The sequence below is a fragment of the Apium graveolens genome, chromosome 5, assembly GCF_009905375.1.
Source record: "Apium graveolens cultivar Ventura chromosome 5, ASM990537v1, whole genome shotgun sequence".
NCBI classification, from domain to species: Eukaryota; Viridiplantae; Streptophyta; class Magnoliopsida; order Apiales; family Apiaceae; genus Apium; species Apium graveolens.
In genome coordinates, this window is record NC_133651.1 from 272,067,634 (window position 1) to 272,139,722 (window position 72,089).

Sequence of the window (72,089 nt, forward strand, 5' to 3'; positions counted from 1 at the left end):
GTTGATCTTGCTTTAAGTTCTCAAACTTCCTTTTCCTACCTTCATTCTCTCTTTTTGACGCTTTTCGCTCCCCTTCTACTATCATTGCCTTCTGCACCAAGGCGGCATAGTTTATGATCTCCAACAGTGCCACTTGACTCCGTATCAATGGCCTAAGTCCCTGTTGAAACATTTTGGCCTTCTTCGCCTCCGTATTCGCATACTCAGGTACAAACCTAGATAACTCCGAAAATTTTACTTCATATTCTGCCACTGACATATCCTCTTGTCTAAGATCCAAAAACTTCATCTCTAACTGGTCTTGCATATAACTTGGCAAGTACTTCTCCAGAAACATTTCGGTGAACTTTTCCCATAACAAATCTTTTCCTTCAAGCAAAGCCTTTGAAGATTCCCACCAGAAACTTGTCTCGTCTTTAAGGTAATAACTCGTGTACTGTGCTTTCTTTTCAACCTTAACTTCTGCTAATTCAAAAACTTTCTCCATTTATCTTAACCATGACTGAACCTTTATCGGGTCGGGCAAACCTAAGAACTCTTGGAGATGTACAGACTGAAAGTGTTTGAAGTTTCTAACTTTAGGGGCTACGGGTTATTGCAAAAGCTGAGCAAGTCGGTTTATCATAGAAGTATCTTGGTTTAGTTCTTGGTCTTGGGTTTGAGTTTCTTCTTCTTGGAGATTTAGTGAGTTGGCCATTTATTACAAACCTGATTGAGCAATTATTTATCAATACAATAGCATGGCATTGATATATAACAATAACATTTTTACTATGAAATAACTTTAATGGGTTTTAAGCTTTACCCAATTTTGCACATGCAATCCTATTACTATATAATTGCTCTTATCAGTTGTGTATTTTCACATGGTACAGGGTATGGTTTGCTAAACACTGTTACACAGAAACATGGTGTGCAAAACAGTTTATAAAGATTTCCAGGGTACCAAATGTAAGACAAACATAAAAGGTTATGTATGGATTGAACATTGTATAAATAGAGAAGTTTTAAGGACAATAGGTTCTAAAATAAGGTACAATGAACTGGAAAATATCCCCCGATCTACACCTAACTTTTAACAACTGCTACGGAACCAAAGTCTGAAATACAATATATCATAATAAATGAAAAAGAGATCCCGACATCTGACCAAGTATCCCAAGCCTACTAGCGCTGAAAAGTAATAACAGCTGTGGGCTCCACCAGATGTCCTGCCTGACCAACACTATCTAACTGTCCAGAATCTCTCTCAATACAACCAATATCCAGCGAATGATCTTATGCAGCCTCCGGGCCTCAGCATCAGCATCACTAGTGGACGGTCCCTTCTCTAATCTCATCTGGACAACCTGCTCCACCATCTGAATCCTAGCTCTCCACTCATTTTCCATAACTGAAGTCCTCTCCCTAGACTCTCGAGCTAGCCTATCCACCAAAGCTCCCAACTCAGGAATGCGGGAGTAAATAAAGTCTCGATCCTGGGCTAACTTACCACCAACACTAACAGGCACAATCTTAGGCATCTCAGACTCTGGCTTAGGGGCTGGGGTCTCTGACTCTGGCCTCAAGGGTGATATCTGCATAGGAATCTCACTACTCTTAGATGGATCGTCCTCCAGATCTGAACTAACATACACAGGCTCCTCTGAAGAGGGTGGAATAGAGTCCACTAGGGTGCCGGTCAAACTAATCTCTTAATCAGAATCACTTCCACTACTGGGGTCCTGAGAGAAAACACAAAATATCAACCAAGAAACATCGTTAGGGTTAAATAAGACTTCCAACTGACTCACACCCTAACTCTAGTTTCCACTTTAAATAGTCTAACTCAAATTTATATGAGTCGAACACTCTCGCGATATAGATAAATATATACCCAAAATACCCTTTTATCCTAACTTATCTCAGGGACTAGATCCTGTAGCTCTGATACCAACTTGTGACGCCCTCAATCTCGGGGTTAGGAATGAGGACCCACACACCATTAAACTAATAATAAATAAGCATAAACCCCGATTAACTATTAACATGATCTAAACAGGATTAAATTTGAGATACGAATACAACTACCAACCATATAATATATTTTACAACCCAAAATAATATTTGATTTACATAATCGATTCTGACTTGGAACCGACAGATAACCCATTGTATCTTTACGACCTTCCAACTATAGCACTTTCTCACACAACCTGTACTACCTACTCTGGCATCTGGAAGCCTACGACAGGCTAGGGGCCACCAGGTACCCTCTTACGAGCAGTGCGCCTAAGTCTGGCCATCTTCTTGCTTACCTTCCATGGTTAGAACAAAGAAAAAATATATGGGCACAAAAAGCTCAGCAAGTAACTATATGACAGTTTTATGATGCAACAATGTCAAATAACCAAAACTGCTTTTAAGGCATTCTACTTTAATTCTCTAGGTGACAGATATCTATTTATGGCTACGAAAAGAGGTTATGAGGAAAGATTTGGGCTTTCATGAATCAAGGCTCAAGATAGGGCCAAAGCCGACATTCATCATAAATTAATAGTAGGATCTCAATGTATCTTTCAAGTGGAAAGCAAGAATATATTCAACTTTGGGAATCAATTATATGATTGATAACAATATCAGAGATAAGAATCAGGGTTCTCAAAGCTATACAATAACATAATCAACTCATCTCAATTCATTTTAAATCATTTCATTTTCAAGGAAGCAATTGCTAAGGAAATTTATTTCGATTTCTCTTTATAAAGTGATTGGGAACCCTTGATTGTACTACTTTAACTTTCATTAATAATAATACGGGTGATCATCCCATACTGACCTCCATCTGGTTGTTAAGGTACCTATGGCATAATTTTAGCCTTAAATTTGGACCCCGCTAGTCTCTTATATGACTGGACTAGTCCCACTAGTCTCTTACGTCAAAATCCAATCCATCAGGAATTCATTTGGAAAACCTTATGTTGGAAAAGAAAGATTTGACTAAGTTCATTTTATCATTACCAAGAATATGAAATCATTCGGACTCTTTCAAGTTGAAAATGATTCTTAAGTTCAATTTAAGAATTCAAAGATAATAAATGGATCAAAGATAATCAAAGATCAATTCTAAAGATCTTGATCAAATGATAAACAAGGTATACAAGTTAGGGAATCAAAACAGTTTCAAGGATCAATACAGGTTAAGGTAAACAAAGAAATGAAGGATTTGGGTTAATCGAAACATTATGCAAGGGAGTTCATAAAGGTTCTTATAGGGTTTACAAGAATTCAGGGTATCAACAGGTGACCAGGATAAGAATAAAAAGGTTATTATAAAGGTTTGAACAATAATCATATCAAGTTGTTACAAGAACAATATCAGGGTGTTTCAAGAGATCAATAAAAGGTGTGGTACAAAATCAATATCAGGGTTCAAGAATCAATAACATGTAATCAAAAGTGTATATAAAGATCATTACTCTATCATGGCATCAACAATATCCTCTCTATACACAATTTATACAAGTAGGCAGAGTTACTTGCCTGAATTTGCTTTCCTGCTTTACGGGGTTTGAACTACTGCCACCTAGAACACCTTTCACTTTTCTAGCCTGAATTCCTTCACGCTCTGAATCTACAATCTGAAAATCAAAACCCTAATTAGATTCCCACTCGACGTTCCCGGAACGTTTGACAATTAACCTAATGCGTTTTAACACTTAACTTTAAACGTACGAGTATAATTACAAGTATACTCATATAACAAATAAACAACATATTTCACTTAAAACCCAATCCTATAGTCGTAACAACTAACTATATATTCTCAGAATTGAAATGACTCAATCCTTCTTTATAATTCACATAATTCGAACCAAAACCAAACAAATAACCCAAATAATTCTTAGTAACCTTACATGCATTCACTTATCTTTACACTAGAATAAAATCAACCAATTATCTTAAATCAATTATTTTGAAATCCATGAACCATTCAACCTTTTTCCAACAAAACTCAAGCAAAGAATCAAATATTAATATGCAAGTACAAGAATCATTTATAAACTTTAGTTCAAGCCAAAACTCATTCCTTTAAACCATTTTCAAAGAAAACTGAAGTAAAATTAAATCCTCAAACCAAAACCTTTGTAAAATTAAATCAAAATCAAAACCCTTTTTAGATAGTAAAAATTCGAAGTAAAACCATTTAATCATGACAAAAGATTCTTTAATTACTTAAACCTCAATTACCCTAAGCAACAACAACTCCTCCCCTTTTTAATTACAAAAATTAGAACCCAATATTAATACAAAACCAACCAAATCACTTGCAACCATTTTAATGCTACCATTCATACTATCACAGATAAATATCATTTCTGCCGTACAATTTTTAAGAAAAATCTGAATTATCAAGTGTTCAAAACAAAATGAAACTTAGAACATTAACATGCAATGGCTTTTAGTGACATGCATATAGATTTCTATGACTTTTATCCCATTTTATTCAACTAAACACAAAATCACCTACTAATAATCCTTATATCCAATATTCTAAGAATAAAACTTTATTTACCATCAAAACTCAAGAAATTATCAAATATCAAAAATGTAATTTGTATCTTAACAAGATTATACTATAGTACATGGAAAATCATATTTGTACAACCCACCAGCACTCATTTGATCACGGCCGGTGGTGGTCAAATTCAAGAGTGCCCATAAACAGGTCTCCTCTTTGAGTTTTGGATCATAGAATCACATAATCTCATGTTTAGACTCCTTTACGATCATATACCAAGAAATTGCACTTTCTTGAATACAAACAAAGAGATGAAGCTATGAAAATTTGCTTAAAAACTTACATGAAAAGTGTGTATGAGTAGAAGGTTTAAAATGATGATTGTTAATGGTAAAATCTTTGAATTTGAACTAGGTTTTGATGTTGCATGTAAGATAGAGAAATAGAGAGAATGAGAGAGAGAGAGAGAGAGAGAGAGAGAGAGAGAGAGAGAGAGAGAGAGTTCAGGAGTGAGGGAGGAAAAGAGAGAAGAGAAAAGTTTTAGAAGAAGGGAAGAAAAAGATAAGGGAGGTAGGTTTATATAATGGTTTGGCAGGGGTAGTATGGTAATTGCACCATATTTTGATTTTTAATTTCTCTTTTATTTTTATTCTCAACCCAAAAATGAATTTGAATATTATATATCTCTCTCATAATAGATGAAAATAGAAGGAATATCAATTTTAAAATATAGATTTCGAAATTAGCTTTCCAACCATATTTTTAAAAAATAATTTTTGAGCGTACGATTTATTTAATACGGATTTTACAAGATTGCGCTCAAAATAGAATTATAACTCGATAAAATCATTTTAAAATACACCGATCACCAAATAATTTCATTTATTATTTTTAAAAAGTCTCGAGGACTATTTTAAAGATAACAAAACAAATTTCACGCCTTAACCATACTCGGATAATTTTATAAAAATATTTAAATGTTCGAGAAACCTTATTTTAAATCAAACAAATCCTTTAAAATCATTTATAAAAATAACCAAAGCACATAATCAAGCACATTCCCAAGCAATAGCATGTATTCACATATCACTACTTGTATCGTAACACTTTCAATCATAAGAATTACCCTTTTTAATTAATATTCACTTTTCGCGTAACGGATCGCGTCATGTCTGACGGACCGATGCTGAGTGTTTTCAACAACACTTCTCAATCATTCCCTTTATACCAGCTAACACATCAAACTGGAATATAATATTCATTTAAACATTTCCACTTCACATAATAACACATATTTCACATAATCTCACTTTATTCACATAATTTAGAATTACAACACAAAGGTATTCTTTATTTACTTAATCACGTCATGAATTTCCCAGTCGCTACAATCTACCCCGCTTAAAAGGATTCTGTCCCCAGAATCTATTCTAAACAAATAGATGGGGATACTTCTCTTGAACTCTAATACCCATGTTGACTCTTCTACTTTAGGATTTCTCCACAACACTCTAACTAGAGGTACCACTTTATTTCTAAGCGCTTTTTCTTTATGATCCAAGATTCGCACTGGTTGTTCCACAAAAGACAGATCTTGCTAAATTTCCACTGGTTCCAATTCGATCACATGGCTTGTATCAGCATTATATTTATTTAAAAGAGAAACGTGAAACACGTTATGAAGATGTTGTATCTGCGGAGGTAACGCTAGCTCATATGCCACTTTTCCAACTTGTCTTTGCACTTCGAATGTTCCAATATACCTTAGACTCATCTTTCCTTTCTTCCCGAATCTGGATAACCCTTTTGAGAGAGATATTTTAACAATACTTTGACTCTGGGCTCGAACTACATATCTTTCGATCTTGATCCGCATATTTCTTTTGTCGATCTTGAGCTGCAATCAACCTTTTACGAATCACTTCCACTTTCTCTTTCGTTTGTTGAACTACCTCTCGGCCAATTAGTTTGTTCTCACCAACCTCGTCCCAATATGTACAGGATTTGCATTTTCTTCCTTACAACACTTCATAAGGCGGCATGCCAATACTAGCGTGATAAATGTTGTTGTAGGAAAACTCAATCAATGGCAAATAATCGTCTCAATTTCCTTTGAAATCTAATACAAAGGTTCACAACATATCCTCGATCGTTTGAATTGTCCTTTCTCTTTGTCCGTCAGTCTAAGGATGATATGCCGTGCTCATTTTCAATTTAGTCCCCAAATAATCATGAAATTATCGCCAAAATCTAGAGTTAAATCTCGGATTTCTATCGGACATGATAGACACTGGAACTTCGTGACGTATCACGATCTCATCCAAATACAATTTGATCAATTTGTCCAATGAAAATCTTTCGTTAATAGGCAAGAAATGAGCTAAATTCGTCAACCAATCAATTATGACCCAAATCGCATCATGATTAGACTTGGTCTTTGGAAATCCCACTACGAAATCCATCACAATATGCTCCAATTTCCATTCAGGTATATCCAGTGGTTGAGCAATCCACTCGGTCGTTGATGTTTCTCTTTTACTCTTTCGCACGTATAACATTTACTTATCCATTCCGCGATTTCCTTTTCATATTTGGCCACCAATAGTTCTCTTTTAAGTCCTTGTACATCTTTGTACTTCCAGGGTGAATTGAGAATCTAGAGTTATGCGCTTCGTGCAAAATCTCATGCTTTAGCTCCACAATGTTAGGTATCCAAATGCATGAGTTAACGCGATATATTTCTCTTTCATCCTTTTGAGCTTTAACTTCCTCTCCTGTCAACTTATCTTTTTCGTGGTTCATTACTTGTTCTTGACAATATTGAATCTTTTCCAAGATTTCTGGTTGAAATGATATAGCATAAATGGCTCCTTTTGCTAACTCTGGAGTCTTCACTTCTATTTCCAACTTCTCAAAATCCTTGATCAATTCCTCTGATGAAGTTAACATATTTAATCTTTCTTTGCAGCTTAAAGAATCTGCTACCACATTTGCTTTTTCGGGATGATAACTTATCATATAGTCATAATCTTTGATCAATTTTAACCACCTTCTTTGCCTCATATTCAACTCCTTTTGTGTTAAAATATACTTTAAACTCTTATGATCCATATAGATCTCTCACTTGTCTCCATATAAGTAATGCCTCCAAATTTTAAGAGCTAACACAATCGCTGCTAATTCTAAATCATGCGTGTGATACTTCTGTTCATGTGGCTTTAGTTTCCTTGACGCATATGCTATTACTTTCTCGTGTTGCATTAACACACATTCTAACCCTTTATACGAAGCATCGCTAAAGATCGCAAACTCTCCTTTTTCATCTGGTAACACTAACACTGGGGCGGTTACCAATCTCTTCTTCAACTCTTGAAAACTTTCTTCGCATTTATCTGTTCACACCAACTTTTCGTTATTCCTTGTCAACTTTAGTCAATGGAATAACAATCTTGGAGAAATCTTGCACAAATCTTTTATAGTATCCCTCTAATCCCAGAAATTCTGACCTACGTAGGAGTCTTGGGCCTTTCCAATTCATCACAGCTTCTATCTTGGCTGGGTCCACTTTAATACCTTCACTATTAACTATATGAACCGGAAACTGAACTTCTTTCAACCAGAACTCGCACTTTGAAAACTTGGCATATAACTCCTCTTTTCTCAAAATTTCTAAAGAAATCCTCAAATGTTCCATATGGTCTTCCTCCGTCTTAGAGTATATCAAAATATCGTCGATAAATACTATAATGAACTTATCCAAATACTGCTTGAACACTCTATTCATAAAATCCATAAATACAGCTGGCGCGTTCGTCAAACCAAACGCCATTACAAAAAATCATAGTGCTCATATCTCGTTCGAAACACCGTCTTGGGTATATCTTCTACTTTAATCTTTAACTGATAATACCTAGATCTTAAATCAATCTTGGAAAAGTAAGTAGCTCCTTTTAACTGATCAAAGAAGTCATCAATTTATGGTAGAGGGTACTTATTCTTGATTGTCAACTTATTCAATTCGCGATAATCAATGCACAACCTCATACTTCCGTCTTTCTTTTTCACAAATAACATTGGTGCACCCAATGGGGATACACTTGGGTGTATTACTCCTTTATCCAATAATTCTTGCAATTGCATTCCTAATTTCTTCATTTCAACTAGCGCCATTCGATAAGGTGTTTTCGATACGGGTTCCGTTCCAGGAGCCAAGTCAATCGTGAACTCGATCTCTAGATCTGGAGGTAGTCCAGGTAATTCATCTGGAAACACATCGGGAAAATCTCTTACTATTGGAATATCCTCAATCCTTACGGATTCTTCCTCTATATCTTTGACATGAGCCAAATAAGCTTCGCATCCTTGACTAGCAATCTCCTTGTCTAAATAGCCGTCAGAAATTTCCTTACTTGTCTTTTTCCCTTGAATAACACTTCAACACTATCCTTGGTCTTTAACTTCACATTCTTACTTTTACACTCTATTTGCACCTCGTGGTTTGACAACCAATCCATTCCTAATATAACGTCAAACTCTCCTAACTTAAAAGGAATTAAGTCAGCGGAAAAGTGCCGACCTTCTATAACCACATCACAATTGGGACAAATCCTACTAGCAGTAACTCTCTCTTGATTTGCTACTTCTATAATCAAATTGGGTTCAAGAGGGTACGCATCACATTTTTGTCTATCAAGAATACTTTCTGCAATTAATGATCTAGTTGTTGTAGAATCCATTAACAATTTTAATTTTACTAAGTATATAACGAGCGTACCTGCCACTACATCCTCATCTTGCACAGCATCTTTCATTGTCATGTTGAAGGTTCTAGCTCTGGGCTGAGCTGTTGGTGCTGGGAGAAGTGGTGGTCTCGCAATCCTAAGAACATTTTCCTTCTGAACAGGCTCCTTACAACTTTTAGCCATATGGGCCACCTTTCCACACTTAAAACAAGTTAATTCTGGCTTACTCGCTCCACTTGGGCGCTCTGATGAATAATGCTCCACTTGCTCCACTTGCCTCGTCTTAAAGGTAATAACTTGTATACTGTGCTTTCTTTTCAACCTTAACTTCTGCTAATTCAAACGCTTTCTCCATTTCTCTTAACCACGACTGAGCCTTTATCGGGTCGGGCAAACCTAATAACTCTGGGGGAGGTACAAACTGAAAATGTTTGAAGTTTCCAAATTTAACGGCTACGGGTTATTGCAAAAGCTGAGCAAGTTGGTTTATCATAGAAGTATCTTGGTTTAGTTCTTGGTCTGGGGTTTGAGTTTCTTCTTCTTGGAGATTTGGTGAGTTGGCCATTTCTTACAAACTTGATTGAGCAATTATTTAGCAATACGATAGCATGGCATTGATGTATAACAATAACATTGTTACTACAAAATAACTTTAACGGGTTTTAAGCTTTACCCAATTTTGCACATGCAATCCTATTATTATATAATTTCTCTTATCAGTTGTGTGTTTTTACAAGGTACAGGGTACGGTTTTTTAAACACGGTTATATAGAAACATGGTGTGCCAAATAGTTTATTAAAATTTCCAGGGTACCAAATGTAAAATAAACATAAAAGGTTATGTATGGACTGAGCAGTGCATAAATAGAGAAGTTTTAAGTACAGAAGGTTCTGGAATAAGGTACAATAACATAACAGGGTAAACAGAGGAAAAAGTGGACAATATCCCCTATCAACCCCTAACTTCTAACAACTTCTACGACACTAAGGTCTAAAATACAATTCATCATAACAAATGAAAAAGGGATCCCGACATCTGACCAAGTATCCCAAGCCTACTGGCGCTGGAAAGTAACAACAACTATGGGCTCCACCAGATGTCCCGCATGACCAACACTATCTAACTATCTAGAATCTCCCTCAACATAACAAACATCCATCGAATGGTCTTATGCAGCCTCCGGGCCTCAGCATCAACATCACTAGTGGACGGTCCCTCGTCCAATCTCCTCCGGGAAACCTGCTCCACCATCTGAATCCTAGCTCTCCACTCATTCACCATAACTGAAGTCCTCTGCCTAGACTCTCGAGCTAGCCTATCCACCAAAGTTCTCAACTCAGGAATGTGGGAGTAAACAAAGTCTCGATCCTGGGCTAACTTGCCACCAACACTAACATGTACAATCTTAGGCATCTCAGACTCTGGCTCAGGTGCTAGGGTCTCCGACTCTGGCCTCAAGGGTGATATCTGCATAGGAATCTCACTACTCTCAGATGGATCCTCCTCCGGATCTGAACTAACATACACAGGCTCCTCTGAAGAGGGTGGAATAGAGTCCACTGTGATGCCTGTCAAACTAATCTCTAAATCAGAATCACTACCACTACTGCGGTCTTGAGAGAAAACACAAAACAACAACCAAGAAACAACGTTAAGGTTACATAAGACTTCCAACTGATTCACACCCTAACTCGAGTTGCCACTTTAACCTATTTACTTTTCTTAGACTATACCTAATAGTCTAACTCAACTCTATATGAGTCGAACACTCTCGCGATATATATATACCCAAAATACCCTTTTATCCTAACTAGTCTCTGTTGAGTGGCATTTATGACACTTTATAACGCTCCATTAAGCTTTGAATTAGTGTATTTGTACTCAAGTTGTTGGTGTTTTAATGTGTTTTCTATTGTTTTTGCATTTCAGGCATTAATCCAGAATTTATGTGAATTAGCATTGATTTTATGCTAATATGGTGTTAGGATGGTGTCCAAGGAATAAAGCTCATGAAGACCAACTCATTACAGCAAGAAAAGAAGAAAAATAGAATTTTCTCCAAAAGGCCAGCGCGCCCGCGCTGTTATAGCGCGCGCCTGCGCCCAAAGTACAGAGACACAGTGTGCCGTGCTAATTAAGTGTGCGGCCGTGCCGCGTCAGGATTTTAGAATCCTGATTATTATGGGCTTTTGATTGAAGGACTTCTACTATGCATGAGTTGCTATATATATATTGATAAAGGACATTTTTTATAAGGAGACATACCAAAGCACAAGGAGAAGGCGTAAGAAGACCGTTTTAGCACAATTCAATGAAGGCGAAGAAGATCTAGTTTATACTTGTGATTCTTTGTTCTAAGTCGTAACTTTGGATGCTAGTTTTCTTATTCGTGAACCTCTACTTTTGTTTCATACTTTGTTCATTATTTATTCAGTATAAAGACAACGTTTATTATACCATGCTTTCATCGGAACCCACGTTGATGATGAGTCCGGTTATGGGCTAATCGTTATCGTGGGATTCTAGAAAATTTATTTATGGATTTCTTTAGTTAATTGTTTCGATGCCATTGTGTGTGGTGATTGTATGATAACCTAGTATTGGTTGTGCTTATTTGTCTTATGAGCGTCGCGAACTTATAAGATAGTGTGTTAATTCTTAATAAAGCGACATTGAATTTAAAAATTTAGAATTTGCCATGCTAGCATAGGTTCTTGTGTTATTATTATGCATGATTCGTAGGTAATTTTAACCATCTTACTTGCCTTATATAATCACGATAGATAACTTGTGCATTAAGCCGTTATGTTGTCAAATTCTATAGACATATAGGGTCTCAATATAATTGGTGTCTATTTAGCTTCTATCTCTTTTGAGGATGTCTGGTTGTATGTTATTCGTGCAACAAAAGTTGGCGTTTAGCAGTTTCGTGTTGTCTGATTAGTGTCATCACCATTACATGCTAAGGTTAAGAACAATAAGGCTATTGAATGAAGTATATAATGAAGTTAGAATCCCATATTTGTGTCATATATTATTTAACTCTCTTTAATCTCTTAGTTAATATTCCCTAGTATAATTCTCAATAGTTAATCGTCGTATAATCAAAACCCAAATTATTATTCATTATAGCATTTAATAATAGCCATATCATTGTTGCATAAGTGCATAAATCACAAAATTAATCTAAATCAGTCCCTGTGGGAACGAACTTGAAATAATTCTATATTAATTGCGATCGCGTACACTTGCTTGAATTATTAGCGCTTGTTTAGCGACTAACAAGTTTTTGGCGCCGCTGCCGGGGACTCGGTGTTAACTTTTTGTTTATGTGTTTGTCATCAGTGAGGGTTAAAGTACATTGACTCGAACATTGTTACTTACCTACTCTTTTCCTTGTCGTATTTCAGGTACTCTAGCGAGCGTGTATGCATACGCGTTTGCGGGCTCGTAAGAGAACTTCGGATCAAGCCGAGGAGGAAGCTGTAGTGATTGGAAGGGAAGTTTTTGAGGACGAATAGAAAGTAGAATAAGAAGAGAAAGTCGAGGAACCAACTTTAGTAGTGATGGGAGATCAAGCAGAAATTCCTATGGCTCTGATGGACTATTCTCAGCCTAAGATCAATGATATTCAGTCAAGCATCATCAGACCAGCCATCTCGGCTAACACTTTTGAGATCAAGCCGAGCATGATTTAGATGATACAGAACTCAGTTCAGTTTGTGGGTTCTCCTATAGAAGACCCCAACATGCACATCAGGGATTTCATCGAGATCTGCGACACTTTCAAGTTCAGTGGGGTGACTGAAGATGCTATCAAGCTGCGACTCTTCCCATTTTTTCTGAGGGATAAGGAAAAGTGTTGGTTACATTCTCTACCACCAGGGTCTATCACCAAATGGGAGGATCTTGCTCAAAAGTTTCTCACTAAATTCTTTCCTATGGCAAAGACTTCCGTAATCAGGAATGCTTTTACTCATTTTGCACAGCAAATTGGAGAAACTCTGTGTGAGGCTTGGGATCGATACAAGGCGATGCTAAGGAAGTGCCCACACCATGGAATGCCTGATTGGATGATCATAAACTGTTTCTACAATGGTTTAGGCATACAATCTAGACCTATGCTCAATGCAGCGTTTGGTGGAGCCTTATGGGCCAAAAGCTATAATGAAGCTTATGAGTTGATTGAGCTCATGGCAGCTAATGAATACCAGAATCCTACGCAAAGAATTTTGCAAGGCAAGGTCGCAAGAATTCTGAAAGTGGATACAACCACTGCTATAGCTGCTCAACTTCAAGCTTTGACGATGAAAGTGGACTCTTTGGCTAATTATAGAGTTAATCAAATCACTAGTGTTTGTGAGCTTTGTGCGGGGGCACATAAAACTGAGCAGTGTGCTACTTCTAGCGAATCAGCTCAATTTGTGAGCAACTTTCAGAGATCACAACAACAAGCTCCAACCACTTATCATCCCAATAACCGCAATCATCCTAACTTCAGCTGGAGCAACAATCAGAATACGGTGCAACAATCTTATCATCCATATACAGCAAATCAGTATAACCTTCTTGGTTTTCAATAACCACAATATGCCCCTATAAAACAACTTCAACTTCAGTAGTTGCCACAAGCTAATGAAAAATCTGAATTGGAGGAGTTGAGGCTCATGTGCAAGAGCCAAGCTGTTTCTATCAAGACCTTGGAGAGTCAGATTGGGCAAATTGATAATGCATTACTGAATCGTCAACCTGGCACGCTTCTGAGCGATACTGAAGTGTCAGGAAAGAAGGAAGCTAAGGAGCATGTTAAAGCAATTACACTAAGGTCTGGTAAGGTTGCAAATCCTGAAAAAGCTAAGACCTCAGGATCTGAAGTTGAGGCTAAAGAAGAAGAAGTGCAGAAGGAAGCAGGAGTGGAACCAAGGAAGACTACTGTTGAGCACACTCCTCCTGAGGGTAATACACGGGAGAAACAGATCTATCCTCCACCTCCTTTTCCTATGAGGCTACAGAAGAAAAAGCTGGATAAGCAGTTTGAGAAGTTTATGGAGGTGTTCAAGAAACTTCACATCAATATACCTTTTACTGAAGCCCTTGAACAAATTCCTAGTTACGCGAAGTTCATGAAAGGTATTCTCTCTAGGAAAGTGAAGCTTGATGACTTGGAGACCGTTGCTCTCACGGAGAAATGAAGTGCGGTGCTACAACAGAAATTACCTCCGAAGCTTAAAGATCCTGGAAGCTTCACTATTCCTTGCACAATTAGAAAGGTGTCTTTTGACAAGTGTTTATGTGACTTGGGAGCTAGCATCAATCTGATGCCCTTGTCAATCTTCAAGAAGTTGGACTTGCCTGATCCAAAGCCTACTTATATGACTTTGCAGTTGGCCGACCGTTCTATTACATATCCGTGAGGTATTGTAGAGGATGTCTTGGTCAAAGTGGATAAACTCATCTTCACTGCTGATTTTGTAATTCTTGATTTCGAGGAGGATAAGAAGATTCCCATAAACTTGGGAAGACCTTTCTTGGCTACTGACCGAACCTTGATAGATGTGCAGAAAGGTGAGCTCACCATGCGAGTGATGGATCCGGATGTAACTTTTAATGTGTTCAATGCCATTAAATTCCCTACGGAAAATGAGGAGTGTTTTAAGGTGGAGGTGGTCGATTCTGTGGTCAATTCTAAACTCGATCGATTGCTAAGGTCCGATGCCTTGAAAAAAGCCTTGTTAGGGAATTCCGATAGTGAAGATGATGAAGGTGAAGAGCACTTGAAATACTTCAATGCTTCTCCCTGGAAGCGAAAGATGGATATGCCTTTTGAATCTCTTGAATTGGAGGAGCTGAACAAAGCTCCTAAGCGCCTCAAACCAACTATTGAGGAAGCTCATACTCTTGAGCTTAAGCCTTTACCTGAACATTTGAGGTATGTGTTTTTAGGAGATGCGTCTACTTTTCCTGTTATTATTATATATCACCTTTCAGGTAGTGACGAGGTGAAGCTTTTGAGAATTCTTAGAGAATTCAAATCGGCAATTGGTTGGACTATAGCAGATATTAAGGGAATCAACTGGAGGAAGGTAGCAAGCCTACTGTTGAGCAACAGAGAAGGCTAAATCCGATCATGAAAGAGGTTGTGAAGAAGGAAATCCTCAAGTGTCTAGATGCAGGGATCATCTGCCCCATTTCTGACAGTTCATGGGTGAGTCTAGTTCAGTGCGTACCAAGGAAAGGAGGTATCACAGTCGTTGCTAGTGAGAAGAATGAGCTCATTCCTACTCGAACAGTCACGGGGTGAAGAGTTTGTATGGATTATAGGAAGCTGAACAAGGCTACAAGGAAAGATCACTTCCCTCTTCCTTTCATTGATCAGATGCTTGATAGATTGGCTGGCATTATTACTATTGTCTTATGGATGGCTATTCGGGATATAATCAGATTTGTATCGGTCTAGAAGATCAAGAGAAGACTATGTTCATGTGTCCTTTTGGTACTTTTGCATTCCGGAGAGTTTCTTTTGGACTATGTGGAGCGCCAACCACTTTTTAGAGATGCATGATGGCTATCTTCTCTGATATGATTGATAATAATGTAGAAGAGTTCATGGACGATTTCTCGGTCTTTGGAACTTCTTATGATGAATGCTTGCACAATCTTAAGTTAGTGCTGAAAAGGTGCGTTGAGACCAATTTGGTTCTCAGTCGGGAGAAATGTCATTTTATGGTGCGCCAAGGCATAATTCTTGGTCACAAGGTTTCTAGTAAGGGTCTGAAGGTGGACAAAGCCAAGGTAGGTGTTATTAAAAATCTTCCTCCACCAATTTATGTTAAGGGGATTCGTAGTTTTCTTGGCCATGCGGGTTTCTATAGACATTTCATCAAGAACTTCTCTAAGATTTCGAAGTCGTTGTGCAATTTGCTAGAGAAAGATGTTCATTTCAAGTTTGATGACGAGTGCCTCGCTATTTTTGAGACACTAAGAAGAGTTTGATTACGGCACCTGTCATAACTGCACCTGATTGGTCTGAACCATTTGAAATGATGTGCAATGCAAGTGACTATGCAGTTGGAGCAGTTCTTTGGCAAAGAAGGAACAACATATTTCATGTAGTCTACTATGCTAGTAAGACTCTGAATGGTGCTCAACTGAACTACACCACTACTGAGAAAGAACTTTTGGCTATTGTCTATGGTTTTGAGAAATTTCGATCTTATCTACTTGGGACGAAGGTGACAATTTTCAATGATCACACTGCCATTCGATATCTCGACTCGAAGAAGGACTCGAAGCCTAGATTGATTTGATGGGTTATTTTACTTCAAGAGTTTGAATTAGAGATCAAGGACAGAATAGGGACTGAAAATCAAGTCGCTGATCATCTCTCGCGTTTAGAGGATCCCATTGCTACTTCATAAGATAAGTCATTGATTAACGAGTCTTTTCCCGATGAGCAGTTGTTTGGAGTGCAAGAGGAAGAACCGTGGTTTACGGACATTGTGAACTACCTTGTGAGTAATATCATGCCTCCCGATTTGTCGTACGCTCAAAGGAAGAAGTTTCTGCATGAAGTGAAGTGGTATATGTGGGATGAGCCGTTTCTTTTTTGACAAGGAGCTGACCAAATCATCAGGAGATGTATTCCATACAGTGAAACAGGGGGGATCTTGCGAGATTGCCACTCAACGGCTTATGGAGGACACTATGGTGGAGAAAAGACAGCAGCTCGTATTCTTCAAGCAGGTTTCTTTTGGCCAACTTTTTTTAAAGATGTTCATCAATTCATTTTGAAATGTGATTGATGTCAATGTGTGGGTAATATGTTCAAGAGGGATGAGATGCCTCTTAATGTGCTTCTTGAGGTTGAAGTCTTCGATGTTTGGGGAATTGACTCCATAGGGCCATTTGTCTCATCTTGTAACAATCAGTATATCTTGTTGGTAGTTGATTATGTGTCAAAATGGGTTAAAGTTAAGGCGTTACCAAGAACGATGCGAAGGTAGTGCTTAATTTTCTTCACAAGCAGATATTCACAAGATTTGGAACTCTAAGAGTCATAATCAGTGATGAGGGGTCGCATTTTTGTAATCGTAAGTTCACTGCTATGATGCAAAGATATAATGTGAATCATCGCATTGCTACGGCTTATCATCCTTAGACAAATGGTCAAGCTGAGGTATCTAACTGAGAGATCAAGCGTATTTTACAGAAAGTTGTGTGTCCATCGAGAAAGGATTGGTCTTTGAAGCTTCACGAAGCTGTTTGGGCGTATAGAACAACATACAAGACTCCATTGGGAATGTTGCCGTTTCAATTGGTTTATGGTAAGGGATGTAATTTGCCGGTAGAGCTAGAGCATAAAGCGTATTGAGCTTTGAAGAAGTTGAATCTGGACTTGGATGCATCTGGAAAGAAGAGGATGCTTCAATTGAATGAACTCCACGAGTTTCGACTTCAAGCATATGAAAATAACAAAATATATAAGGAGAAAGTCAAGAGGTGGCACGATAGGGGTCTAGTGCTCAAATCATTTTTGCCGGGGCAACAAGTTCTTTTGTTCAACTCTCGTCTCCGTCTTTTTCCTGAAAAGTTGAAGTCAAGGTCGTCAGGGCCGTTTGTTGTCAAAACTGTGTTTCCACATGGAGCGGTGGAGATTTTTGAGGATGACCCGGGCCAAGCAATCAAGCACTACACCAAATATGACCTATGACAACCCCCTCCAAGAAATTGTTACCCCAATATATTACCTTAGCTATTCTACTTATGACCTAGGGTTTCTCATAAGCTTTAATTAGATTTCGATTACTACAATATAATCCCCTAAACTTCAAGAATTTCTTATTTTTTTCTTGGACTTGTGTCTTGGTTGGTCTAATCTCTCTTATTTTAGGTGTTCTTCAGATTAGGGCTTGTATTTCATGGTTTGTTTAAGGTGCTTTCGATTTGCGGGCTTTGTTGTTATGTGTATGTTCTTCATAATGAGGTGATGTTTTCGAATTTGGTATTTTTAAATTTTGTTCCGTTTGGTCTTATTGAATTTAAAAAATATATATCTTGTGACCTGTTGTAATTTATTATTGCAAGAAAAAGGATCCAGAGCATTCTGCTGCAGATTGTTTGGTTATGGTCTGTTTGTTTTGAAGGAAGGGGTATTTCTAGTTTCGGTGTCGAGGGAGGTGTGTATGTGGTGAGCTCCAGGGGGTAGGAGGTGTGTATGTGGTGCTGTGTTTTTTGTTTTGGGTTTATCGAGTTGGTGATCAGTCGAAGGGTAGTAGTTGTGTGTGGTCGAAGGAGAGGGGGAGTAGCATTTGGAGTTTATTATATACACTGCTCTATTTTTTCATGTCATTGTGAGATGTATTACTTCAAATTTGTAGCTTAGAGAGTAACAGGGGACAAAATATCTGGACTGGCCAAGTTTTTCCTTGGTATTGGAGTTCCTGGAAATGCCAAAGACTTGTATTATCAAATTGATGGACTGGATTGCTTAGAGAGTAACATGCAAGTGATTAACTATTTAATTTAATTGTCCTGTTGGCGTAGTTCACTAGAATCAATAATGTTATCAAGTCATGAACTACATTTTGCGTTGCATACTTGCACTATCATTTTCTTTCTGCCTAGTGGGAGTGCTATATTAAGTATAGTATTGTTAATACTTAGTAGTGAAACTTTTCAAAGATTAGTGTTTAATTTTCTTTTGTTCTGTCTGTTGACCTTCATTTCTTACATCGGAAAAATGCTTCTTGTCACTATTTTGCTTGTACTTGTGATTTGTCAACATATTATGGATAAACATTCTACCACAATTTTGTTAAACTCTTTCTTGATTTGTAGGGTTCTGATCCCTCTCGTCCAATCAATTCAGTTGACGGTAATTTCATGTACAAGGAATGACAAGCTTAAGGTTTGTCTCTTAATTACATAAAATAATTTAATATTGGGACATTTGTTCAACACTTTATATAAATTTGTCTTCTTGACTTTTTTACTAGTATTACTTTGTATATATAATATTAATAACATCTTGTAATCTCATGCAATCTATGGGGATTATGATTGTTAATTGTACAGTAATGCTATATCTCTATATATGTTGCTAGAATAATCATGTGAACTTTTGGTGAGGATATTTATAAGATTTGCAAGTGTATACAGCAGAGGTAATGTTAGGGGTGATCATATAATAGCATAATTTATATTATGATGCTATTTTTTTAAATGTTTATTTGCTTTACAACGAGTATCCTGTTAATTCTTTTATTTACTTGTAGTTGGTCTAATTTGTTACATTATGCTCTTTGATGGCCTATTAATTTTTTAAGTTTATTGGGTTACTTTTATGCACATGGTAATAAAACACAAATTTAGAATTCCATTTATATGTTTCATGTTGGTTCTGCTTGTGATATTAAATCATGGCATCTTATCAGGTGAGGGTGACTATAGTGCTGGGATCTGCTGCACCACCTCTATCAGTAATACTCATGCAAGTGTTTAGTTCTAGTTCAAAGGATGCATCCATCATTGACTAGGTCTACCTCTCAAATTTATCTATATCTTGTTTTTTGCTTTTTTTGTGGTTATGCAGGAAAAAGCCAAATCATGTTGGTAAAAATCTTACTATTGACTACCATTTGATATGCTCTTATGCAGGAACTCACTTTCGACTCTGAAAATGGTATCCATATCTTAGAAGGTTTTCCAGAAAGTGTTGATGTTGGAAAGTACGCCTTTGTTTTCAAATTAAGGCGGCTATTTCATTACTTTTGCATTCTGTAGCTCTTATTTTGGTTTACATATATATAGATGACATGTTTTCTTGATTTCTCTAGGTTGTGCTTCATGATGCTAAACTTAAGAAAATCTATGCTACTGGAGGTCGGGCAAAAGTACCAATATTTGTGATAGGGGTTATGCAAGTTGACAATGCAAAATTTACAGTGTTTGACAGCGACCTTGGAAGTGTGGAAACCCAAAAAATGTATGTATTTTACTTACTTAAGTCAAGGCATATTATCACTGACTTGTTGTTTGATGAACAGGTTGATTGAATTAAAGAGTGCTCTTATTTTTAACACGAAGATATATATCTCTGGTAGATATGAATTTCAACTAACAGTGGGAGATGTTGTCATGGTAAACTGGCTGTCTATTCTATTACTTCCTGCTTTTTTTAGTAGTTTACTCACTATCTAGTGTTGTTTCATCATTCAGGAGAACTCTTTTATGCAAGCCCTTGGCCATGTAGAACTTGATTTGCCAGAACCACCTGAGAAGGCAACCCGCCCTCCTCCACAATCCGTGGATCCGTATCTCAAATATGGGCCCAATTCTTTATTATTGAGTTACATTTATTTTTATAATTATTATTAAGCTATGTTTTCTTATACAAATATTAAAAATTCACTAAAAATAATTTACTTGCCTTTAAACTTGAGCATGACAAATCTACTAGTGAATTGATCTCTTAAAACTAAAATAATTATACACTAGTTATTATTCGTGCTCACTTGAAATGTAAGCTTCATTGATTTATATTCTTTCCATGTCAGTTTATCATCCAAGTTCTCCCTTTTGCTCAATAATGCATCATGTTCATCCTGTACATTTTTTAATAAAATATCTCAATGTGTTTCTTGTGATGATGTTAATTTACATAGGTAATCTTCTTTTGACAAATTATTATTACTTACTATTAATTCTTTCAGGATATGTGGATGTTCTGTTAGAGTTTTGATCGCGTAAGTTATAGCCAGGGAGGTTGTTTCAAAGCTAGCAAACAGGAGCACAAACATCAAATCCAAAGCAATTGCTCCATCAGTCTTACTTCAGGTATTACTGATCGTAAGGGCTTACTTGGTATTTAAAGGAATCACCGTGTAAAAGTTGCACTATTTCACTCTTCATTATAAAGACTTGCAGAAGCCAACCTGGATATAAGAATTGACATCCAGGACTTGTCCGTGATTGCTTCAAGTGACAATGATGATGGTACTAATAGCTGAAGGGTTTTTAGCACATAAATGCAACGAAAACGTAAATTTAAATCTTAAAAAAAATGAAACCCTCTGCAAGATCCATGCGAAAAATAATATTTAATTCGGAGTTCAGTCTGTTTACCTTAAGAAGCTTTACGTTAATGGAAAGATGGAGGTCTTTAATAGCGATCCAAGAACGATGAACGGAAATCCCTAGCAGCTGCTCCTCAAGTGTGAAGCACTCCACCGGTATCCACCAAGAGTACAATGTGATGGAGGAGGAAGAGGTTGAGAGAATTAGTTGCCTCCCTCTTGTTTTACTTTAGAATTAGGGTTAATTATTTGGGTTTTGGCAAATAGGGTTTATGATAGTATATTTATAGGCAAAATAAAATTTTCAGCTGAAATTTTTCCATAAATATTATTATTAACCCTTTAATTGATTATTCTTATTAACCAATTAACTAATAATTAAAACACCTTTTAATAATTAATACCTTTTCTAAACACTTTAGAAAAATAATTCTCTCACTTGATTTAATTTCCAAAATTCAATTCTTAATTAATAATATTAAGAATTAATTAAATCTCATTTAATCAATTATTAAATCTGCTAATGAATTATTTATTTCACAAATAAATAATTACCAGCCATTATTAATTAATTCCTCCACCATTAAATCATTCTCTTTTATGGTGTGACCATGTAGGTTCAATATTAAGCCGGTAGTAGAAATAAATAATAATAAAACTATTTTATCATTATTTATATAAATTCTCTAATTCATTAAATATGATTAATTAATAAATTAATCATATTTATTCTACATCGTGAGGGATACTTCTCAGCATATCGCGACTATCCGGATAATACGAATTCACTGCTTAGAATACCAAGAACCTATTCAGTGAGTAGTTACCGTACAATCAATTCCTTCTACCCTGCAATGTCACGATTAAATACAAGGCATGGAACTTGTGTCAAGCCTATATTATTTAATCATTTGCTTTCTCATTCACTATGCTTACTTCTATTTAATATAAATTATAAACTCCTTTCTAATTTCATTAACTCTGGCCAGAGATACCTGAACTAGCATAAGTGGATCAACATTGAACATTCTCTTCCTTCACTGGAAGGGGTAGATCCTTTATTGATCATACACTATCTTCGTGTACAAATTCCTATACCCAGTAGAGACCTTATAATTGTCCCTGGAGACTAAGAACTAAACCAAAGCATAGTTCAGTGCACACAAGATGACTATGATGACCTCAAGTCTAAGGATACTTGTACAACTATCACTATGTGAACAACTGCTGACAGTGAGTGAACTCCATCAGTTGTTCAGCTGTGTGAGTCATGTTCAGTGAACTTATTCTATAATAAGCACCTACATACTAGCTATAGTGTCACCACACAAATGTCTATGAGAACAGACATCCTTCATAATGAAGCAAGCATAGTATGTACCGATCTTTGCGGATTACTAATTACCAGTTAGTAATTCTACGACCAGGAAATATTTAAGTTTAGAGTTATTATCTTTTAGGTCTCATTATTATGATCTCATCACAATCCATAAAAAGCTTTACTCTAAACTATGGTATATCTTATTTAAACATTTAAATAGATAGAGCCCGTAATAATAACAAAACAAGTCTTTTATTAATATCAATGAAATCAAACAGGTTACATAAAAGTTATTCCTAAATCCTCATACATGATTGGACTTAGGACATATCTCTTTCAATCTCCCACTTGTACTAAAGCCAATCACTCTGGTATCTAATACCCATCTTGTCTTTATGACGATTAAAGTGACTCTGAGAAAGTGGCTTTGTGAGTGGGTCTGCTACGTTGTTATGTGTGCCAACTCTCTCGACGTTGACATCTCCTCTATTTTCAACTCAGATTCACCACCAAAAATAAGAAAAATGTCCTGAGTCCTTCGCAAGTACTTAAGGATGTTTTTCACTGCTTTCCAGTGGTCTTTACCTGGATTGGATTGATATCTGCTCGTCACACTAACTGAATAAGCAACATCAGGCCTTGTACACAACATCGCGTACACGATAGATCCTATTGCTGAAGCATAAGGAATCTTACTCATACGCTCTCTTTCTTCAGGTGTCTTAGGAGATATTTTTTCGGAAAGGGACACTCCATGGCTCATCGGTATGAGACCTCTTTTGGAGTTTTCCATGCTAAACCTTTTAAGCACTTTCTGGATATATGTACCCTGGGTAAGACCTATCATTCTTCTAGATCTATCTCTATAGATCTTTATACCGAGAATGTAGGATGCTTCTCCCAAGTCCTTCATGGTGAAATTCTTTGATAGCCATACTTTGACTGATTATAGCATCGGTATATCATTTCCTATAAGAAGTATGTCATCCACATACAATACAAGAAATGTTACTGCGCTCCCACTAACCTTCTTGTAGACACATGTTTCATCTATGTTTTTGATAAAACCAAACTCTTTGATTGTCTCATCAAAACGGATGTTCCATCTACGAGAAGCTTGCCTTAAACCATATATGGTTCGCAGCAGCTTACACACTAGGTATTTATTTCCCTTGGAAAGAAAACCCTTTGGCTGTGTCATATACACTTCCTCCTTAAGTTCCCCATTGAGGAAGTCCGTTTTCACGTCCATTTTCCAGATCTCATAGTCGTAGTAAGCAGCAATCGCAAGCAAATTCCGAATTAATTTTAACAGGGCTACAGGCAAAAAAGTTTCATCAAAGTCAATCCCTTGCCTTTGTTTGAATCCTTTTGGCACGAGCCTGGCCTTATAGGTCTCCACCTGGCCATCTGCTCCAATCTTTCTTTTGTATACCCACTTGCACCCAATAGGCTTAACACCTTCAGGCACCTCAACCAGAGTCCATACTTGGTTGGTATACATAGATTCCATTTCGGATTTCATGGCACTATGCCATTTCTCTGAGTCAACACTACTCATAGCCTCATTATAGGTCACAGGGTCGTCATCATCAATGATTGACAACTCATTGTCATTCTTAATGACAAGGCCATAATACCTCTCAGGTTGGCGAGACACTCTCCCTGTCCTACTAATGGGCTGTTCCACAGAAGGTTGTTCAGTCTGAACAGGTGTTTCCACTTGATCCGTAGTAGTTTGTGCTTCTTGAACTTTATCAAGTTCAATTTTGCTCCCACTATTTCCTTCAAGGATAAACTGCTTTTCCAAGAAGGTAGCATGTCTGGAGACAAATACCTGATGATCAGTGTAAAAGTAATACCCCAAAGTCTCTTTAGGATATCCCACAAAATTACATTTTACGGATCAAGATTCCAGCTTATCTGGGTCAACTTTCTTGACATAAGTTGGACATCCCCAAATCTTAACGTGTTTAAGACTCGGTTTCCTTTCTTTTCATATCTCATATGGTGTTTGAGGAACATATTTGGAAGGTACCTTATTTAGTAAATATGCTGAGGTTTCCAATGCATAACCCCATAGGAATACTGGAAGATTCGCATAGCTCATCATGGACCGAACCATGTCTAACAAAGTTCGATTTCTCCTTTCAGATACCCCATTTAACTGTGGAGTATATGGAGGAGTCCACTGGGAGACTATACCATTTATTTGAGATAATCTAGAAACTCTCCATTCAAGTATTCACCACCTCGATCTGATCGAAGAGTTATAATACTGTATTTGGTTTGTTTCTCCACTTCATGTTTATATTCTTTGAACTTTTCAAAGGCTTCAGACTTGTGTTTCATCAAATACACATATCCGAATCTAGATCTATCATCTATAAAAGTAATGAAGTACGAAAATCCACCCATGGCTTGCGTAGACATTGGTCCACATACATCTGTGTGTACCAATCCTAGAAAATCTGCAGCCCTCTCTCCATGTCCAATAAATGGAGATTTGGTCATTTTACCCAATAGACAAGACTCGCATATGGGATATGATTCAAAATCAAAGGGGTCAAGTAACCCTTCCTTATGCAATGTCCGCAATCTATTTTCACTAATATGACCTAGCCTACAGTGCCATAAATAGGTCAGATTTTCATCATCTCGTTTTCTTTTATTAGTTTATTCAATCTGAAGTAAATCATGCTCTACGTCACATACATACAGACCATTATTTAAAATGCCACGTCCAAAAAGAACATTATCTCTAAGGATAGAACATTCATTATTCTTAATAATAAATGAAAAACCATCCACATCCAACATAAGAATAGAAACAATATTCCTCACAATAGAGGGAACGTAATAACAATTATTCAAAATAATAGTCTTTCCCGTAAGCATATGTAAACTAAATGATCCTACAGATATGGCCGCAACCCTTGCTCCATTGCCCATACATAGAATCACCTCATCTTTTTCAAGAGTCCTACTTCCCTTAGTCCTTGCAACGAATTACAAATATGAGAACCACAGGCGGTATCTAATACCCAAGTAGAAATTTGACCTAGTGACATTAACTTCGATCATGAATATACCTGAATCAGAAGCGGTAGTCTCACTACCCTTCTTCTTCTTCAATTCTACAAGGTAAACCTTGTAGTTCCTCTTCCAGTGCCCCACCTTGTTACAGTGAAAGCAAACAGCTTTGCTCTTGGGGTCTTCAGCTTTTGGTGGAACCGGATTTTTCTCACCTACTTTCTTCTTCTTGGAAGGGTTCTTCTTCCTTTTCTTAGGATTGGAACCTTCACCAATTAGAAGAACATAACTCTTCTTAGGGGGGAAATTCGATTCCGCAGTCTTCAACATGTTGTGGAGTTTAGGCAGGCTGACATCCAGCTTATTCATGTGAAAGTTCACAACAAACTGCGAGAACGAACTCAGAAGTGATTGCAAGACCAAGTCTTGGCTCAGCTCCCCATTTATGGAAAAACCAAGTTGTCCAAGACGTTCAATCAAATTGATCATCTTAAGTACATGGTCATTCACAGATGATCTCTCAGACATCCTACAACCGAACAGTTCCTTCGATATCTCATATCGAGCTGTCCTCCCTGCCACATCATACAACTCTTGTAGATGCATAAGGATAGTGTGAGCATCCATATGCTCATGTTGCTTCTGTAGCTCAATGTTCATGAAAGCTAGCATGATGCATTGAGCAACATTTGCATCATCTATCCACTTACGATACACAACATGTTCATCATTATGTGCATTGCTAGCAGGTTTAGTAGGCTTAGTTGAGTCAAGCACATATTCCAGCTTCTCAACCCTGAGAACAATTCTCAAGTTTCGAAGCCAGTGAGCAAAATTAGGACCAGTCAACTTGTGAGCATCTAGTATACTCCGGAGTGATATTGCAGAAGATATAACGAATATAGTAAATCTGTAAATGATGAACACATAACAACAGTTAGCAAATATTCAATTTCATTTCAAGACACTATATGAATCAGGTCTTTATTCATAAGTGGCTCCCACTAGTTTATCTAATTTATACAACCCCTAAGTGAATATTAAGCATTCATAATGCTAGTGGGAATAGGGATCCTACATTCCATCACACAACCTCGTCTGTAGCACGAAACGTCACGTGATGTTCAATAGGCAGACAATTCTTGTCAATTACATATCATGTTATTCCCTAATAAAACTTTAGCCTCTTGAATAATTGAGTCACGGCTGTAGCATGACAAACTCAATATTCTAAGTCAAGTCTAACCCAACATTTCGTACAATTGAATCAGTCTCCAACGACCCACGGCTGTAGCACGTAACGACCTTTAGATTCTAATTCAATGTACACATCTCTATGTAATAGACAAGTATATCTTATTTCGAAATCAAAGCCCTCGGCTGTAGCACGAAACGACAATGATTTAAAAATAAGAACCACTTTCTACCATGTTGGAAGGCTATGACCGACACAAGCCCGTTGTGTCATTGGCCAATTACTACTTGATATTATTTAATTTTAGAGGGATTATATTATGTTACAATCATAATCATATTATAAAGAGATTCTTCCTTTTAAATTAAATATTTTAAATCAAAAATCGATAATCAGATGATTCCCATATCGGGGGGAACATTGTCAAGAGGCGTCACTTTATACCCCTTTCTTACAGATAGAAATCTGCTTTTGACAGAATCATCCTTTCTCTTAATATTGAAATTTCATATTTAATTACGTGTTTCATAAACACAAGAATCTCATGATTGTATTCATAATATTTTTGTTAAGGCAAGAAACGATTCCTATTCTAGATTTTCTAGAGAACACCTTATATTGATTTAAGTTCACCTAAATCTATCATCGCATGGTAAACATATGCATATATCTCATATATAAAATTAAATAAATAAGTAAATGTAAAGTGCAATAAAGTAAATGTGTTTGGTTATGGCCCCATCCTATGTGATCTTTATCAAGCTCATGATAAAGATCAAGGTCAATCTAATATGGTGATGGAAATAAATACTTATTATATAAGTCTTCTTCTTTGTTTAGACTTCTTGTATGCCGCGTCTTCTTCTTTGTATCACCTCCATTGGATAGCCTTCTTGAGTCTTCAATTACATTACATAGATTGAAAGTAAAACTAATCTAATGAACTTACAAGAATACCTCGAGTTACATTCGAGATTTATGATTACAAAGATTGACGACATGCAAGTCGTATTTAAAACCAAACCAAAACCATTACACTAAGGTCGAAAGGCAATAACCATCCACCATGCTCATACAACACATAAAAGCATGTTAAAACACATAATCTGATCTTAACATATCATATTATCCATGATCTGATCATAAAAAGAAAATATGACAAAAATCAGAAAAATCAGAAAAATCAGAAAAATCAGAATCAAATCAGAAAAATAAGAATCACTGTTTACGGGCAGTAAACGACGTCAAACGCCTTACAGATGAGTCGTTAATAGCTTTAGCTATCAGTTTTGTTCAGAAGGTCGTTTACCTATGGAATAGGGTATTCGTTTGCGTAAATCAGACACCAGACCCAGATTTCAGCAAATCTGCAGCAGCCAATTCAGAATCCGTATCTAATATGATTCTCATAATTAGAACAAACATAAATCATGTATATATCAGTATATATACAGATTACATAATCATCTTATGATTATACAACTCACATGAATATCATATATTCAAAACCATACATATATAAGCATATTATATCAACATTAAATCATGGCGAATCACGTACATGCTCATATATCGAAAACAGTTAAACAGATAAACGAATTAAAAACTTTTCGCAAGTAGCTTTGATGCCATTGAAGGGTTTTAGCACATAAACGCAACGAAAACATAAATTTAAATCTTAAAAAAAAATGAAACACTCCGCAGGATCCATGCAAAAAATAATATTTAATTCGTAGTTCAGTGTGTTTACCTTAAGAAGTTTTACGTTAATGGAAAGATGGAGGTCTTTAATAGCGATCCAAGAACGATGAACGGAAATCCCTAGCAGCTGCTCCTCAAGTGTGAAGCACTCCACCGGTATCCACCAAGAGTACAATGTGATGGAGGAGGAAGAGGTTGAGAGAATTAGTTGTCTCCCTCTTGTTCTACTTTAGAATTAGGGTTAATTATTTGGGTTTTGGCAAATAGGGTTTATGATAGTATATTTATAGGCAAAATTTTCAGCTGAAAATTTTCCATAAAATATTATTATTATTAACCCTTTAATTGATTATTCTTATTAACCAATTAACTAATAATTAAAACACCTTTTAATCATTAATCCCTTTTCTAAACACTTTAGAAAAATAATTCTCTCACTTGATTTAATTTCCAAAATTAAATTCTTAATTAATAATATTAAGAATTAATTAAATCTCATTTAATCAATTATTAAATCTGCTAATTAATTATTTATTTCATAAATAAATAATTACCAGCCATTATTAATTAATTCCTCCACCATTAAATCATTCTCTTTTATGGTGTGACCCTGTAGGTTCAATATTAAGCCAGTAGTAGAAATAAATAATAATAAAACTATTTTATCATTATTTATATAAATTCTCTAATTCATTAAATATGATTAATTAATAAATTAATCATATTTATTCTACATCGTGAGGGATACTTCTCAGCATATCGCGACTATCCGGATAATACGAATTCACTGCTTAGAATACCAAGAACCTATTCAGTGAGTAGTTACCGTACAATCAATTCCTTCTACCCTGCAATGTCACGATTAAATACAAGGCATGGAACTTGTGTCAAGCCTATCTTATTTAATCATTTGCTTTCCCATTCACTATGCTTAGTTCTATTTAATGATAAATTAGAAACTCCTTTCTAATTTCATTCCCTCTGGCCAGAGATTCCTGAACTAGCATAAGTGGATCAGCATTGAACATTCTCTTCCTTCACTGGAAGGGGTAGATCCTTTATTGATCATACACTATCTTCGTGTACAAATTCCTATACCCAGTAGAGCCCTTATAATTGTCCCTGGAGACTGAGAACTAAACCAATGCATAGTTCAGTGTACACAAGATGACTATGATAACTCAAATCTAAGGATACTTGTAAAACTATCACTATGTGAACAACTGCTGACACATGAGTGAACTCCATCAGTTGTTCAGCTGTGTGAGTCATGTTCAGTGAACTTATTCTATAATAAGCACCTACATACTAGCTATAGTGTCACCACACAAATGTCTATGAGAACCGTCATCCTTCATAATGAATGGTTGGATGTTTTGGGAGGATGTTTTTTAGATGTTTGATGTTTTGGATGTTTTATTGAATTTGGGGTTGCTTAAATACCAATAGCACATTTTCAATTTCTTATTCGTCAAAGTGTTACACTAGCTTCATAAACTGTTACCGTAGACAATGTAAAATGTTTCTGCAGCTTGCTTACAAATGTTACATTAGCTACTAAAAGTGTTACCATAAGTTCTTAATATACACCATAAAAGTGGGACCCACATGCCACGTCACTACATGCCATGTCATCAATGTGGGCCCCACACTTCCACGTCAGCATTTCACGTCATTTTGAAAATTTTGTGTCTCTCTAATGTAACATACGTTTTACGTTACATTTGGACTGTTTTTTGTTACCTTAGGGGCCTAGGGTAACAGAAAAGGTCATGTTACACTATGCGACGTTTATGTTAGATTAAGTACCCTAAGCTATCACTGAAAAAACTAACTTAAATTTTATGTTACCTTAGGCTATTTTTGGCCTTTGGTAACGTTAAAAGGGCCCTGTTGTAACCTTTTTTTTGTTTACAACAGGTTGTTTTTGGTGTAGTGAAGGTAAATGGTCAGAGGTTGAAGCATTACTATGGTGACACGGCAAACCGTGAGGTGGTTAATGCCGTTTTATTGTCTGTTTGATCTCACAATTCTACGTCAAGCTAACAACGTAAAGCAAGCGCTTCTTGGGAGGCAACCCAAGTTTGTTGTACAATAGTAGATAGTGGAAGAAGAAAGAAAGGAGAAAAACACAAAAAATAAAAAAAAATTCGGGGCCAAGTACAGAAGCACAGCGCGCCCGCGCTGAGGAAGCGGGGCGGCCGCGCCAATTTTCCAGAGATAGAGTGCGGCCGCGCTGTCTAGCAGGGCGGCCGCGCTGGAAAGACAAAAGCACGGTGCGCCCGCGCTGAGGTAGCGCATGGCAGTGCTGCGCCCTGAGTCCGAATTTTTTTTAATGCTGGGAATAAAGAGGAAATCACGGACCTCTTTTAAAAATCAATTTCTACCCGAATTTTACTCTTCCACATCCCAAATTTCCCTCTCAAAATCAAACCCATTATTCCCACTATTCCCATAATCAATTCCTACTTATATTCCATATCTAATTCTCTTCTCACCTCCTATATATACATACACTTATACACAAACTTCTCCACCACTTCTCAAATCACAAACACAATTCTTTCTCAAACACTTATCTTTCATTCTCTCTTATTCAATCCCAATGGCACCCAAGAGATAAAGAACTCAAGTCAGTAGTAGCACCACTGATTCTTCGAGTGCAGGTGGTGTGAGGCCGAGGTTTTTAACTCCCGAGGTTGAAGCGGAGTATACGAGGCTTCTCTAGAAGCCTATAGCAAAGGAGCGAGGTTTTCTGTCATCGGGGAAGGATGGTAAGTTGTTGGAGATGATCTTGGAGATGGGTTGGGTTGCTTTTTGCGAGGTACCCGCTGTTGTGCCCATGAATGTTATTCGAGAGTTTTATGTTAATACTAAGGCGGAGAAGAATGGTTTTACTATGGTTAGGGGGATGATGGTGGAGTACAGTACGGATGCGATAAGAAGGGTGGTTGATTAGCCCGCGAGGAGGCCCGGTCAGGACACCTGGAATGATAAGACTCCGGAGGACTTTGATTTAGATTTTATTGTTTCTACTTTGTGTGTACTTGAGACTCACTGGAAGTTCAAGAGGGGCACGAATGACTATTCCACGTTCCCTGCTTCGAGCATGAACAGGTTTGCTCGTGCATGGAATGCGTTTATTTGTGCTAACATCATGCCATCTTCTCATGTGCATGATGTGACTGTGGAGCGTGCACGGCTATTGTGGGGGATTCTTCAAGGTGATTATGTGGACATTGGGATGGTGATTTACCAGAAAATTTTGAGAGTTTTACGAGGGAGTATTACGGGTCCTATACACTACGCGTCCATTGTGACAAAGCTGTGTGGCAGTTGGTGTTCATTGGCCAACATACTAGCAGCTCCAGATTCCGAGTGCTCCGATTGACAGCACCACTTTGGCGATGATACAAGAGTGGGATGGAGGCAAGCCTGATTTGAAGGGACTTGGTTATTCTTTTGACCATATGCCTGGTGGGAGGCCAGCTGCCCCAGTCGAGCAGAGCCACATGGAGGTCTCAGTTGGGTGAGGAGGCTGGTCCATCGCAGCAGGAGTAGGAGGAAGCAGGAGCTGATGTTGGAGTTGGTATGAGCATGATGCAGTATTGGCGTCTAGTGAGCAGGATGGATGTGATGCATGACATCCATAGTCGGTTTGCACGAGATCTCACCCAAGCACTAGGGACTACTTTCAGAGCTACAGGTGGACATCCAGTGGCTAGTATTTGGTGAGGACTCCGTGTATCCACTGTCAGACACGCCTGACACTCCACCTGTTGGGGGTGAGGATCCTGATTTCGAGTAGGTATGCCTGATTCCTTACTATTACCTTCACTGAGGACATTGAAAACTTTAAGTTTAGGGGGTAGTAGTTGAAGGAATATGTTTTGTGTGAGTCACATATAGTTTGCATATTCATGATAGTTTAGTGCATATAGTTACATGTTTTTCCATATATTTTTTTTGTAGTTTTTATGATAGTTTGTTAATATAGTCATGTATTTGCATAATAACATGATCCCATAGATGACTTGTCCGATTGACTTGTTATATTGATGCTAGTGTAGTGATATCGTGTTTAGTGATGTTAAATAGTATAGAATTGATTTGCATGCTAGAGACACTTGTATTTCACTATGTCTTATGTTGGATTTTTAACGCAGCGGGGGTATGGAAAAACACTTTTACACATACAAAATCCAAATAAAATCATATAAATCGTGATTAAAAATTCGAGGGATCGAATCTAACCTTTAAAAATAATTCGGAGACAACGATCAGAGATCCTTAGCAGTTGCTCCTCAAGTGTGAAGCACTCCACCGGTATCCACCAAGAAAATGACTTTTAGGAGGAGGAGGAGGTAAAGAGAATTTGGTTTTCTGAAACTTTTGGGTTTCTGGGGTTAAAATAAAATAGGGTCTATAATAGTGTATTTATAAGCAAAATTTTCAGCTGAAATTTTCCCATAAATATTATTATTATTATCCCATTTATTATTCTCATTAATAATTAAAACACCTTTTAATTATTAATCCTTTTTATAAACACTTTAGAAATAATTCTCTCTCTTGATTTAATTTCCAAAAATTAAATCCTTAATTAATAATATTAAGAACTTTTCTTAATTAATTTATAATCAATTAAATCTCATTTAATCAATTATTAAATTTGCCAATTAATTATTTATTTCATAAATAAATAATTATCAGCCATTATTAATTAATTCCTCCACCATTAAATCATTCTCTTTTTATGGTGTGACCCTGTAGGTTCAATATTAAGCCGGTAGTAGAAATAAATAATAATAAAACTATTTTATCATTATTTATATAAATTCTCTAATTTATTAAATATGATTAATTAATTAATCACATTTATTCTACATCGTGAGGGATGTTTCTCAACATATCGCGACTATCCGGAAAATATAAATTCACTGCTTAGAATACCAAAAACCTGTCAGTGAATAGTTACCGTACAATAAACTCCTTCTACCCAACAATGTCCCGATTAAATACAAGGCATGGATCTCGTGTCAAGCCTATCTAATTTAATCACTTGCTTACCATTTATTATGCGTAGTTCTATGCAAATCAGAAACTCCTTTCTATCTGGGCAGAGATTCCTGAACTAGCATAAGTGGATCAGCCTTGAACATTCACTTCCTTCACTGGAAGGGGTAGATCCTTTATTGATCATACACTATCTTCGTGTACAAATTCCTATACCCAGTAGAGCCCTAATAATTATCCCTGGAGACTAAGAACTAAACCAAAGCATAGTTCAGTGTACACAAGATGACTATGATGACCTCAAGTCTAAGGATACTTGTACAACTATCACTATGTGAACAACTGCTGACACGTGAGTGAACTCCATCAGTTGTTCAGCTGGGCGAGTCATGTTCAGTGAACTTATTCTATAATAAGCACCTACATACTAGCTATAGTGTCACCACACAAATGTCTATGAGAACAGACATCCATCATAATGAAGCAAGCATAGTATGTACCGATCTTTGCGGATTATTAATTACCAGTTAGTAATCCTCTGACCAGGAACTATTTATGTTTAGAGTTATCATCTTTTTAGGTCTCACTATTATGATCTCATCATAATCCATAAAAAGCTTTACTCTAAACTATGGTATATCTTATTTAAACACTTAAAAAGATAGAGCCCGTAATAAAAACAAAACAAGTCTTTTATTAATATCAATGAAATCAAAACAGATTACATAAAGAGTTATTCCTAAATCCTAATACCTGATTGGACTTAGGACATATTCCTTTCAATCTCCCACTTGTACTAAAGCCAATCACTCTGGTATCTAATACCCATCTCATCTTTATGGCGATCAAAGTGACTTTCAAAAAGTAGCTTTGTGAGTGGGTCTGCTATGTTGTTATGTGTGTCAACTCTATTTCAATACAATACAAGAAATGTTACCGCGCTCCCACTAACCCTTTTGTAGACGCATGGTTCATCTACATTGTTGATAAAATCAAACTCTTTGATTGTCTCATCAAAACGAATGTTCCATCTACGAGAAGCTTGCTTTAAACCACATATGGTTCACAGCAGCTTACACACTAGGTTTTCATTTCACTTGGAAAGAAAACCATCTGGCTATTTTCCAGATCTCATAGTCATAGTAAGCAGCAATCGCAAGCAAAATCCGAACTGATTATAACAGGGTGACAGGTAAAAGGTTTCATCAAAGTCAATCCATTGCCTTTGTTTGAATTCTTTTGCCACAAGCCTGGCCTTATAGGTCTCCACCTGGCCATCTGCTATAATCTATCTTTTGTATACCGTATACATAGATTCCATTCTGGATTTCATGGCACTATGCCATTTCTCTGAGTCAACACTACTCATAGCCTCATTATAGGTCACAGGGTCGTCATCATCAAATGATTGACAACTCATTATCATTCTCAATGACAAGGCCATATTACCTCTCAGGTTGGCGAGACACTCTCCCTGACCTAGGAATGGGCTGTTCCACAAAAGGTTGTTCAGTCAGAACAGGTGTTTCCACTCGATCTGTAGTAGTTTGTGCTTCTTGAACTTCATCAAGTTCAACATTGCTCCCACTGTTTCCTTCAAGGATAAACTCCTTTTCCAAGAAGGTAGCATGTCTGGAGACAAACACCCGATGATCGTTGCAAAAGTAATACCCTAAAGTCTCTTTAGGATATCCCACAAAACTACATTTTCCGGATCGATATTCAAGCTTATCTGGGTCAACTTACTTGACATAAGCTGGACATCCCCAAATCTTAACGTGTTTAAGACTCGGTTTCCTTTCTTTCCATATCTCATACGAAGTTTGAGGAACGGATTTTGGAAAGCACCTTATTCAGTTAATATGCTGAAGTTTCCAATGCATAACCCCATAGGAATACTGAAAGATTTGCATAGCTCATCATGGACCGAACTATGTCTAACAAAGTTCGATTTCTCCTTTCAGATACCAATCTGGAGGAGTCCACTGGGAGACTATACCATTTACTTTGAGATAATCTAGAAACACTCCATTAAAGTATTCACCACCTCGATCTAATCGAAGAATTATAATACTATGTTTGGTTTGTTTCTCCACTTCATACTTATACTCTTTGAACTTTTCAAAGGCTTCAGACTTGTGTTTCATCAAACACATATCCGAATCTAGATCTATCATCTATGAAAGTAATGAAGTATGAAAATCCACCTATGGCTTGCTTAGACATTGGTGCACATACATCTGTGTGTACCATTCCTAGCAAATTTGCAGCACTCTCTCCATGTCTACTAAATGGAGACTGCAATGCCACTATAAAGTGAGATTTTCATCATCCCTTTTCTTTTACTAGTTTATTCAATCTGAAATAAATTATGTCACATACATACAGACCATTATTTAAAGCACCACGTCCATAAAGAATATTATCTCTAAGAATAGAACATTCATTATTCTCAATACTAAATGAAAATCCATCCAAGTCTAATATGGGAATAATATTCCTCACAATCGAGGGAACAAAATAACAATTATTTCAAACAATAGTCTTGCCCGTAGGCCTATGTAAATGAAATGATTCTACATCTTCAGCAGCAACTCTTGCTCCATTTCTATCAGTAGAATCACCTCCTCTTCCTCAAGAGTCCTACTTCTCCTTGGTCCCTGCAACAATTGCAGATTTGAGAACCACAGGCGGTATCTAATACCCAAGTAGAAATTTGATTTAATGACATGTTCACTTCTATCATGAACATACCTGAATCAGAAGCGGTAGTCTCACTACCCTTCTTCTTCTTCAATTATGCAAGGTAAACCTTGCAGTTCCTCTTCCAGTGCCCCACCTTGTTACAGTGAAAGCAAACAACTTTGCTCTTGGGGTCTTCAGCTTTTGGTGGAACCGGCATTTTCTCACCTACTTTCTTCTTCTTGGAAGGGTTCCTCTTCCTTTTCTTAGGATTGGAACCTTCACCAATTAGAAGAACAGAACTCTTCTTAGGGGAAAAATTCGATTCCGCAGTCTTCAATATGTTGTGGAGTTCAGGCAGGCTGACATCCAACTTATTCATGTGAAAGTTCACAACAAACTGCGAGAACGAACTCGGAAGCGATTGCAAGACTAAGTCTTGGCTCAGCTCCCCATCCATGGCAAAACCAAGTCGTCGAAGACGTTCAATCAAATTGATCATCTTAAGTACATGGTCATTCACAGATGATCCCTCAGACATCCTACACCCGAACAGCTCCTTCGATATCTCATATCGAGCTGTCCTCCCTGCCACATCATACAACTCTTGTAGATGCATGAGGATAGTGTGAGCATCCATATGCTCATGTTGCTTCTGTAGCTCAATGTTCATGGAAGCTAGCATGATGCATTGAGCAACATTTGCATCATCTATCCACTTACGATACACAACATGTTCATCATTATGTGCATCACTAGCAGGTTCAGTAGGCTTAGGTGAGTCAATCACGTATTCCAGCTTCTCAATCCTGAGAACAATTCTCAAGTTTCGAAGACAGTCAGCATAATTAGGACCAGTCAATTTGTGAGCATCTAGTATGCTCCTGAGTGATAGTGCAGAAGACATAACGTACAAAGTTAATCTGTAAATGATAAACACATAACAACACTTAGCAAATATTCGATTTCATTTCAAAACACTATATGAATCGGGTCTTTATTCATAAGTGGCTCCCACTAGTTTTCCTAATTTATTCAACCCCCTACATGAAAAATTAAGCATTCATAATGCTAGTGGGAATAGGGATCCTACATTCCATTACACAACCCCGGCTGTGGCACGAAATGCCATGTAATGTTCAATAGGCAGACAACTCTTGTCAATTACATTTAATGTTATTCCCTAATCAAACTTTAGCCTCTTGAATAATTGAGTCACGGCTGTGGCATGACAAACTCAATATTCTAAGTCAAGTCTAACCCAACATTCCGTACAATTGAATCAGTCCCCAAAGGCCCACGGCTGTGGCACGTAACGACCTTTAGATTCTTATTCAATGTACACATCTCTATGTAATAGACAAGTATTTCTTATTTCGAAATCAAAGCCCTCGGCTGTGGCACGAAATGACAATGATTCAAAAACAAGAACTACTTTCTACCATGTTGGAAGGCTATGACCGACACAAGCCCGTTGTATCATTGGCCAATTACTACTTGATATTATTTAATTTTAGAGGGATTATATTACGTTACAATCATAATCATATTATAAAGAGATTTTTCCTTTTAAATTAAATATTTCAAATCAATAATCAATAATCAGATGATTCCCAGATCGGGTGGAGCATTGTCAAGAGGCGTCACTTAATAACCCTTTCTTACAGATAGAAATCTGTTGTTGACAGAATCATCCTTTCTCTCATATCGAAAATTCATATTCAATTACGTGTTTCATAAACACAAGAATCTCATGATTGTATTCATAATATTGTTCTTAAGGTTATGAAACAATTTCACTATACTAGGTTGTCTAACAAACGCCTTATGTTCATTTAAGTTCACCTAAATCTATCATCGCATGATAAAATAAGCATATATCACATATATCAACATAAATAAACATCAAGGTAGGCATGTTATATCATCTAGTACATTAGTCTAAGCATTATACATCTCTATGTATCACATGAAGCATTTAAAAGCAATTTAAACAGTTAAAAACAACTTAAAAACACTTCTGTTAGCTATAAACAGTTCGAAACAATTTCATAAAATATCATATAATATACCATTAGAAGCGTCTCGAAAGGACGAATCCAACGGCACCAAAATCGCCCATTTCTGAGCTGGCACGCGCCCACACGCGCCTAAACAAACTTTCCCACGCGCGGCCAAGCGCACACGCGCCTGACAGCGCGTGTCTGACTTTCCACCACGCGCACCCACGCGCTCACGCGTTCCACGCGCCCGAACCCTGATGCTGACGTCACCAGCGCGTGTCTTCCACGCGTCGCGCGTGGCACGCCAGCGCGTAAGCCCCACGCGCGCGTGGTCAACGCGCGGTCCTTCCCTTTACAGCGATTCGCCGCCGCCTTCTCTCTCCCTCGGTTTGCGTGCGGCCTGACCTTCTTTACACTGTCTTTTTCTCCCGTGCAGCAGACAGCAGTCCCAACATAGCAGAATAACAGATGCAATATATATATATATATATATATATATATACTTACAATTTATATATATATATGATTATTTAATTACGAATTTAATTGCAAGAACTTCAAAAATTCATAATAAAAAATCTATACATCCTAAAATTATGAAAAAAATACCTAGACGATCTACAACACTTGTAGAACCCAGATCAACATTCAAAATTATTCTGAGAAACGATTTCTCATCAGACAAAATTAATCCATGATATAACTTGTAAAAATCATAATTAATTCATACAAGCACATAAAATTCTGAAATTTTTACCACAGATCTATATGCATACAACCTATGCTCTGATACCATTGTTGGATTTTTCAGGCAGCAGGGGCATGGCAAAACACTTTTACACATACAAAATCCAAATAAAAGCATATAAATCGTGAATAAAAATTCGAGGGATCGAATATAACCTTTAAAAACAATTCGGAGACAACGATCAGAGATCCTTAGCAGTTGTTCCTCAAGTGTGAAGCACTCCACCGGTATCCACCAAGAAAACGACTTTTAGGAGGAGGAGGAGGTGGAGAGAATTTGGTTTTCTGAAACTTTTGGGTTTCTGGGGTTAAAATAAAATAGGGTCTATAATAGTGTATTTATAGGCAAAATTTTCAGCTGAAATTTTTCCATAAATATTATTATTATTATCCCATTTATTATTCTCATTAATAATTAAAACACTTTTTAATTATTAATCCTTTTTCTAAACACTTTAGAAATAATTCTCTCTCTTGATTTAATTTCCAAAAATTAAATCCTTAATTAATAATATTAAGAACTTTTCTTAATTAATTTATAATCAATTAAATCTCATTTAATCAATTATTAAATTTGCCAATTAATTATTTATTTCATAAATAAATAATTATCAGCCATTATTAATTAATTCCTCCACCATTAAATCATTCTCTTTTTATGGTGTGACCCTATAGGTTCAATATTAAGCCGGTAGTAGAAATAAATAATAATAAAACTATTTTATCATTATTTATATAAATTCTCTAATTTATTAAATATGATTAATTAATTAATCACATTTATTCTACATCGTGAGGGATGCTTCTCAACATATCGCGACTATCCGGATAATATGAATTCACTGCTCAGAATACCAAGAACCTGTCAGTGAATAGTTACCTTACAATAAACTCCTTCTACCCAACAATGTCCCGATTAAATACATGGCATGGATCTCGTGTCAAGCCTATCTAATTTAATCACTTGCTTACCATTTATTATGCGTAGTTCTATGCAAATCAGAAACTCATTTCTAATTTCATTCACTCTGGCCAGAGATTCCTGAACTAGCATAAGTGGATCAGCCTTGAACATTCACTTCCTTCACTGGAAGGGGTAGATCCTTTATTGATCATACACTATCTTCGTGTACAAATTCCAATACCCAGTAGAGCCCTAATAATTGTCCCTGTAGACTAAGAACTAAACCAAAGTATAGTTCAGTGTACACAAGATGACTATGATGACCTCAAGTCTAAGGATACTTGTACAACTATCACTATGTGAACAACTGCTGACACGCGAGTGAACTCCATCAGTTGTTCAGCTGGGCGAGTCATGTTCAGTGAACTTATTCTATAATAAGCACCTACATACTAGCTATAGTGTCACCACACAAATGTCTATGAGAACAGACATCCTTCATAATGAAGCAAGCATAGTATGTACCGATCTTTGCGGATTGTTAATTACCAGTTAGTAATCCTCTGACCAGGAACTATTTAAGTTTAGAGTTATCATCTTTTTAGGTCTCACTATTATGATCTCATCATAATCCATAAAAAGCTTTACTATAAACTATGGTATATCTTATTTAAACACTTAAATAGATAGAGCCCATAATAAAAACAAAACAAGTCTTTTATTAATATCAATGAAATCAAAACAGATTACATAAAGAGTTATTCCTAAATCCTAATACCTGATTGGACTTAGGATATATTCCTTTCATCTTATTGGTTGCTTGAGTGCTAGATCATGACCATGGTTTGTTTATTTGTCGAAGTTTAATTGCTTGTTTATATTTAGAATTTAGGATATTCTCTTAATGATAAAATAGGATGTATATTTAAAAATTGGAGAAAATTGGATTTCATTGCTAGTTGTTATGGCTAGGTGTCAAATGGCTAGTAGCCGGCTCATATTTATATGAGTAGTCTAGGGTTGAACGAGATGGAGCGAAACACACTCGTTCAGAACTTTGTGAAAAAAGAAGAAAAAAAAAGAAAAAAAAAGGAAAGAGAAAAGAAAAAGAGAAAAATAAGTGTTATGCATAATTGATCACGAGTGGGCTCTTTAGTACTCGAGTTATTAAGTACTTAGGGGACTTTTTGCCTAGTGACCTAAGGATTTTATAGTTTTGGATCCACTAACCTAACGCTCGCTACATGGGTACTATTGTATAAGTCTTTTATGGACCTCACATATTGCACGGTCAAATAAGCGTACTTGTGTTGTTTTTTTGTGAATAAAAACATGAATTCATATAAAACTCCAATATAAGAATTGAAGTGTTATAAGTTATTTTGTGTCTAGCTTTTATTTTATTTATAAACTTGTGATTGGTTTGTGAGTAGTGAGTCCTGATTATTGATCTAGTTGCGATAGTATGTTTGTAAGCATTTGCACACCTCGTGAATAACTGCATTTTTTGAGATGTTGCTTGTTGTTTGGTTTAGTTATTCTATGGGGATCGTCGCATTCATTTAGTTGCATTCGTGCATTTTTTTTTCTTGTTCTTTGAGTCTGTTTATGCTTGAGGAAAAGCATCGATTCAAGTTTGGGGGTATGTCGAGTGACATTTATGACACTTTATAACACTCCATTAAGCTTTAAATTGGTGTATTTGTACTCAAGTTGTTGGTGTTTTAATGTGTTTTCTAGTGTTTTTGCATTTCAGGCATTAATTCGGAATTTAGGTGAAATAGCATTGATTTTATGCTAATATGGTGTTAGGATGATGTCCAAGGAATAAAGCTCATGAAGACCAACTCATTGCAGCAAGAAAAGAAGAGAATAGTAATTGTCTCCAGAAGGTCGACGCGCCCGCACTATCATAGCGCGCGCCTGCACCCAAAGTACAGAGACACAGCGCGCCCGTGCTAATCAAGCGCGCGGCCGTGCAGGGTCGGGATTTTAGAATCCTGATTCTTACGGGTTTTTGATTGGAGGACTTCTACTATGCATGGGCTGCTATATATATATAAATAAAGGTCATTTTTCCTAAGGAGACATACCAGAGCACAAGGAGAAGGCGTAAGAAGACTGTTTTAGCACAATTCAATGAAGGCGAAGAAGATCTAGTTTATACTTGTGATTCTTTGTTCTAAGTTGTAACTTTGGATGCTAGTTTTCTTATTAGTAGACCTATACTCTTGTTTCGTACTTTGTTTATCATTTATTCAGTATAAAGACTACTTTTATTATACCATCCTTTCATCGAAACCCACATTGATGATGAGTCCGGTTATGGGCTAATCGTTATCATGGGGTTCTAGCAGATTTATTTATGGATTTCTTTAGTTAATTTTTTCGATGCCTTAGTGTGTGGTGATTGTATGATAATCTAGTATTGGTTGTGCTTATTCATCTTATGAGCGTCGCGAACTTAAAAGATAGCGTGTTAATTCTTAATGAAGCGAAAGTGAATTTAAGGATTTAGAACTTGCCATGCTAGCATAGGTTCATGTGTTATTGTTATACATGATTCGTAGGTAATTTTAACCATCTTACTTTCGCTATGTAATCACGATAGACATACAGGGTCTCAATATAATTGGTATCTATTAAGCTTCATAACTTTTGTGGATGTCTGGTAGTATGTTATTTGTGCAATGAAAGTTGGAGTTTAGCAGTTTCGTGTTGTCTGATTAGTGTCATCACAATTACATGCTAAGGTTAAGAACAATAAGGCTATTGAATGAAGTATTTAATGAAGTTAGAATCCCATGTTTGTGTCATATATTATTTAACTCTCTCTAATCTCTTAGTTAATGTTCTTTAGTATAATTCTCAATATTTAATCGTAGTATAATCAAAGCCCAAATTAATATTCGTCTTAGCATTGAATAATAGCCATATCATTCTTGTATAAGTGCATAAATCATAAAGTTAATCTAAATCAGTCCCTATGGGAACGAACTAGAAATAATTCTATATTACTTACGATCGTGTATACTTGCATGAATTATTAGTACGTGTTTAGCGACTAACAGTCTCAGGGACTAGATCATGTAGCTCTGATACCAACTTGTGGCGCCCTCAATCTCGGGGTTAGGAAATGAGGACCCACACACCGTTAAACTAATAATAAATAAGCATAAACCCCGAATACTATTAACATGATCTAAACATGATTAAGTTTGAGACAAGATTACAACTACCAACCATATAATATATTTTAAAACCCAAAATAATATTTAATTTTCACAATCGATTCCGACTTGGAACCGACAGATAACCCATTGTATCTTTACACCCTTCCAAGTATAGCGCTTGCTCACACAACCTTTACTACCTGCTCTGGCATCTGGAAGCCTACGACACGGTGGGGGCCACCAGGTACGCTCTTACGAGCAATGCACCTAAGTCTGGCAATCTTTTCGCTTAACTGCCATGGTTAGAACAAAGCAAAAATATATGAGCACAAAAAGCTCAGCAAGTAACTATATGACAGTTCTATGATGCAACAATATCAAATAACCAAAACTGCTTTTAAGGCATTCCACTTTAATTCTCTACGTGGCAGATTTCTATTTATGGCTACGAAAAGGGTTTATAAGGAAAGATTTGGGCTTTTAGGAATCAAGGCTCAAGATAGGGCGAAAGCCGGCATTCATCACAAATCAATAGTAGGATCTCAATGAATCTTTCAAATGGAAAGAAAGAATTTATTCAACTCTGGGAATCAATTATATGATTGATAACAATATCCGAGATAAGAATCAGGGTTATCAAAGTTATATAATAACACAATCAACTCATCTCAATTCATTTTAAATCATTTCATTTTCAAGGAAGCAATTGCTAAGAAAATGTATTTCGATTTCTCTTTATAAAGTGATAGGGAACCCTTGATTGGACTACTTTAACTTTCATAAATAATAATATGGGTGATCAGCCCGTACCCACCTCCATCTGGTCGTTAAGATACCTATGATATAATTTCAGCCTTAAATTTGGACTAGCCCTGCTAGTCTCTTATATGACTGGACTAGTCCCACTAGTCTCTTACGTCTCAATCCAATCCATCAGGAGTTCATTTGGAAAACCTTGTGTTGGAAAAGAAAGGTTTGACTAAATTCATTTTATTATTACCAAGAATATGAAATCATTCAGACTCTTTCAAGACAAAAATCATTCTTAAGTTCAATTCAAGAATTCAAAGATAATAAACGGATCAAAGGTAATCAAAGATCAATTCTAAATATCTTGATCAAATGATAAACAAGGTATACAAGTTAGGAAATCAAAACAGTTTCAAGGATCAATACAGTTTAAGGTAAACAAAGAAATGAAGGATTTGAGTTAATCAAAACAATACGCAAGGGAGTTCATAAAGGTTCTTATAGGGTTTACGAGAATTTAGGGTATTAACATGTGAACAGGATAAGAATAAAAAGGTTACTATAAAGGTTTGAACAATAATCATATCAAGTCGTTACAAGAACAATATCAGGGTGTTTCAAGGGATCAATAACAGGTGTGGTACAAAATCAATATCAGGTTTCAAGAATCAATAACATGTAATCACAAGTGTTTATAAAGATCATTACTCTATCATGGAATCAACAATGTCCTCTTTATACACAATTTATGCAAGTAGGTAGAGTTACTTGCCTGAATTCGCTTTCCTGCTTTACGGGGTTTGAACTACCTACTACCACCTAGAACACCTTTCCCTTTTCTAGCCTGAATGCCTTCACGCTCTGAATCTACAATCCGAAAATCAAAACCCTAATTAGATTCCCACTCGACGTTCGGGGAATGTTTAACAATTAACCCAATGCGTTCTAATGCTTAACTTTAAACTTACGAGTATAATTACAAGTATACTCATATAACACATAAACAACATATTTCACTTAAAACCCAATACTATAGTCGTAACAACTAACTATATAATCTCAGAATCGAAATGACTCAATCCTTCTTTTTAATTCACACAATTTGAACCAAAACCAAACAAATAACCCAAATAATTCTTAGTAACCTTACATGTATTCACTTATCTTAACACTAGAATAAAATCAACCAATTATCTTAAATCAATCCTTTTGAAATCCATGAACCATTCGGCTTTTTTCCATCAAAACTCAAGCAAAGAATCAAATATTAACATGCAAGTACAAGAATCATTTATAAACTATAGTTCAAGCCAAAACTCATTCCTTTAAACCATTTTCAAAGAAAACTGAAGCAAAATTAAATCCTCAAACCAAAATCCTTTGTAAACTTAAATCAAAATCAAAACCCCTTTTTAGATAGTAAAAATTTGAACTAAAACCATTTAATCAAGACGAAAGATTCTTTAATTAATTAAACCTCAATTACCCTAAGCAACAACTACACCTCCCCTTTTTAATTACAAAAATTCGAACCCAATCATCAATACAAAACCAACCAAATCACTTGCAACCATTTTAATGCTACCATTCATACTATCATACATCAAAATCATTTCTCCCACACAATTTTTAAGAAAAATCCGAACCTATCAAGTGTTCAAAACCAAATGAGACTTAGAAAATTAACCTTCAATGACTTTTGATGACATGCATATAGATTTATATGACATGGATCCCATTTCATTTAACTAAACACAAAATCACCTACTAATAATCCTTATATCCAATCTTCTAAGCATAAAACTTTATCTACCATCAAAACTCAACAAATTATCAAATATTAAACATGCAATTTGTATCTTAACAAGATTATACATAGCACTTGGAAAATCACATTTCTATAACCCACCGGCTCTCATTTGATCACGGTCGGTTGTGGTCGACCTCAAGAGTGCGCATACACAGGTCTTCTCTTTGAGTTTTGGACCTTAGAATCACACATTCTCATTTTTTTTAGACTCCCTTATGATCATATACCAAGAAATTGTACTTTCTTGAATATAACCAAAGAGATGAAGCTATAAAAATTTTTCTTAAAAACTTACATGCAAAGTGTATATGAGTAGAAGGTTGAAAATGATGATTGTTAATGGTAAATTTTTTTTAATTTGAGCTAGGTTTTGATGTTGCATGTAAGAGAGAGAAAGAGAGAGAATGAGAGAACCGAGAGAGAGAGAGAGAGAGAGAGAGAGAGTTCGGGAGTGAGGGAGGAAAAGTGAGAAGAGAAAAGTGGGAGAAGAAGGGAAGAACAAGAGAAGGGAAGGAGGTTTATATAATGGTTTGGCAGGGGTAGTATGGTAATTGCAACATATTTTGATTTTTCATTTTTCTTTTCTTTTTTATTCTCAACCAAAAAACGAATTTGAATATTATATAGCTCTCTCAGAAAAGATGAAAATGGAAGTAATATCAATTTTAAAATATAGAGTTCGAAATTAGCTTTCCAACCATATTTTTAGAATAAATTTTGAGCGTACGGTTTATTTAATACGGATTTTATAAGATTGCGCTCAAAATAGAATTATACCTCGATAAAATCATTTTAAAATACACCGATCACCAAATAATTTCATCTATCATTTTTAGAAAGTCTCTAGGACCTTTATAAAAATATTTAAAGGTCTGATAAACTTAATTTTAAATCAAACAAATCCCTTAAAATCATTTAAAAAATAACCAAAGCACATTCTCAAGCAATAGCATGTATTCACATATCACGATTTATACCGTAACACATTCAATCATAAGAGTTCCTTTTTTAATTAATATTCACTGTTCGCGTAACGGGTTGCGTCCTGTCTAATGGCCCGACGCTGAGCGTTTTCAACTATGCTTCCCAATCATTCCCTTTATACCAGCTGACAGGTCAAACTAGAATATAATATTCATTTAAACATTTCCACTTCACATAATAACACATATTTCAAATAATCACACTTTATTCACATAATTTAGAATCACAACACAAAAGTATTCTTTATTTACTTAATCATGTCGCGAATTTTCTAGTCGCTACAAATACAAATTTTAATTAAATCAAATTTGGATTTACAAAAATAATAAAATAAAATAATTTTCTGGAAATAAAATAATTCAATTAATTATTTAAAATAATTAACTAAATCAATTTCAGAATTAAAAATATATTTTTGGAATTAAAAATGGATTTTTGGATTTATTTTTTAAAAAAATTACAGAAATAGAAGATTAATCTTGTCTTTGGAGCATAATGGATCAAAGGGCGTCTTGGAGGGGAATGGGACCTGAAACGATGAACAAGTCGCCGGTTTGTGGAAAACCCATAAATTTGGCCGACGTCCGCTTTTCGGCGTCCCAAACTTGGCCAAATCCACACGATTTTCAACCGTTCTTGCTTCTCGTATGTTCAAAACGCCACCAGGAACTCAAAAACAATCATGGCATCACTAACACAGCTGCTGCAGAACACGATCTCGGATCAAGAATCGAAGCAAAATGGAGTAATTTCCGGCGAAAGCCGAAATCACCCAATCCTGAACCAAACTCGATGGATTTTATATCAAAATAAATCTTATGAAGCATAAAATCTATTACTAAGATCAAAATGAGCATCTAAATCATAAACAATCTTGAAAATTGAAAAATAGAAACACTCAAACCCGATAATTCGACTTAACAGTTTTGGCCATGAAACCATACAAATTTATGCATAATTTGACTCTTTGATCATTTTAAAACTATTATTAACATAAAAAACAATCAAAACAATCCAAAAATCAAACACCCAATTCGAACTTCAAAACAAAATATCGAAATTACAAACCATCCAACAATATATAGAGATGTTGGTATCAACATGGAGGTCTCGTTGAAAGCTTCAATTTGGTTATTCAAACATTAAAAACAAATAATTACAGCTCCTGGAATCATCAGTTGAAGATCAAAAATGAATTAAACTCTCTCAAGCTTATCTAATTTTCTTGATAATTATCTAAAATATTATGGTTTTTTATAAAAACCAATTGAAAATCAGATTTTTGCTATATATAATTACACGAAAATACCCCTAAAATTATTTGGGGCCTAATTATATCTTTTAATAAAAATATTTAGCCCAAAATTAATAATTATGGGGAATAATTTATAAAATAATATTTTCAAATAAATACAATATTAATGCAAAAATTCCCCAAAAATTATGAATGATTCAAAAATACAAAAATAATCAATCTTTGAAATATGCATGATTTTTAAAAAATTGAAAATATAAATTTTGTGGTCTTTGACGTCGGGGTAGGGTCCTGGTCCGTTGTTTTTTAATAAACCGAAACATTTTTTAAATTAACAGTAAACCCCGAAAACACATAAAATGTATGCAAATGCACACAAAATGATATAAAACAAGTACCACGTAATAAACGCACTCTGACAGGCATCCAGATTGCGTATAATGTCATACAAAAGCATTTTAACATGTAACGAGTATCCTAAAAATACTCTGATTCTAACAGGAACACGTACAATTCTACCTCATGTTAATTCATGGAAAGTCATATTTTAAATAATAATAACACATAATTATTCACTTAATACCTAACAAAGTAATCATAAAATACTATGTTTAAATACTTTATCAATTCGCCCGATATTAGGGTGATTCCTGATATGACACCAAATATAATTTGACATAAATAAAATATCCGCACGATCCTAAAATATTAAAACGAACCCAACTGGTCGATATCGATAAAACGATCGGCTTTCAAATAAACTTTTAAAGTAGTAAAAGTAATTAAACACTTTCACAATAACAACATGGATCGATACCGCACTTCACAATTAATACATTAAATCATAAAAAGACATAACCTCATCCTCAAGAATAAAATATCCATAATTTTGTTCCCTCCAAATTAAAACAATCACATAAAATCATCCAAATAATAATAATAATAACTTTTAATAATACAGGATATCACAAGTTTGATTTTGAATCATACGAAGAATGCAAATATTGTCTCATTGGCAAAATGTCTAAAGCTTTTTTTACCGGATAAGGTTAAAGGGCCACCGAACAATTAGGACTTATACACAGTGATGTATGTGGTCCAATGTGTATGATGGTAAGAGGTGCCTTTTACTACTTCATTACGTTTACTTATGATTTCAGTAGATATGGATATGTGTACCTTTTGAAGAACAAATTCGATTCTTTTGAAGAGTTCAAAGAATACAAGGCCGAAGTGGAAAAGAAAATATGGGAAATTATAAAAGTTCAATGATCGGATTGTGAAGGAGAATACTTAAGCCTCGAGTTTAAAGGTTTCTTAAAAGAGTGTGGTTCGTATCACAACTTACTCTTCCTAAAATACCACAATGAAACGGAGTTTATGAGAGGATAAATCGTACCTTATTGGATATGATGTGATCGATGATAAGTCTAGTAGATCTTCTAATAAGTTTCTTGGGTTTTACTCTAGAAACGGCTGCATATACACTACACCATATTTGGTCTTTACCAACACCCGAGATAGGTCTTACCACCTGAAATGTTGCCTTACATGTCTAAATTTAGATTAAATTTGATATAAGGTAACACTGTGACTTTATATTACAATTGATGTCAAGTAATGTTACCTAAAGTATAATTAGGCATTTAATGCCTACACATAAGTGGGTGTTGTAGTAGATAATGAAAATGAGTTAAAAAGGGGGCAAATGGAAATTTTGGGAAGGGAAACTAGCGGTAGGAGTTTGGGGGAAAAAGCCTACTCTTAATTTTTAGATTAAAAGAACAAGACTCTTTTAATTAAATGAAAAGTAAAAATACATTCTAAAAAATATACAACCTCCCAAATCAATAAAGGTACTATTTCACTTTTCCTCACTCTTTTTTCGTCATCTCTTCCCACATCTCTCTTAGCTACTAACATAATTTTTGTTTATTTACGTTCGAAGCTACAAACAATTGGAATTACGTTTTTCAGCAGGTACAACCCCTATTTTTTTGTTATTCATCTCTCTAATTGATTTGTTATAACTACTGACAAAACCCAAATTTCGTGTTCACGCCCACCTCTCTTAAGAAGGTACAAACCCTCTCTCATCTTAAGTCGGTTTTCAGGTAGTCTCTCTCTCTCACTCTCCTTCCCACTCTATCTCTCCATCTCTCTCTCTATAGCTCACTTCCTGCTTGAGAATGTTAAATTAGTTCAAGAATTTATTTATTTCTCTTAATTTATAATTTGTAAATCTTAAAATTTTAAAATTTCTAATTATTCTTTTCAAAACCCCTTTATTAATTTCGAGATTTTTTAAATTTTATGTTTGTTTCATTTTAGTTTGGTGATTTTATATGTGCCTCACTGGTGTATTTTTCCTTGTATTAAGGATTTCGTAGTTTCTAATTAGGGATTAAGGTTATGTACATATATTTCGTATTTGAGAACACAAACATAAGGTTCTTCATGATCATCTGACGTGGTTGACCTAGCTAGCAGCCTTAAATGAGTAATTGAGAAATTATAATTGAAGAAAAATAGGTTTTATATCAAATTTATATCCTTCAATGAGGCTTGCTACAATGAAGAGAGGCTTTCATAATAGGAGTGAATTGAGCATATATTTTTCCATCAGAAACCTAACCTGTGTAATTTTTTTAGGATTTTACTTTGAGCTACAACACGAAGTACTTGATATGGTAATTCAGATTTTGTTTAGTAGTTGTAATTTTTGGAAGATAATCTGATGGAATACATATTTGGTTCTCATTTTTTAGTAAATTCTACATTGGAATTCTATTTTGTATCCCACCTCCATGAACTTTAATTTTTATTCATTCCTTATAATCTTTTGCTTACCTAATATTTTTTTAACCTAAGTAGTTCTCTCACTGAATTTGTGATGTTGCTTAATACTCTTGTATTATTTAAAAGGGATGCAGATGCCACTGAATGAACAATTTTTTACGTGTATATCTAAGGTACCAATTACGGAGCTTTAAAATTTTGAGTACTTATGTAGACCATAAGCACTCCATATGCATTATAGCAAATTATTTAGACCGGTCATCTTGTGATGCCTAGTTTTTCTCAAATCCCAAATTAACTTCAGGTTGTTGCAGCTTCTATGATAGTTAAAGCTTTGAACAACAAAGGATATCATGAGTTTGCTCTCTCTGTTCTATCATTCAGCGAGGTACAACACATATAAATGTTTGTAACACCAGTCTAATGGTATCAAAGGTTTGAAACTATAATTTTATACTCAATACTCTTTGTACATGCTCTAATGTGACACCGATGACAACTTTCAAACTATATTATGTAAATGTTACTACGATATACACAAATATTATTTAAATCTTTAAGTTGACATTTGAATGGTGAAAAGTAAGGAGAATGAAATTTCAATATCAATATCATTAGTAGTAACATAAAGAAGATTTGATTGGTTATATGAATTTACTCGCTTTACGTTAAATCCATTATTTTGCAGGTTTAATTGTGTTTATTGGTTGTTTTTTTATATATTTTGTTTTGAAATTACTGGCACATGTGATTTAAGGTTTTCATTTGATTTGTCTCAATTATTTAATATGATGTATTTGTACATTGTTTTATGGATTTTGTTTAATTTGTTTAAATGTTGCAATTTGCAGGTACTTGTCCTTTAGTCTTATGTTGTAAACCTGCATATTATATTCTATTGAATGTACCTATCGGGTGAAAGGATATTAGTTGACACATGCAACTTTAATTAGGCCTCATTTAAACTCTTTTTTTGCAGCTATTTGAGACGAAGCTTTGAATGATATTTTTGGGAGGTTGAAGGTCTTAAATTGTACACTCTATTAGTGATTGCTTTATGAGTTGGCACTCTCTGCGAGTCAGAAAGAAAATCATGCAATCTCATAGTGGAATTTTAAGAATTCCTTTGTAATGTTGGTTAAGTGTAGTTAAAGGGCGAGTGTATTTATCTATATTTTTAATTACATATGAATCTCTATTTGTAATTATATGTTAAGTGGAAAAACATACCGCCTCTTTATGGCATTTTTTTCTTTTTTAAAGTTTTTTTTGATATTTAAATGTGATTTAGATTAATAATTTGGTAAAAATAAATAATATTTATAAAACTATTATTATAATTAAAGAAAAAGTGTTTAATAAAAAGGATGTTGCAATAAAACAGAGAAAGTGTTGCAAAAAAAATGTTAAACCACCCAGTGTTCAATAGGGAATAAAGATGTTGCTCTACATTTTATTCCAACATTCTATTTGATGTTGCTTTAGACCATAAAAGATTGCCAAAGATGACTATTCCAACATAGATAGCGTTGCGGCCACATATTGGAGAAAGTGTTGGCTTACCCACCTAAGGCTACACGACTATATCCAACACCATCAAAATTGGTCAAAGTGTAGCCTTAAATAAATTTTGGGCTTCTAGCTACATTATTCACATTTTTTTACACTTTTTTCAAGTGTTGGCATAGACCATATATGGTGTAATGATACACTCAACCAAGTTCTAACTAAATCGGTTCAAAATACTCCATATGATGCACTGAGAAACGTCATAACATGTCGTTTATGAAAGTATGGGGATGCGAAGCATTTATGAAATGCTTGGTCTCCGACAAGCTAGGACCGAATTCAGATAAATGTTATTTTTTAGGATATCCCGAAGAAACAAAAGGGTATAACTTCTATAATCCTACTGAGAACATAGTGTTTATTGATCAGAACACTGTATTTCTTGAAAGAGAGTTGCTTTACAAGAAAAATAGTGGGAGGAATATAGATCTTGATAAAGTCAAGATGTACAAATAAAATTAAACCAGAGTTGAAAAGTGGACATGATATACATCAAGATGTTCCTATTCCGGAAACACTTAGGGCTTGTCATGAGCCCAAAAGATATTATATATTTATCTTTACTCAAGATGATGAGGTGATGTTCGTAAAAAATGATGAGCCTCTAATCTACCATGAAGCTATGAACAGTCCAGACCCTGAGAGATGGCTAGAGCTAATAAAATCCGAGATGAAATCCATGTACTAAAATAAAGTATGAATTTTAGTTGATCTACGTGAAGGGGTAAAATCTATAGGGTGCAAATGGGTTTTTAAGAAGAAAACTGACATGGATGGTAAAGTACAGACCTATAAGGAGCGACTAGTGGCAAAATGTATCAAACAAATTCATGGTAAAGACTATGATGAGACTTTTTCACCAGTTGTTATGGTCAACTCCATCAAGATTTTGCTAGAAATAGCTGCTTACTATGTTAGAACAAACTTTCTAAGTCCGAATCAGGATTTGCTGGGAATCAAGATCTATCACCGGTCAGGATCTGCATCAAGATTTTTCAATCCATCAAGATATGACTTGGTGTCAGTATTACAGGGTAAATCCAGATTAGATAATTTACACAGTCCCAGTAATTTTGGAGTATTATATTGTCGGTTCCATATTTATAAGATCGAAGCTGTTATTTTAGATATGAATAGAAATAGGATAAATATCATTGTAACATATCTTATAATTGATAGAGATTGATAGCAGCTGTGTAGTATATAAACACAGAACAGGTCACCATTATTGGTGTGCATTATTGGAGTATTTTGTAACCTAGTAGCTCTCAAGAACATCATTATTTCTTGAGAGAGTTTTGTAACAGTTTATACTAGAAATTAATAAAGTTTTATTGCTTCTATCTATTCTTATATCCCGATATCGAATTATTTAGATAATTGTATTCAACCCCCTTGAAGAATTGTCTTATTACTGGGTAACAAGTGGTATCAGAGCAGTGTAATTTATTGTTAATTAGAAAAGATCAAGATGTCGGGAATTAAGTATGAAAGCATGAAGATCCCAATCCTGAAGAAGTTTAAGTACTTTACATGGAGACTAAAGATATTAATGTTTCTTGAATAAATTGATGATAGCTATGTTGATATCATCAGTGATGGACCATCCTATTCTACAAAGGTTATTGCAATGACAGCCATTGTTCATGAGCACTACATATATAACGCCCTCCATATCCGGGGTCTAGAACTGGGGGTTACTTTTCAACTACCAACATAATTAAACCTGTATAGTAATTATATGAATATACAGCTAGCCCCTTCATACTACTACTACACAGGATCTTTAAGGTTAAGGTATGAAGACAAGAACAAAACACTACCTTTATTACATTTCTAATTCAAAAATTCACAAAACTCTTTTTATTACAAACCAATTATCTAAACTTGTTATAAAACTAAATTTATTTTATTCAAACACACTCTACATCTATCTACACTACACCTGCTCAGGAAGATCAAAGACCCCCTCTTGAATCGGGATTAACACTCTTGATGCCAGAGGGTCTCGCCTTTTGACTCGCTTCTTTACAACTCGAGTACGGATGGGTTTTATTCTCTACTTTTACTGAAAAATAAAATGAGTAACAACAAGGGTGAGCCGTTATTGCTCAGCAAGCCCATAATATATATATATATATATATTATCATAAGAATATCAAGTGAATCTGGTATGAATAGGTAATCAGATTCTATAAGTATCTATGTATTTCCATAATCAAATATGAAGGCTGTTATTAGCGATTATCAATAAACTAGAATGGAGACAAACAATCACAGTACTGTAACCTGCTGATCAATCAGATACAATACGGGTCTATGCCATTCATATAGTACCACATCATAACAAGGTACCCAGGCTCATTTACGGCCTCCGTAATTAATTCAAGGGTCCAGTTCATCCCTAACCCTAATTGTAACCATCTAGTCCATAGGATAAGCATCCAGAACAATTGGTATTCTTCGATGATATCTCAACATCAAGATATATATCAGAATATAGATGTTGTATAATCTATTGGAACATGAATAGAGTATTCAATGGATCAAGAGTAATCAGAAACCAACATAATAGTGTGATCAAATGAACAGTAATTGTGTATCAGTGTATGTGAATAGGAACTATCAATATTCATTGAGACAAGAATTTGAATAAGATAAAGCAATTCACTATTCTGGATTTTGAATAGGGGAAAAACTTTCCTCATAAGCGATCTATCTCAAGTCTATCATAATTATCTAACACTGGCTTGAGTTTCCTTGATGGATTTCTATCTATCAAAGAAAGATATTAATTAAGTTGACTTATACCTTAATAGTATATCAATCTGAATCCACTCGACCCTTATCGTCTTCCTATACGATCATAACTGACTCGTATAGCAATTGACTAGCAATTAAGACTCGACTGACCACGTTAATCACATAGCACTTAAGTTAGATAGTCACTTTAGGCTTTAAAATATTTTTAGAATTGAAATCGAATCATTATTCGCATTATCGAACAATATCTTACTTGTTTCCTAATTTTTTTAGAATTTATTAGCCTCGTATTCTTAATTAATCGGGTCTATAAATAAATAAAAATCGAAAGCCTACCCGTCTCCCAAAGAAATTAAGACTTGAAACTAATTTTTATCAAAAATATATCATTTTGGTGAGTTAGGAGCGTTCGTTTCATTTAAAACGGATAAACTGTTCAATTAATATTCAATGAATAAGAATAAATCAATTATTATTCAAAATAATTAATTATCCAAATTAATTAAATATTAATTTATTTTTAAATAATCATTTAGGAAAAATCAGAATTAAAAGTGATTTTTCCATAATTTTTGGAATTAAAATGATTTTAAAATAAATTATATAAATAAACTAATTAATTATCAAAATAATTAATAAATTTAAATAAATAATATATGTTGGGTGACATACACTGTAGAAGGGGGTTGAATACAGTGTATAGCACAATCAAATCGAATATAAGAACTCAAGTAACAGAAAACAGATTTTATTCAACACAATAAGCTCTGTTATAATATAGAACTGTCCTCTCTCAGTGATGAACAAATTATCATGAGAGCTGGTAGGGTTACAAAGAATAATAACTTCGATGATGATAACACTTATAGTGTAAACCCTATGCCTGTGTTTATATACTACACAGTTACAAGATAATGTTCTAATTGATATGGAATATAATTCTGCTTCCTAAAATATATCAACTAGTTTTCTTTTCTTCCAAGTATTCTATTCTTCATAGAATTCTTTCTCCATGCATATTTCTTTCTGTCTTAGTCTCGATCTTCTTTCCTTTCAATCAGCCGCCTGCCTTATCTGAAAGTCATCTGAAGTCCTGATATTATCTCCTGATAAATATCTTCTGATAACTTAAGTTCTGATCACTTAAGTTCTGATATCTTAAGTTATATCTTCAGTATAATTGTTGATTTCCAGTTAAGTACTGATTTATCCTGTTAGGTAAGATCTGAAAACTAAACATAAATCATATTACACATGACATTATCAAATATATCTAACAATCTCCCCCAACTAGTAAATTAGCATAATATACAAGTTCAACAGATATTTGATGTCATCAAAAACATTAAGTGCAAATGCATGAGAATTTGACTAGATAACTATAACTTACAGTCCTTTCAGCTTTACCATCTTTAACTTCTGATAACAGCTTCAGTCTGTATCTACTTCAGAATTTAAGCAGTTGTAGATCTTTGACTTGGCTTCAATTTCTGATCTCTTTGATATTAGGAGTTGTTCTGAGATAGTTCTTCAACAAACATCTCTCAGTATATTCAAGTTCATTGACCATCCTCCTTTTAGCATTTATCAATTCAGCTGTATCTTCACCAGTTTAAAAAATAGCTGCTCTGAGATCATTTATCTTAGGTTTTCTTATCTCCTGATCTAGTCTAATCAGATATGTCTTGTCATACTCTAGATTGAATTCCACAGCCTTATAACCCAGAAAAGTAGTTATAATCTTAGCAGAGTTAGGCTTCATTTCGACAATATCACCTTTGTGATCTCTGTACTTGGGACAGTATGTGCTGTCAGACTTTAGAGAATAAAGCTTTTTCTGTCTTTGAATTTGAGACTTTAAATAACCTGCAGCACTATCTGTTAATCTGTCTTTCACTTGAAGTAGAAATAGAACATGTTCCAGTTCCTCAAAATACTTCAATGGTATAGCATTCTGCCTAATCTGGTATACCCTTCCATCTGTCATAAAATATAACAAGATATGTTCTTTCAAAAAGGTATGGTAAGCCATTTGTACAGATTCAAGTCGATTCAATCTTTCAGGAGTTGCTCTAATACCTGGTTCACTTAAGGAAGTTGGATCATTGGTAGTGTTGTGTACTCTGCTTTCATCAGAACTACCCAATCCAGATTTATCTCTTGCTTCCTTTCCTGTAACAACTCTTGCTTCAAAATCACTTATTGTAGTCTTCAAAGGTTGAGCCTGTTTAGCTTTGCTGAATCCTGGTAGGAGTATCTTTGAAGGTTTAACATGAGCAATGTCAGAGGTTTCCTTTTCCTCATCTTTTGATATCAAGACAACTTGAGCTATGTCAGAGGTTGCTTGCTTCACTGTCATATCAGAAATTACTACATCTTGACTCTGAACAACATGAGCCATGTCAGAGGTTGTTTGAAAAATCTTCTTATGCATCAGAGTAAGATTAGCATCTTCTTCATCATTAGTTATTTCTTCATCCATGACTGGCATATAAACCTTTATAGGTTCATCAACTTTTTCTTTGCCCTTGGACCTTGGATCAATTTCCTTTTGTTATTTGGCTTTGGTTGCCTCAGAATTTGTTCTTTCCTTTATCACAATACCCTTAGGTTTTGGAAATTTCTTTTCAACAACAGAAGCTTTAGATTTTTTCTTGACACCTTCTGCTTTGAGTCTAGCTTCTTCTTCCTTTAGACTCTCAAAGTCCATTCCTGGATTTTCTTTAAGAAATAACTGCTTTGAAATTTCTTCATCATGTTCCAGATGTTCACCAGAACTTATCCTTTTACCAGTATCAGAACTTATTCTTCTCCCAGTATCAGAACTTGTTCCTTGACTTGTAATTCTAGCTTTACTTGATGAAAATCCTTTGCCTTGACCTTGACATCTACCCTTGTTATAGTTTCCCTGGTCATCATTTCCATCATCCTTTTCTTTTAGTGTCTGAATAGATTTGCATTTGGACTTAATCACTTTCTCCCCCTTTTTGGCATCAGCAGGTAAAAGAAGAGAGACAAGAAATTCCACTGAGGATTGGATCTTATTGAGTTAATTTTGGTGAGAAGCTTGATTCTTCAAAATTTCTTCAATTTGAGTTTGTTGCTTCTCTTGAGTTTTCTCAATGTAGGCAATTCTGTCAAAGGCTGGCTTGAAAAATCTGTTCTTTTCAAGTTTTACATTCATATCTTGCTGGATCAAAGTTTCTTGAATTTTATTCACCTTGGCATGAGTTGTTGAGTGTTGACCTTGAAGGTGCCTAGTACTCAATGCAGTAACTCTCAGCTGTGCCTTGAAATCATCATTTATCAGCATTTCATCAGCTTTTTCCAGATGCTCAGCAAGAATCTTTTCAGAAGGAACAAAACTAACTGTGTTCCATTCCTTAGTCCACTCCTTTCCTCTAGGAGTTTCACTCCAAGGTACTGGTGCTTCCCCTGTAACAAACTTCTTGACTAAATCAGCTTTATTAAGTGTTTGTTGAGGTGCATGTCCTGATGGACCAACTGCATCAGCATTTAAATTAGCAGCAGCTTCACCAGTAGTTTCTTCAGTGGCAACATCAGAAATTGTGGATCCTGCAGTATCAGCATCCTCTGATAAAATAGCAGTATGTGAGGCTATAGAGGCTTCAACATCATCCTCTAAATTATGATCTGCAGCCAGGTTTTGATCAACATTCAAAATTAATGTTGTTGGTGGAGTGAGTTGAATTGGTGGAGCTTCCAAGTACAAAACCTCAGGCACAATCAAGTTATGAATATCAATTTCAGCACTTGTACCTGGTTCGTTAGTATGTACTGGATCAACTATAGGTGACATAAGAAGTGTAGGTATTCTGTCTTGAACAGTTTCTGGTTGTGCAGAAGGAAGTGATTCAATAACAATTAGTTCTGTTGAGATCAGAGATTCCTGATCCCCATCCTTAGCTGCTTCCACTACATCCTCTGAATCTGACTCAACTATGTCCTTGTGAGCTCTCTGTTTCTTTAACTTCTTTAAAGGTGGAGACACTGTAGGAGCTTTATCATCAGAATTTAACTTTCTAAGCCTTTTGAGGGGCCTAGAACTCCCAGTTACAGTATCTTTTTGAGAAGTAACCTTCTCAGCTTCTACTACAACAGGTTCTGATATGGGAACCTGTTCCTCAGCATCTGATTCATCTCACAGAATAATTTTCCTTCTCTTCTGTTGAGTCTGAGGTACTTTCTTAGTCCTCTTGGGTTTGGAAGATGAAGGCTTCACTGTAGGATCTGAAGGTTGAGGTTGAGAAGTTTGAGGTGTTTGTGTAGAGGTGGTAGGTGCTGATGGATGAGGTTCTGATGGTTGGACATTAGGATATAGTTCAGTGTATTTAACTGGATCGTAGGTTACTAAGGCTTGTTTGACAGATAAAGGAACTAGGAGGGGTCTTAACACAACCTTCTTATTATCAGTAGATAATAAGTCATTAAAAGCTCTTTTAGCTAGTCTGAATGATGAAATTAATTCACTAGCTGATTGGGGCTTATCATTACAACAAAAACTATAGATAAGCTGACAGAATCTAGCAAAGTAAATAATATTTTTGTCTTCTGTCATTCTATCCCCAATAAAACCTAAGACAACACTTGCATAATCAAAATCAGTTTGGTTGATGAGAGCATACCCGATTTGTTGGCTGAATATAGGGATTGCATCGAAATTAGAACATTTGTTTGTAAAAGCCTTGGTTATGCAGTCAAAGAAGAAACTCCATTCCCTCCTATTGTAAGATCTCTTCAACTGACCCAGCTTTGCCAATGTCCTCTCATACCCCAGACTGGCCATCATGTTTTGAAGAACTGGCTCCTCAATAGTAGAATAAACACAGTTCTCAGGCAGCTGCAGTGCTTGTCGAACAGTAGCCAATGTCACGACATGCTCATCCTCCCCTGATGAAAAAATTATACTTGGGGACCCTTGAGCACCACCATCATCATATACTCCACTTCTCCATAATTCCAGCACTTGAGTACCGGAGACTGCATCAGGTTCGGTCAGAGCGTACCCAATATCAGAACTAGCAAGAAAGTCCTGAATAAAGTGAAGTTCTGATGGGGCTTCTGACTTGCTAAGAATAGCGGAGAAGTTATTAGGAACAAACTTAGCTCCATCAAAAATTACATCTTTTGGTGCCATCTCTGGAAGAAATTAACGGAATAAGAGAATGTTTGCAAAGTGTTTGTAAAAAATCCTGAGAGAAAAACAACTTCAGAAAATAAAAGAGAGAGAGAGAGAGAGAGAAGGAAAAAGAAATTTAGAATAGAAAAGTAAGTAAAAGATTAGAACATCTTTTATCTCTCATATATATACTCTATCCACTCAACAGTCATATTTTTGAAGTATGAGATACACTTTACACCTGGCACCATGTGAACAGTCAGTAAACGGTTAGAATGAGAGTTAATGGGCACGTAAAATAAGCAATAATTACCGTGCACATGCAGTTTTTCAGGACATACACGTTAACCACTAACCCATAATGATTATGACTATTTTATCTCACATTAACTAATATTCTGTAAAAATATTATCGTTCAGATAATGATAAAAAATAAACCAAGTAAATAAATACTGCCACGTCAGCATCAGAACTTGATTATTATCAGGATTTAAAAGTCATCAGAATATGGCTCCTTAACTCGAAAATTGAATGTATATTCCTGTTATTCTTTACACAAATATTGATATGGTTTCATCAGAACTTAATCATCAGAACTTCCATCAGAACATGTCCTCAGAATTTATGCAATCTGACACAAAGACTGTTCATCTAAAACAACATTTATCACCACAGTAATTATCATCATTCATATGGAGTGTAAGTGTGTGCATTAAGCTAAATATCAGATAAAGAGTAAAGTCTGATTCACTTCAGTACATCTTAGAAATAAGGCATAACTAATAACTTTTCTCAAAATCTATCATTATTCTGAAGTCTACTTTAGAATGAGTTCATGTATGAGTCCACCTCAACTATTTTGTGCTCATTTTATGCATCTTTTGAAATTCCATTTTACAGTGGCTTCTCAGTGTAAGTGAGTCACGACTGCTTATCAGAATTTATGCTGTTATCAGAGTATTTTTCCAGTAATCATATAGTGTGAAAAGTCACCAAGAAAATTTTATTTTTCTTTTCTAATGCATATTACTAAATACCAGAAATGCACTTGGGTCTTCCCTTCCACATTTTTACTCTAGATCTCAAAGGAGTACCTGATATTTATTTCTTTTCTTTTCCTTTTGATAAGTGAGGCTTATCAGCACTTAGTACATCCACCAGATTTACTAACATCAGAACATAACAGATAAGAAGCATTATTCTAGTTTTTGACTTAGTAATAAGATACACAAAGTAAACTTAACTAAGCTCAATATCAGAATTTGATTGTGTTCAAAGATTTCCACATAAACAATTACTTCAAACATTGGATCTTTAGTATATTAAAGACTACTAGGTCAGCATCTAGCACTGTTATCCTCATTGGATTGAATAGTCACAGAAACATTCATATCACTATCAGAGTTTAGAAATTCACATCAGATAACAATCAGTACTTAAGCAATTTTCATTTTAAGCACATAATACACAAAGATAGTAATATCTGTAAATACTGATCATAAAGGCTGATGTATCAGAACATAAAATAAGCAGATTTAGAGAAAGAACCTGAAACCATTCCAAGTTCATTTACCAATCTTGTAAAAGTAGCTTCACACAGTGGTTTTATGAAGATATCTTCCAGTTGTTGATCTGTTGGAACAAAATGCCATTCCACTGTACCTTCATCCACATGTTCCCGTATGAAGTGGTACCTAATGTTGATGTGCTTTGTCATTGAGTGTTGAACTGGATTACCTGTCATAGCAATAGCACTTCGATTATCATAGTAAATAGGGATTTTAGAAAATTCTAACCCATAATCTAGTAACTGATTTTTCATCCAAAGAATCTGTGCACAACAGCTTCCTGCATCAATGTATTCTGCTTCTGCAGTTGATGTGGAAATTGACTTATGTTTCTTGGTAAACCAAGAAACCAATCTGCCTCCAAGAAATTGGCAGCTTCCACTTGTGCTTTTCCTGTCAATTTTGTTTCTGAACACCCACTTTGTACCAACAACAGACCTGTTCTTTGGTCTTGATACTAGGGTCCAGACTTTATTTCTTTCAAATTCATTTAACTCTTCTTGCATTGCTTTCACCCAATCAGCATCTTGAAGAGCTTCTTCCACTTTCTTTGGTTCAGTCTGAGAAAGAAAAGAATGATAAATACATTCATTTGATGTAGCTGTTCTAGTTCTGACACCTGCATCAGGATTTCCAATAATTAAGTCAGGAGTATGTGCTTTAGTCCACTTCCTTGCAGATGGAAGGTTTTCTCTAGAACTTGATGCTCCCCCATGATCCATGCTGTCTCCATCAACATTTTCTGATGCTCCCCCTGAAATTATGCTCTCTGAGTTGGATCCTTCATAATTTGAGTTTCCAGAAATATCAGAACATGAGTTTCCAGAATTATCAAAACTTGGCCCATCAGAACTTGATGAATCAGAACTTGAAGAGCCTAGTGTAGATTCTGATGCTTCTTGAGATGTGGTTGGATCTTCAGTATGCTCCCCCTGTACAGGTGCATCTTCCTTAGGCATAGTCACCACAGTTTCAATGACATCAGAGTTTAATCCATCAGAGTTTGCAATATCAGGATTTAGACTGTCAGGATTTACAGAATCAGAATTTAAAACTTCATTTTTGAATCTCTGCTGATCATGATCATTGAAATCTTCAAGTCTAGTAATCTTCTTATCATCAAAAGAGACATTGATAGATTCCATGACAACCCTTGTTATTAAATTATAGACTCTGAAGGCTTTTATGGAAAGTGGATATCCAACAAAAATTCCTTCATCAGCTTTTAGATCAAATTTGGATAGCTGTTCGGGATGAGTCTTAAGAACAAAATACTTGTAACCAAATACATGAAAATACTTCAGATTTGGCTTCTCTTTCTTCACCATCTCATATGGTGTTTTTCCATGCTTGTTGATAAGTGTTGCATTCTGAGTAAAACAAGCAGTCTGCACAGCTTCAGCCCAAAAGTAGGTTGGTAACTTTGATTCATCAAGCATAGTTTGTGCAGCTTCAATAAGAGTTCTATTCTTTCTTTCAACAACTCCATTTTGCTGTGGAGTTCCAGGAGCAGGAAATTCCTGCTTTATTCCATGGTCTTTGCAGAACTCTTCCATGATCAAATTCTTGAACTCAGTGCCATTATCACTTCTTATGATCTTCACAGAATCTTTCACCAATTTATCCAATTGCTTGACATGATCAATCAAGATAGATGCAGTTTCACTTTTTGTGTGCAAGAAATACACCCATGTATATCTGGTGAACTCATCCACTATGACCATAGCATATTTATTCTTTGCAATAGACATGATATTAACTGGACCAAATAGATCAACGTGTAGTAGGTGATAAGGCTCAAGAATTGATGATTCGGTCTTGCTCTTGAATGAGGATTTTCTTTGTTTTACCTTCTGACGTGAACCACAAAGGCCATCAGGAGCAAATACTGATTTTGGCAGTCCTCTCACAAGATCTTTCTTGATTAGTTCATTTATATGGTTAAAATTTAAATGAGAGAGTTTCTTGTGCCAATCCCAACTTTCTTCAATTGATGCTCTACTCAACAGACAGATTGCAGAACCATCAGTACTTGTTGAAAGCTTGGCTTCATAAATGTTACCATGCCTGTATCCTTTCAGAACAACTTTGCCTGTAGATTTGCTTACAACTTTACAGTGTTCTTCAAAGAAATCCACATGATAACCTCTGTCACAGATTTGACTCACACTCAGTAGATTGTGTTTAAGTCCTGAGACCAGAGCTACTTTTTCAATGATGACATTCACAAGATTGATATTGCCATATCCCAAAGTTTTTCCAATATTGTCTTCTCCATAAGAAACACATGGGTCAGCTTTCTCTATAAAGTCTGATAGCATGGCTTTATTTCCAGTCATATGTCTTGAACATCCACTGTCCAGAACTAGGATATTCTTCATGTTTCCCTGCAATCACAAAGACCACTAATGATTAGTTTTAAGGACCCAGACTTGCTTGGATCCTTTGGCCTTTTTAAGTTTGTTAACATTTGCAGCGGATTTAGCATCAGAGTTTATGTTAACAGTTTTCTTATCAGAATTTGCAATATCAGACTTTGCATCAGAACTTACACTAGAGGGAATAATGTTAACTTTCTTTACATAAGGTTTTATTTGATAATAATTATAGTACAAACTATGATATTCCTTACAAGTATAAATGGAATGCCATAAACTACCACAATGAAAACAAGGATTTTGTGGCTTATATCTAACAGACTAACTCTTAACTCCTGACTTTGAAGGTAAGGAGTTTATGTTCTTATTCTTCCTGCAAAAAGAAGCTAGATGGTTAGATTTCCACAGTTATGACATTTTTTTCTAGGAGCATTAGGAACAGGCTTATAATTGTTACTTTTGTTCACACCTTCCTTTCCATTCCTATTTTTCCTAGGTGGCTTTACCTTGTTTACATTCTTAACATCTTTCAGCTTATGTTTAAGCTGCTTCTTTGTCATTAAGCCTATGTTAACTTCAGCTGGCTTATCCTGTTTAGGTTTGTCAGAAGTTAATTTCTCCTTAACTTCTGATTTCTCAATATCAGTTTTTGCAGTTACAAACTTAACAGGATTTACCTTTGGTTTTTATTTAACAACTATAGGCTCAGTTTCTACAGTTCCCTTACTGTTCTTATCATCTCAATATCCTAAGTCCTCTTTCTAGTTTCCACTACTAAGAATATCCATAGTTGCTTTACCAGAGTTAGTCCAAGTCCTAATAATATCTCTTTCCTTTTCTAACACAGTTTTTAGAGATTCATTCATTTTTAGCACTTCATCCCTAATATAAAAGGCATCATCTCTATCTTTCTGAGTTTGATGGAACATGACTAACTCTTTTTCTAAATAATCATTCCTCTTTTTATAAGCAAGATTTTTAGAAGTTAATCTTTCACATGTTAAAGTTTGATCTTTATAACTAATGAACATGGTCTTAAGATATCTTCTCAACTCAGTAATATCATCAGTATAAAAGGCATAAGTAGTTTGAGGTACCTTTAAGTCAGCAGTATCAGAACTGCTATCAGCATTTGCCATCAAGGCATAGTTTTCCTTATCCTCAGAATCTGAAGCATCTGACCAGCTTTTCTTCATTGTGACAAGAGTCTTGCCTTTATCACTCTTCCCTTTTCTGCAATCAAGAGATATGTGGCCTTTCTCACCACAGTTGTAGCATTTAACATTTGAGTAATCTCCTCTTTCAGACTTTCCTCCTTTGCCTTCAGATTTTCTGAAACCTTTATCAGAACTTGCCCCTTTCCTGGAAAACTTCTTTCCTCTCCTGAATTTCCTGTATGCAATCTTTGTGATTCCTTTCACCATAAGAGCACACAGCTTCATCATCTCCTCATCAGGGTCCATCTCAGGTATACTTTCAGTTTCTGAGTCATCATCACTATCAGATTTGATGACTCAGTATTAGACTTTGTGATGAGAGCCTTTCCCTTGCCTTTCTTTGAGGCAGCGACTTTGGGACTTTCCTCCTCAGCCATAAAAGCAATTATCCTTGACTTTCTTCCATTCCTCTTGCTTCTTTGTTCCATCTCAAGTTCATGAGTCTTGAGTATCCCATAAATTTCATCAAGAGTTCTTTCATTAAGATTATAGTTGTCTCTTATTATTGTGGCCTTCAAATCCCATCTTTCAGGAAGAGCTAACAAGAATTTAAGATTTGAATCTTCAATATCATACTCTTTGTCAACTAGTGACAAATCATTCAAGAGTTTGACAAATATGTCATATAAATCAGTTAATGACTAATTAGGCTTTGAGTCAAAGTGCTCATACTCTTGAGTGAGTATAGTCTTCCTGTTCTTCTTGATTGAATCAGTTCCCTGACACCTTGTTTCCAAAGCGTCCCATATCTCTTTTGCAGTCTTGCATTGAATTACCCTGTTTGACATGACATTATCAATGGCACTATGCAGTAAGTGTCTAACCTTTGCATCCTTTATAATCGATGAGATATCTTCAGCACTGTAATCACTTTTCTCTTTTTGTATAGACTTTGCTGACTGACCTGCAACTTCCACAGAGAGTTTGGTTGGCATATGTGGTCCTTCATTAATCCTGTCGAGATATTCTGGATCTATAGCTTCCAGAAACATAGCCATCTTCACTTTCCATATTAAATACTCAAAAAGTTTCAACATGGGAACTCTTATAGTCTCATAACGACTATGGGTTATAGTTTTTGAAGGTTCTTCAGTTTTGGTGGGCTTGGTTGGAGTTTCTTCTTCAGACATTATTGTTTTTGGATCTTAAACTGTTTGTGTGTTAACCAATAGCTTTGATACAACTTGTTAGGTCACACACACTGTAGAAGGGGTTGAATACAGTGTATAGAACAATCAAATCGAATATAAGAACTCAAGTAACAGAAAACATATTTTATTCAACACAATAAACTCTGTTACAATATGGAACTATCCTCTCTCAGTGATGAACAAATTATCACGAGAGCTGTTAGGGTTACAAAGAATAATAACTTCGATGATGATAACACTTATAGTGTTAACCCTATGCCTGTGTTTATATAATACACAGTTACAAGATAATGTTCTAATTGATATGGAATATAATTCTGCTTCCTAAAATATATCAACTAGTTATCTTTTCTTCCAAGTATTCTATTCTTCATAGAATTCCTTCTTCATGCATATTTCTTTCTATCTTAGTCTCGATCTTCTTTTCTTTCAATCAGCTGTCTGCCTTATCTGAAAGTCATCTTAAGTCCTGATATTATCTCCTGATAAATATCTTCTGATAACTTAAGTTCTGATCACTTAAGTTCTGAAATCTTAAGTTTTGTCTTCAGTATAAGTGTTGATTTCCAGTTAAGTACTGATTTATCCTGTTAGGTAAGATCTGAAAACTAAACATAAATCATATTACACATGACATTATCACATATATATATAACAATCTCCCCCAACTTTTAAATTAGAATAATATACAAGTTCAATAGATATTTGATGATGTCAAAAACATTAAGTACAAATGCATGAGAATTTGACTAGATAACTATAAGTTACAGTCCTTTCAGCATTACCATCTTTAACTTCTGATAACAGCTTCAGTCTGTATCTACTTCAGAATTTAAGCAGTTGTAGATCTTTGACTTGGCTTCAATTTCTGATCTATTTGATGTCAGGAGTTGTTATGAGATAGTTCTTTAACAAACATCTCTCAGCATATTCAAGTTCATTGACCATCCTCCTTTTAGCATTTATCAATTCAGCTGTATCTTTACCAGTTTGAAAAATAACTGCTCTGAGATCATTTATCTTAGCTTTTCTTATCTTCTGATCTAGTCTAATCAGATATGATATGCCTTGTCAGACTCTAGATTGAATTCCACAGCCTTATAACCCAGAAAAGTAGTTATAATCTTAGCAGAGTTAGGCTTCATTTCGACAATATCACCTTTGTGATCTCTGTACTTGGGACAGTATGTGTTGTCAGACTTTACAGAATAAAGTTTCTTCTGTCTTTGAATTTGAGACTTTAAATAACCTGCAGCACTATCTGTTAATCTGTCTTTCACTTGAAGTAGGAATAGAACATGTTCCAGTTCCTCAAAATACTTCAGTGGTATAGCATTCTGCCTAATCTAGTATACCCTTCCATCTGTCTTTCACTTGAAGATTCTGGTAGGTTCCTTGAAGATCCGGCAAGTCCTAACCACCCTCATTTCACCTCCGTTTTGGTTGAGTTTTGTATCAATTTCATCTGAAATCAACACAGCAACTCAACCCCATACTCCACAATAATAGACGATGGGTGGATCGTCTTCTCCGGGCAAAAAGTCAACCAACTCCGACAAGCATTCCAGTTTTTCGATGAACTCAATTTCCAGTCAATTCATGTATTGTTTTCACTCCTTGTTGCATGGTTTTGATTAACTTTGACTTCATTGACAACAATTAGGCATAAAGAACACTTCATAACCCTCAGAACTGATTTTTGATCAACTCAAGAACCATTCCGACCAAACACTCATCTTCCTTATTCGTACATGAAATCATACGTTTTATATGTCAAATTAAAGCTAAGAACTAATACAATCAAACCCCTTCTCATATATCTCTAAAATTTAAAACAATTGCACAAAAAAACACATAAACCCTAAAACTTGAACTATCAATTAAAGCTATCGTTTGACGAATTAAATGATATAAATTGATTGTAAATCATCAAATAAAGTTATTCAAAAAATCAATTTCATCAAATAACCCTAAGATCAAAAAGATCTAATTCAGACATGAACCCTAGAAATTAAAATTGAAAATCTATGCATCAAATCATGAAATTGATTTTGGAGTTCTCGAATGACTTCACTATAACACAAAATCTGTGACTTCTAAAGATCTTGACTTAGAATATTTTTCCTAAAACAGATTTATTCAACTCCAAGCTTCTTCATAATTCTTCTGAGGCATGATCATCTTGATCTTCTTCCAGATAGAATTCTTAGGCTTGATACTGTTTATAGAAAAAGATTCCAATCTGCTTTATTTATATTTTTACAGACTTAAGTATTACAGTATGTAACGCCCCCAAATCTGGGGTCAGAGGATTTGGTCGTCACTATAAAACCTCAATCCAAATTAACTTGATTAATCAATAAGCAAATGGCAGCGGAAGATATTTATCATTTATGACCCCAATCTACTCCAAGATCTTTTAAGGTTACAGTTTTAGAAACAAGAATACCAAATTCCAAAATAAATTTTTCACTTTCTTTTAAAACTCTTTTCAATAAATTCCCAATATCAAAGCTAAACCCCCTGGTATAACTTTAAAAAGAAGTATACTAGGCCCAATTAAAATATAAAACTATAATATAATATAATATAATATAAACAACTTTACGCAATAGAACTTACACTAGTACGCAAACCCTGGACCAACCACCTTCCAAAAGCTTATTCTTTGCTTTCTCGAATTACGCAGCTAAACAACGCAAGCTAATCCTCACTGGAGGTTAAATTTAAAAATAGGCAAGTATGAGCCAAAGAAATGCTTAGCAAGATCATTATAGTGAATATAGGGTCGTTTTGATATAAAACCGACATCTGTATTAGAGCAGAACATTTAAAATCATAATTGCTGAATCATAAAATTTTAGTTGAGGAATCCCATAATTGATTCCTTAACTATATTCAAAACTATTTTGATATTTTTGAGCGAAATGCTTCAGCAATACTTTGAATCTTGATGAGAATAAAACTCATAAAACAGTGTTTACGGAAATATCGTAAATAATAATAACATGAAACAATGATTACGGATTGAATTATAAACTTTACTCAAAACCGAACTCTTGAAATTAATACTTATTTTGTTGTCATATTAAATTAGATATCAATACGAACTGTGATGCTCATAACATTCCATACTGAAGTCAACATCAATCATCTATACTAATACCACCTTTGATATTTAACAATAACGTAAGTATCAGTATAAATCAGAATCTGAATCAAAACTGCATTTCACCATTAATCCAAAACAGAACAGTTGATAAATCATTTATTCTATGAATATCAAAAACGATATGATAATTTAGATTAGGATCATCCTCCGACGGACGTACTATCACATGCTTATCAGCCCGTGTGATAGCACAAGGTCATGATTCATAGAAACGTGACCCCAAAAACAGGAGTACTTAAACAAAAGGCAATATATCTGCCTGTGGAAAAAATGGTGTCATAATATTCCATATGGCACTTAGAAATAGCCCTCCACTGGACCGTCCGTCCCAGTCACTTTCACAATTATCATCCAATCTTAAAACCTTTTATTGAAATGGGGTCATGATAATCAACACCCGAAATAATTTTATGCCCTCAATTCTTGGGTAGGCATATTCGCAACCAAATCACTTTTCTCAAAATCCAAAACATTTATAAATCCGATAACTAGATAAGTAAAATCACTTGACTATTCTGAACATAGAATAGCATATGAGTATTTGCATAAACAGAATTATTTAATTCAGCGATATAAAACATTTATCGATTCTAATTGAGAATAGGGAAAGAAATACTTGCATAAGAAGATTTAAAATAAATATCACTTGAACGATAAGTGATGATAGGGATACTTGCCTTTGATCCTTAGCAATCATACACACTCACAAAAATGCATCTATTCTGACATTCTGCCTCAAAATATCACCGTCATTCCTTTCAACACTTTACTGATATGCTGCTCCTGCGATTGTTAGAAGCCAGCTACCCAATACTATTCCATCTCATTCTTTATCCAATGTCTTGTCCCGACCAGCTCGAGAGATCCGTATCTATAATTAAAAGGTATAACTTTAATCGCCTATACGATAATCACTCGACGAACTGCGCGTCAAAAGCCTATCGTCTACCCATACGATAGCCCACACATAAATATAATAGACAATCACAGGACTCTTGATCCACATACACATTTAATTCATATAGCACATAAGCACATAACTCATGTATCACATAATTCATATCACATATGACTCAGTTCATCAAAAGGGTCGACCCGGTACATTTAAAACGGAAATCAGGTCAAAAATATAATTTATCGATCAATAATCGACTCAGAATGATTCGTAAAATAAGAAACCTTTCGAAACAAAAGGATTTGGGTCTTGAAAGTATTTTTAATGAAAGTGGAATATTTTTCTCAGTCTAGAGGCGTTCGTTTCGTATTAAACGGACGAACGGTTGATTTATTATAAATTTTTGAACATTTTTCGGAATTAAAACGGTCTCCGAAACATTTTATAATTGAATAATAGGGCTCGAACACCCAAAAATAATTTTTTAAGAATTATCGAGCTTGGAAAATAATTTAAAATAATATTTTAAAGCTCGAAACTATTTTTTCGGAATTTTTAAATCAAAATAAATAATTAAATCTAATTAAATAATCAATTAAAATTAATTAATAACTAATTAAATTAATTAATAACTAATTAAAATTAATTAATAACTAATTAAATTAATTAATAACTAAAATTAATTAATTAAATAATTTGGATTTATTTTTGATTTAAAATAATTTTTCAAAATTAACATAATGATTATTAAAATAAAAAAAATGAATTTGGAATAAACATAAAAGAAAATAGTAAAAACATGTTTGTAAACTGAACACAGTCTGAGAAAGATCTGCGGGCGGTAGGGTCGAAGAAGACGACCGGAAAATCCGGGTGGAGCTCGCCGAAATCTGGGGAGCAACCCAGAAACCGATCGACTTCGCCGGTTTCCGGCCGTAGTCCGGCAACATCCCTGCCCTCCCGATTGGACCCAAAACACAGCCAAATTCGATGGTTTTAAATACGATTTGATTCTAAATCTCCTCAGCAACTCGTTTCTACTAACATCTACAACAAACACTAATCCAAACGAAATTCCAATCAAAACAACCAAGAACTCGACCGTTTTCCGGGGAGAATACAAACTTGGTCAATTCCTAACCAAAATTCCTGATTTAACAGTCAATTTAAAGCCCTGAACATATGTAATCTATACATGTAGTCATAATTAACAACTAACACTTAGAACACTCAGAAAATCGAAGTTAAAAATGAGCAAAAACCAAAAACTCGACTAACATCATTTGGAAATCAAACGATACAATTTTATACTCAAATCGACTCTACTTAACAGGGAAACACTGATCACAATCTCAGAAACAAACAAAAACCCCTGAAAATCAATATCCCAAATCGAAGAACACAACAAAAAAATCGATTTTAATAAATAAACAACCTATATTGATGATATGGGTACGAATAGATAGCTCTCATCCAGGGCTCCACAACGGTTACAAATACTTGTGATTTGGTGTTCAATAACACCTTCAAAATTGACTTTGATT

General features: G+C 35.2%; 1 long non-coding RNA gene and 1 other non-coding gene across 9 annotated transcripts; one reads left to right on the forward strand and one right to left on the reverse strand.

Moving 5' to 3' along the window:
* Positions 1-13,200: 13,200 nt before the first annotated feature.
* LOC141662444 (small nucleolar RNA R71) lies at positions 13,201-13,307 on the reverse strand. Its single transcript, XR_012550560.1, has one exon. It is a non-coding gene; the product is annotated as a small nucleolar RNA R71 (small nucleolar RNA).
* A 4,712-nt stretch (positions 13,308-18,019) lies between these two features.
* On the forward strand, positions 18,020-42,197 carry LOC141659045 (uncharacterized). 8 transcript variants are annotated; one of them, XR_012549581.1, is made up of 5 exons: positions 18,020-19,151; positions 19,678-19,779; positions 19,901-20,383; positions 20,462-21,079; positions 41,733-42,197. It is a non-coding gene; the product is annotated as an uncharacterized LOC141659045 (long non-coding RNA). The 8 variants fall into 8 exon arrangements; XR_012549582.1 differs by lacking the exon at positions 41,733-42,197 and adding an exon at positions 21,162-21,357; XR_012549579.1 differs by lacking the exon at positions 41,733-42,197 and having other exon boundaries at positions 19,901-20,228; positions 20,290-20,383; positions 20,462-21,357.
* Positions 42,198-72,089: the final 29,892 nt, after the last annotated feature.